Genomic DNA, 72,089 nt, shown 5'->3' on the forward strand with positions numbered 1-72,089 from the left:
AAAAGAGAGATGAAGAGGCAAGTGACAGATGGAAGCCTCAAACAGTGAAGAGCCCTTCAACAATGTTGAAGAAGGGCTCAAAATAAGCCACTTTTCAGTTTATAACCAAGCTCAAAACAGTTTAAAAAAAGGCCTAAAATACTATGCAAGAAAGAGGCATACAAGAGAGGTAAAGAAGCAAGTGGTAGCTAGAGACCTTAAACATGGAAGGACCCTAAAAAAACATGAAAAATACATCAAAACATGACTATTTTCAGTTAGGGTCAGAGCCCAAAAATGGAAGCAAGTATGGCTTAGAAAGCATGCAAAACAAGGCTAGAAAATGGAAGAAAGTTACTCACCCTTGTAGACCAATACTCCAACAACCTTTGAGCCAAGTTTGGGAGTTCTTCACCTCTGGAAATCAGCCTCAAGCTGCTGGAATGGAGGATGGGGGTGTGGTGCTAGGTGGTGTAGTGTAAAATGGTGAAAGATTTGAAGGATTTTGGTGGTTGGAGTGTAGGGAGAGAGAGATACAATATATGAGGCTTAGAGCAAAATTTTGTAACCCTCAGATAGGAGCTGGAGCTGCTGTTATATAGGCAAAAGAGGGGAGGAAAAGGGAGGAAAAATGGGGGGGAAAGAATTCAAGTTTCCCCCCAAAAGTGCAGCCCTCCGGATACAAAATCTGGGAGGAAACAAAATGCATATCTGTAAAGTACCTGGAGAGAGGATCATGGTCGGCCGGTTATCTAGGGTTTAGGTGGCCGGCCGGCTCTCCCCATGGTCGGCCGGCCAAGGGTCAAAAGAGTCAATCATGATTAGTGGCCGGCAACCCCAGAAAGAGGGCCTCCCATGTGTGCACAACACAACCATATAGTCAAAAACTGGAGAAAGTGAACCAGGAGAGAGAAAAGGCCACTTTTAGGAGGGGTTCAAAAGGGTCACACAGAATTACTGGCCGGCCATGTGGTATTGGTGGCCTCCCAGGTGTGTACAACACAAATATGTGGTTTGGGGCAAGAAAAAGTGGCCCTAGGGTGGTCAACATTGGCTTTCAAGTGAGAAAAAACGAGCGACAGAGGGCGACGGAGGAATAAAATTGGTTGTCCGAACAATTTCTGGCCTCCCATCCTTCTACGACCTTTCTAACAATGAAACAAAGGTCCCTGCCAAAAATGAACCCAAACCGATGCAAAATGAAGGTTCGGGGGCCGAAACGCGCAGCCCAAGGCCCCGAAAACTGACTGTTAGGCACCGGAAGTGGTGTTCGACCACGAAGTTGGTTTTTCGAGCCACAGTGTCCCTCAAAAGGGAGCAAATAAGATGTATGCCAAAAACCGGAGCAAACGGAGGTGGTTAAGCGGTTCCGAACCGAGGCACACGGCCAACGGCTCCGAAAAACTGAAAATCGGACTCCAAACGGGCAAAATGGCTTGCGACCACGAAACGTAGCCTACGGCCACTGAGAGATGATCTACGAGACCTCTCCCTCCCTTCGAGAAGAGAAAACAGAGAAAACAGAGCCTGATTCGTAAACCGAGGCAAAGCATGAAAGAGTCCGGAAGTCTGGAGGCAAGGCTCGCAGCCGAGACTCTGAAACCTCTGAACGAGCACGATATGCAACATCACCAAGCGCTCAGTTGGTGACGTCTGAGTCTTAAGGTCGGTCAAAAATGGGGTGTCTACAATAGATATAAACACAAATAATGTAATGCACATGTAATTAACTCATGATTTCATCTTAATTACTTATTAGGCATAATTAAGCATGGATCAACATTAATCATGGATCGGGGTTATTACACTCTGTTTCAATGAAACCAATTTTCCTTGAAAGATAACTCCTTAAGGAAGATTTTAACATAAAAATTAGGTCCATAAGATTTTTATAAATTTTTCTAGAATTTTTTAAAGTTGGTTGTAAAGCAAATTTTTCATGCACGATACTCAAAATAAGAAGATTTGTGAGAAAAGTGGCCAACTAAGGGAAATTTTTCACTTCTTTTGTGATGAAACAATACTAAATAATGTATTACTAACTCAAATTTTTAGAGTGATGGTGTTCCTTTAAAAAAAAAAATGTGAGATATGGAAAGAAAAATGTAGTTTTGCATCTATTAAGCCCAATTCATCAACTTTGAACACATGAACACAATTACAACACATCTAAAAATATTATCTCAAGACTCTAATAACATGTATTTGAAAAAAGAAAATAAAAAAGAGAGTTGTGTTATGGCTTACTTGAAGTTAGGTGAAGTGCATGCACAATTTTTCTCATCTTTTCCCTTCCTTCACTACCAAAACTCACTCTCTTCCTCTTCTTTCTTTCTCGCAACTGAATGAAGTTTTTGTGTGTTTGTTCTTGTATGTCAAATGCTAAAGAAGGGGTTGTTTTATAATAAAATTGGTGTGAAAGGTCTAAAATGCCCTTTGGTTGGAATTGAATGAGATGTTTTGGATTTAGTTTGAATCCAATGGAATAGTAGAAGTTTAAAGGCCTTAATTAGGTTCCTAAACATGATCTAGTTAGGATTTTCCATATATATATATATATAAAAGTTTGTACCAAGTCAAAGATATTTTCCATAATTTATGCAAACTTGTCCCAAAAAGTACATTCATCATATTTTCAAGGTGATGGCCATCCATGTGATGGTGAATTATATATACTAGCGTATGCCCATGCCTAAAGGTACGGTGTAAATAATATTAGAATTAGAATATAATTGTAATCCCAACACTATTTAAATTCAATTTTTAATTTGATAAAATCACAAATTTGTTATAAAATTTTGGAGTTCTCATAAAACTCTTCACGAAAACTCGCTTTTGCTTATATAATATATAGCTAGATAGATAGATGTGCCTAACATACATACAATTTTCACAGGCATACATACAATACTGCTTTTGCTTATATAATTGTATGGAAATTGTATGTATGCCCGTAATGTCCTAGTGTATTACGGGCATACATACATTGTATGGAAATATGTGTAAAATATATTGAACACAAAGGAGAAAACAAAAGAAATAAACAAATAGAGAGAAAAATAAAAACAGGAGAAAATAAAAAAATAAAAATAAAAGAGAGATGAAGGTGGGATCATGGGATCATGGAAGGAGAGGTGTGAGAAAAGGAAAAAGTAAGAGGGAGAGAGAAGCAGGAAAGTAGAAAATGTACATGTAGAACATTTTTTGAAAAATATATCTCAGCCGTTGTTTTATAATTTGAATAGATCTAAGCTGTCCAAATGTCTCAGTAGGACAAATGTGTGTAGGACAAATTCAAAAACCATCATCCTTTATTAAAATATCTTGAAAATTCATATGAGGTCTAAATTTACGAAGTCTATCAGGTATTCAATATATTTAAAAATAATAATTAATTGTTCAAATTCATTTAATTTGTGGACTAAAAAATTCATTAATATAATCTCCACTACACACAGTAAAATTTGGCTCATAATTCTGGGATCGCAGACTTTTCCATATAATATGAATAAGAATAAGTGAACAAAATGGAGAAAATAAAAAAAATAAACAAATAGAGAGAAAAAAAAATGGGAGAAAATAAAAAAATAAAAAGAAAAGAGAGAGGAAGGTGGAATCATGGGATCATAAAATGATGGGTGAGAAAATGAAAAAGTAAGAGAGAGAAGCGGAAAAATAGAAAATGTACATGTAGAATATTTTTTGAAAAATATATCTTAGCCGTTGTTTTATAATTTGAATAGATCTGAGCCGCTCAAATGTCCTAGTAGGACAAATGTGTGTAGGACAAATTCAAAAACCACCATACTTTATTATATAGATATATATATATATATATATATATATATATATATATATATATATATATATATAATTTGCATACAATTGTTGGAATTTATAAAATATAATGCTTAAAAAAAGTTTTTTGGGTACAAGTGTATATATATGTATATTTGTGTAATGGTACTAGTTTGGGGTCAAAATATGATTCAAGAAAAATGTAAGGGCTTGGGCTCAATTAAAATATCTATTTCAACTGTAGAGTTAATAAATTAGTGTTAGAAAAAATAATTCGTTTTGTATTATCTTGATTTGAATTTAAAGGTTAATAATCGAACGAAAATTGTGAAAACCGAAAATTAAGGTTTAGAGAGATTAATCTAAAATTTCAAAATTAAATAATTAATATTAGATTGTTAGAAATGATTTTTAAGCGTCCAGGGTCGATTAGGGTTTGTATGGGTTCATTCGTAATGAGTTTTCGATTCTAAGGTTTAATTTACAAATAATCAGTGAACTAAGAATTTTATTATAATAACCCAAAATTTAAGGACTTAATAGGGTTTACTAAAGTTAGGGGTCTCACATACTCTTAAATGAAATTTCAGTAACCTCCTCCGCCACCTTTCACACTAAGGGTGCTAGCAGTTCGGTTGCGGCCGGAGAGCCTTTAATCTGTCATCCGCCCGCCGGATTGGCAGATTGGAAAAAATCGATTTGCATCCGTCCGTTAGATTGGCGAATGCGGATTGAGTAGATTGGCGAATTAATGTGAATCGATTTGGCGGTTTAAACATTTATAAATTTTGAACATAATACAACAATTTGTCAACATTTTTTTTTATAACAATGCAACTCAACATTACCAAAAGATTATCAAGTAAATTGTCAAATACCAATAATAAATAGATATAAGAAAATCGTGCATTATCAAAACTATTTTATTACTTTTTTTTTTATTCAAAAACTATATTATTTTATTTTTTTAAAAAAATGACAAAATTAAGTCTTATACTTTCCACACATAAATATCAAATATCAACACTTGCCATTTGAAAAAAGGATTTTCAAATTGAAAGCACAACAGAATATCAAAACTCTTTTTTAATTGAAAACATAAACAGAATAGCTAAATAAATTAAAACACACAAAGTCTTACAAATTACTAGGGGTGCTTGCAGTTTAGCAGTTCGGTTACGACCAAAGAAATTTCAAATCCGTCATCTGTTCAAAACTAGGCGGATTGAAAAAAATCAATCCGCAACCGTCCACTTGTTATTATGCATCCGTCCAAAATACGGCGGGTCAATTCAGTTCTGTTGGTTTAGACGGACTGAAATACCCATTGAGCATCCCTACCTCACACTATTAGATAAATTAGTATGAGCTGAATTCAAATGTAATCTTAAAAGTAGTAATAAGGAAAAGTAATATATTTATCATAAATAGAAATGTTATAAGGAGAGGAAGATCTAAGTTGACATAAGATGTGATAATAAAATAATATAAATTTATTTAATTTAACTGAACATACCGTCTATAATAGAGTAGAATTGAGAAAGAATTCAAGTTACCGATCTCACTTAATTGAGTTACAAATGTGTAGGAGTGGGTTCAAGAAAGGAGTTGGAAAATTCGAAGATCTTCGAAGATCCTTGAAGAACAACTTCGAATTCTCTAGAATATGATGAGAGGCTTAGATTCTTCAATAATCTCAACTTAGGAACACAACAACAAAGGAGATGATGGAGATAAGAGATTGGGTGAAGAAGAAGGCAAAATGGCTAGAGAATAGAATAATGGCAAGGCTCTCCCATTGATCTCCCACTTTCACTCTCAAGGTTGATAATGGAGAAGGGAAATTAGTTCTTTCCCAAGAGTTCAAAAATCTCCAAAATCCATCCCTTGTAAAGCTATGGGTGGGTGCTATTTATAGGCACCTCATGATGTAAGATGGAGCCCATGTGCAAGGCACATGGGGGATATTCTCTCTAACCACCTTGTCCGAGGGGGTGACCTCTCCGAGGAGGTGACTTCTCCGAGGAGGTGACCTCTCCGAGGAGGTGACTTCTCTGAGGATGAGAAAACCCCGAAGAGGAGATCAATCCCTCGGCGAACCCTTCTTCTTAGCCACACCTAACCAATGATCCCCAATCATCCCAAAAGGGTCAGGGGTAGTCCCAGAGGACGTCCTGCCGCAAAATATTGCCGAGTCTCATGGACCCCCCGTGGTCGTGCCACCTCGACCCGGGTATAGGCTAGTTTAACCGAAGAGTGAATTTATCTCCACTCACCGTCCTCGGGATCGGGTCCTTTGTTCGGACTCCATTGCGCCCATGGTTCTGGTACGTAGATCCCGGAAAGCTCCGAGCCCGCAAGTGTTCTGGGACTCATTAACGGAGCGACTTCTAGATTGCGTTTGAATCCGTTCGAAGCCAAGTGCTTCGGACCTCTAGGTTCGTGGATCCGAACCCTTTCGAGTCCGAGTGCCTCGGATCTCTAGGCTTGCTCAATACCTTTTCGAGTCCAGGCCCGAGTAAGTCTCTAAGTTCGTGGATCCGAACCCTTTCGAGGCTTAGAGCGATTCAGCCCGTTTGATGGCAATAAATCTGGGCCCACCGATTCTTGGACTTGCAATAAATTCGGGCCCACCAATCTTGGGCTATTGGGCCTAAATAATTTAGTGGGCTCAAATTAGCTCCTCTTACATTTTCCCCTTGCGTGTATGAGAAATTGTAATTTTCTCGGACATGCATAATTTCACCTTATCAGCCATGCTTCACATTATGTCTTCGAGAATATTTGGCCTTGATAAAATCTATGAATAAAAACTGAGGACTCACTGTAAATTACGGATAAAATTGACAACTAATAAAAAAAAAAATAAAAAAAAATAAATAACTTCTCTTTTTTTTTTTTTTTTTTTTTTTTTTTCTTTACCACTTATTTGTTTTTTCGAAAATCAACTTGAATTTTTTTTTTTCAATTCCATAAATCAGCAGGCATGAGTCCAAATCTTCTTTTTCTTCTAAAAGAACTAAAGATTCATTTTCTTATCCCAAGAAAATAAACAAATAAACAAAGGAATAGAACACCAAATTTTTTTAATATTGGAGAAATATGGCCCACACTCACACTTTATATTATAAAAAGGTAAGGCTGATTTTGATTTGAAAAAAAAAAAACAAACAAACGGCAGGCTCTTATACGTATATACATATATATATTCAGAATATAAACGAATATTCTAGTCATCACACTATTTCTATTTTTCTATTTAAAGAAATGGCACAAAACCCTAAACTTCACCAACTGATTGTTGCCTCAGCCGCCGAAATCACCCAAATTTCTTCTCTTAGCCTACTCTCTCTCTATATTTGAGAGACCCAGTTCTTCATTTCTTCTTCAAGCAGCTTTCCTTCTTCTTCTTCTTCGAGCTGTTCTGCTTCGGGTTTGCTCACTAATGAAATTTTTTTTTTTTTTTTTTTGGTCTTTTGAAACCAGTGGCACAATCTTTCTCACTAAAATATTGAAGACCCTGATTTCATCTTCTTTAAAGAAGGTCCGCTGCTACAATACAGAGGCCATTGCCGTGCTCTCCTTTTTCAACAAAACAGCCGAAGACCCATGCCTTGCACATTTGAGGGACCATGGAATATTTCTTTTCTTCTTTTTTTTTTTTTTTTTTCAAACAAATTTTGTCCTTATCCTTTTTTTTTTTTTGTCAAACCCATTCTCAGGTTTCCATGGACGCCGTCTTCGCAAATCTATTTGCTGCAGCTCCAGGCACCGAGACCATCACAACTCCTTGCCGCGGCTCCGTTACAACACAGGCCTCACCAACGTCGTCAAGCATTCCATCGGTGCTGCTGCTAGTTTAGATGTCACCAGCTCTATCTCATTGTCGGTGGAGATACAAACACACGGGAGCTCGGTTTTTGCTCCCACAACCACCGAAGATGGCCACTGACGCTGCGACCCAAAGCGCCACCAACTCGCGCTATCACCAGCAGTGCTTCCCTTCAATTTAATGATGCAGTCCCTCAAAGATCCAGGCACACCGTAGCTCTGTTCTGCTGTGAGTGTCTACGCCGATCCCACTGCGACGCTGCTACTGTCCTTAACTACCCAGCACCGACCACACATGCCGCCCACTCAACGTGGCGTGCGTGGTCTCGCCAAGCACCATTCAGCTTGTTGTTGGTATTCTTTCTTAGCTTAACAATATTTATCGGAGCTCCGAACTCACAAATTTTGGCCCTGCTTTACACTCACTGGTTCCAGCTCCGATCACTGTTGACTTCGACGGTTCCAACGCACACCACACACGTTCGCCCTTTCAACGCAATGTGTGTGGTTGCTGACTCTTCTGTGGTACCAGCGTTGCTTCCAGCTTCAACTTGTCCGACGCCGACCACGCACGTTCGCCCACTCAACACAACGTGTGTGGTCCTGCCAAGCCTAGCCCAGTCTTGTTGATTACAGTCTCTAAAACCTCTCTGACTTCAACTTGAATTTCCAACATCGGTTTCGGACTTCACCCCTCTAACAGTCCCAAATTTGTGAGTACGAAATTCGGATCCCTCTTCCTCTCGTTGAATAATAAAGATGATATATTGTTGTTTGTTTAACTTGTGGATGCTTGGGAAATACATAGCTGATGCCAAAATTTTGTGTGACCGTTGTAGCTTTACGTCGGCTTGAGAGGAACCGGCCCGGAGAGTCAAAAACTTGATTGTTGCATTTCCATAAACTTACTTAGAGTAATAAAATTGTTGTAGCTTAAATAGATAATTATTATTTGTTGATGTTGCCCCATTCTGATAATGCCTGAATCATGATCTGAAATTAATATTGTTTGTCTCAGTTGTCGGCTTTGCTATTTCAGGCAAATGAATTCTTGATTGAAATCCACGACCTCGGGGCCCTTGGAACCCGAACTAATGAGAGCAAGGGCTGTTCCTCGGAAGTCTGAACAGAAGCAAGACTGTCCCTCGGGAGTCCGAAGGTAGCACACACCCTACTTTGGCAAGAAAGATTCCTCTGGAAGATAACCGAGTCTACCAAGCTTGCACCAACAGAAATAAAGATTGTCTCCCAGAAGTCCGAGCAGAAGCAAGGCTGTCCCTCTGAAGTTCGAGCAGAAACAAGGCTCTCCCTCAGAAGTCCGAGTATAAATAAGGCTGTCCCTCGGAAGTCCGAGTGGATGTGCACTTCTACTTTGGCAGCTAATGGAAGCAAAGGCTATCTCTCGGGAGTTCGAGTAAGAGTCCACTCTACTTTGAAAAGAAAGATCCTCGGAGCTCGTATTGATGAAATCAAGGGCTGTTCTTCAGAAGTCCGAGTGGGAACACACACTCTGCTTCAATAAGAAAGACCCTCAAAGCTTACATTGATGGAAGCAATAGCTGCTCTTCGGAGGTCCGAGTGGGATTATACTTCTACTACGTCAAGAAAGGTCTCTTCAGGTTGGTAACCGAGTCTACCATTCCTTTTTCTTCTTTGAGGGGCAACAAAAAAAAAAAAATGAAAACTGTTTCAAGCAACATAACACAATGAAGATATACAATGTAGAGAAAATAACTTTTAATGGAGATACATAATATAGAGGAAATAAATTTCTTCATAACATAAGAAATATAGAACTTCATGCACAATGCAGTAAATGCAAACTGTAAATGTCATAAGTAGACTTCTTTCACGGAATGTTGAAATTTGCCCCTAGAGTTGCAAGATCATTTGGAAAGCTTTCACCAGCTGCTCGGGTTGTGGCCATCATGCACCATCATAGCTATATCTTTGGATCTTTCTGTACAGACTGATATCCACATCCCCGCAAGACTTTTCATGGATCTGTTGTAGTCGGAAACTTGCTTCTTATTGGCCAACACACCAGGCTAGGAATCCGGTACCTCCTCGGAAATAAAGTTCACCTTGAATAATTATGAATTGGGCAAGCTTGGCCATAGTCAATTTTCCAACTTTGCTTCTGAGTTGTTCGAGGACTTCTCCTCTCCAGTCCTCCGGAAGGCCTTTGTCTTCAGGTATTATCGAAGGCTCTATTCTCTTCTTGATAATAATTGTCGCCTCCTCCTCTGGGATATCAACTCCTGCCCTTAATGTAGCGAGGGCGTCTGAAAACTTGTTGTCGGAATGAGGCACATGCTCTATTTCGACCTTCTAAAATTTGTCAAGAAGCCTTCGGACTGTTGTTCGATATGTGGCCAAGGCAGGCTCCTTTAAGACGAACTGTCCTGAAACTTGCTTCACTATCAACTTTGAGTCCCCCCGGATCCGAATCTTCTTGATACTGTGCTTCTCAGCTACTATCAAGCCTAAAATAAGAGCCTCATACTCGGCTTCATTATTCGAACAATGGAAATCCAGTTTATAAGACAAATATAACTTTTCCTCACTTTTACTTGTAATGACTATCCCGGTTCCTCTTTTACCTCCGGTTGTTGCTCCGTCAAAGCTCAATGTCCAAAAGCTTTCCTCAAAAGCCATAGCTGCATGCACCTCTCCTCTTAATTTTTCATTCACTGGTTCATAGTCACCACTTGGAAATTGAGCAAGGAGATCAGCTAAGGCTTGGCTTTTGATCGCCTTGGGGGCTACACATGTGATCTCGAATTCACCCAGTGCTAACAACCATCTTGCCACCTTCCCGGTTAGAGCAGGCTTGCTGAGGAGGTATCGGATTGGATCACTTTTAGTAACAATCTGAATCTGGTGTGCTAAGAAGTAATGTCTGAGCTTTTGGGCGGTGAATACCAAAGTTGAGCAATGTCTCTCTATCGGAGTATATCGGACTTCTGCTCCTCGAATCTTCCGGCCGATGTAATACACCGGGCGTTCTGCTCCATCTATATCTTGGACCAATAATGCCCCTATGGACTTGGGGGTTGAAGTTAGGTACAATATTAGAGGGACCCCGGGCTGCGGGGCTATCATGGTTTGAGGCGAGGTTAAGGCCGCCTTGATTCTCTCAAAGGCCTTTTGGTGCTCTTGGTTCCACGCGAACTTGGCATCTCCTTTTAACAAAGAGCCGAAAGGCGCAGAGATCTCTGCCAGTGCTGGGATAAACCTCCGAATATAAGACACCTTCCCGAGGAACTTCTTTAACTCCTTCTGAGAATGCGGGGGAGGCATTGCTCTGATAGATTTGACCTTGTCTTCATCTGCCTCGATACCATGCCTATGTACAAGAAACCCGAGGAACTTCCCGGCCGTCACCCCGAAAGCACATCTGAGAGGATTCATCCTCATTTTGAATTTCTGGCACCTCTTGAATACCTTCTCAAGGTCTCGGAGATGGTCTTCTTCTTTCTTGGATTTCCCCACTAGATCATCAACATAATCTTCCACCTCATGATGGATCATGTCATGAAAGATTGCAGTCATAGCCCTTTGATAAGTTGCACCGGCATTCTTGAGCCCAAAAGGCATGACTGTATAGAAGAAGTTTCCGAGAGGTGTTCTAAAAGCAGTCTTTTCTGCGTCCTCTTCAGCCATCTTAATCTGATTGTATCCACTGAATCCATCCATGAATGAGAACATCTGGTGTCCCGAGGTAGTATCTACGAGGGTGTCGATGTGAGGAAGAGGGAATTCATCCTTCGGGCAAGATTTGTTCAAATCTCGAAAGTCTACACATACTCTGATTTGGCCATTCTTCTTCTTTACTGGCACGATGTTTGCTAACCACGTGGGGTACTGTATTGGCCGGATGAAACCAGCTTGTTGAAGTTTTTCAATCTCCTCCTTAATCTTCTCTTCGAGATCTGGATGATATTTTCGAGCAGCTTGCTTAATTGGCTTGGAGTTTGGGAACACATCAAGATAGTGGGAGACTAGGTCAGGATCTAGTCCGGGCATTTCCTTGTATGACCAAGCAAACACATCTGAGTATCGGCTTATCAACTTTAACAACTGTTTCTGCTTCTCTGGGCTAAGGCTCGAACTTACGAATACCGGCCTCGGTGCATCTTGTCCATCACTCAAATCTATTTCAATAAGTTGTTCGGGCTGGGGCTGAGGCTTCGGCCCATCTTGCATGCATTCTGGAGCCACTTCAGGCTTTATTACTATATCATTGTCAGGAGGCTTTTCTTTTGACTCGGAGTCGGTGACTGAAGAAACCGACTCCCCGCACCTTCATAAATAGTACACCATCTTGCCTCCTTCTCGAACTTTCATCACCTTCCGAGGAATAGGCGGACTTTCTGGTCTAGACATCGCCCGCTTACTTGATTCTACCATCGGCTCTTTGTCATCTTTGATATCCTCCCAACGAGGAATTTTGACCCCTCAAGGCTTAGAGGTGGCGGGAACTTCTTCGACAGCCAGTTCGGTGAAGTAGATGGCATCAGAATAATGAGCTTCATGGATCTCGAAAGGCCTTTCTGTAGCCTGAATTGTCACCGTCTTCTTTCCCCATTTAGCCTTAACACACTGATGATAACTTGATGGCACAGCCCCGTATCTATGCATCCAGGTCCTCCCTAGAATGATGTGATAATTTGCCTCAGAATCGATAATATGGAACTTGGTGGCCGAGCGAATTTCTCTGACGGCTAAATCAACTATTACGCATCCGATAGTAACTCTCTTTTCTCCACCGAAGCCAGTGATGACTATCGGCTGCTTCACAATGTGTTCTTCAGAGATTCTGGCCTTTTCTAGAGTAGCGCGAGTCATAATGTTGATAGAGGCTCCACTATCTAGAAAGGCCCTTTTAAACTCAACTCCGTTAATAAAAGCAGTCACATAAAGCGGGCGATTGTGAGAAAAAGGATACTTCTGATCAGCCTCGGAGAAAGTAATGGCACTAGATTGCTCTTTTGCCTTCATCGGGATAGACCCCTCAGTCGACATGCATTTCTCATGGTGTGCCTCGGCTATATTAATGATAGACTTGGTGATTTCCGTTCTTGCCTCCCTGGAAAGTCCAAGCTGGTCAAAGAACTGCTTGAACTTTACACAGTCTTGCAAGGTTTTGGCATAGTGATCCGAATATTTTTCCACTCTTGGAGGCTCGTAGTTAACCATTTCCTCGGTCTCCTCAAAATAAGATGCCACATAAACATGGTGTCCTCCTCTTCCGTAGTACTCTGCTCCTCCTTCTGGATCAAAGGGATCTTCGCCATGAGTCATAAATTTTCTGCCCTCTGGATCGAGAGCACTTCCATAGTAAACTTGCTCACCCTCTGGCTCGAGGATGTCGTCCAGATAACAGTCATCGTCATCGAGATTGGCGATAGTCTCGATCATTGGGCCTTCATAAGCTATCATAGCAACATTCTTGCCCTTGTCTCGGTGTTGAGGATATGGTTGTTCTCGGATGTCTTGAGTCCCTCGCTTTTTGAACCTCAATTCGTCTGCCTCGACTTTATCTCTGAAGATTTTCCTGAGAGTCCAACACTTCTCTGTCGGGTGTTTCAATGTACGATGGTAGACACAGAATTCAGGGCTCTCACGGTTCTTTTTTGATGGCATTTCTTCGACATAAGGCAATTTTAGCTCTCCGTCGGCCACCCATTCCTTAACTAGAGCTTTCACTTCCTCGATTCCACATGGATAAGAAACATTCCCCTTTTCACCATTATATTGCTTTCTCTTCTGGCCTCTATGACCTCCTCCTTGTGAATTTCGTGTATCTGGGGCAGAGGCAGCAACAACGATAGGTCCACGAGACGATTTGAAACTAGTCTTGTAACTGGCCTTAAATCCGGACTCCTGAGCCTGAGGAATGCTAATGTTCCGAGCTGCTTCTATTAATGCCGAGAAGGTGGGTAGCTTGTGATTAACTAGAAACATTTTGTACCTGCTCAATGCCCCTTCTAGACAAATTTGAACCAGATAACTCTCCTCAACTGCTTCATGACAATCCACGGCCTTGTCCTGAAACCTTTTGACGTAGTCAATGATGTCTTCACTTTCTTGTTGCTTCTCTTTACACAATGTAAGTGTGGTCACCTTCTCCGCCACTTGAAAGAACTTGGAGTGGAATTTGTTAACCATTTCCTCCCAACTTCGGACAGAGTTTGGGGCCAAATTAACATACCAACTATATGCTCGGTCGGTGAGGGACTTAGAGAATTCTCTCAGTCGGAGGACGTGGTTTGAACCATGAATACCTAGAGTCTCAATGAATCGCACAACATGTTCTCGGGCATTTCCTTGTTTGCCGTCGAACTTTATGAACTTCGGCACTGTATACCCCTCAGGGTATGGATAGCTCAGCATCTCAATGGGGTAAGGCGGCTTGACGTCTGGATCAGGCAAAGAGGGTAAGGTCCTCTTGCCCCGTTCGAGATCGAACATGGCCTGCACATCGGCGAGAGTGAGAAACTGTTGAGGGAGAGAGCTTGATGGTTGTATTCCCGGGACTTGGCTTATGTACCCGAAGACTGAGCTAGGGGCGTCTTGGCCATTCTGGTGCTGCGAATTCATCATTGGTGAGGACATTTGACGATACTGGCCATCAGCGCCTATAGACAAGCCAGTTGGTGATGGGATATTGAATTGAGGCCCATAGAGTCCACCGCACGGCGCCGCTATACCGGGTTGTCGGCACCAAAGGAGGCCCGCTTGGTGCTTGGGTAACATTTATTGATGGCGTAACAAGATTAGGTACGGGCAGAGCTCCCTTTTGCGCCATCATGCTCCTTATGTTTTCCTGGACACCAACAGTCGTCGGAGCGCCATTCATTACACCAGAAACTCCCCTAGTCACCATTGGATCTTGGCTCGGCACGCCATGGAGCCCGGGCATGGGCAAACTGTTGCCGCCTACTGTGGTTTGAGCATGTGTTACTGTGGCCGTGTTGCCATGAGCCATAGGCTGATTGGGGCCTACTTCTCCTTGGATTTGATTTTGCGCTCCGGCGGGAATAACTCCACCACCAGTTTGATTTCCGTTTGGCGCCGGTGCAAAGTTAGAACTCATCACCAACATGGTGCGAGTGAGATTCTGAAGAGTGGTAAGAATCTCTTGCTGAGTATTTTGAAGTCCTTGAATGGCTTCAAGTAAAAGTGGTTGATCTGGAGCCATGGTTCTGTCATCACCACCATTAGAGGATCCTTGTTGGTGAACTTCATCTTCTCCCGCCATCCTTGTTGGAGTTGTGTGGATTCCAGATCTCGTTGAGACCATTAACCAATCCGCCTCCCCAGCAGAGTCGCCAAAATGTAGGAGTGGGTTCAAGAAAGGAGTTGGAAAATTCGAAGATCTTCGAAGATCCTTGAAGAACAACTTCGAATTCTCTAGAATATGATGAGAGGCTTAGATTCTTCAATAATCTCAACTTAGGAACACAACAACAAAGGAGATAATGGAGATAAGAGATTGGGTGAAGAAGAAGGCAAAATGGCTAGAGAATAGAATAATGGCAAGGCTCTCCCATTGATCTCCCACTTTCACTCTCAAGGTTGATAATGGAGAAGGGAAATTAGTTCTTTCCCAAGAGTTCAAAAATCTCCAAAATCCATCCCTTGTAAAGCTATGGGTGGGTGCTATTTATAGGCACCTCATGATGTAAGATGGAGCCCATGTGCAAGGCACATGGGGGATATTCTCTCTAACCACCTTGTCCGAGGGGGTGACCTCTCCGAGGAGGTGACTTCTCCGAGGAGGTGACCTCTCCGAGGAGGTGACTTCTCTGAGGATGAGAAAACCCCGAAGAGGAGATCAATCCCTCGGCGAACCCTTCTTCTTAGCCACACCTAACCAATGATCCCCAATCATCCCAAAAGGGTCAGGGGTAGTCCCAGAGGACGTCCTGCCGCAAAATATTGCCGAGTCTCATGGACCCCCCGTGGTCGTGCCACCTCGACCCGGGTATAGGCTAGTTTAACCGAAGAGTGAATTTATCTCCACTCACCGTCCTCGGGATCGGGTCCTTTGTTCGGACTCCATTGCGCCCATGGTTCTGGTACGTAGATCCCGGAAAGCTCCGAGCCCGCAAGTGTTCTGGGACTCATTAACGGAGCGACTTCTAGATTGCGTTTGAATCCGTTCGAAGCCAAGTGCTTCGGACCTCTAGGTTCGTGGATCCGAACCCTTTCGAGTCCGAGTGCCTCGGATCTCTAGGCTTGCTCAATACCTTTTCGAGTCCAGGCCCGAGTAAGTCTCTAAGTTCGTGGATCCGAACCCTTTCGAGGCTTAGAGCGATTCAGCCCGTTTGATGGCAATAAATCTGGGCCCACCGATTCTTGGACTTGCAATAAATTCGGGCCCACCAATCTTGGGCTATTGGGCCTAAATAATTTAGTGGGCTCAAATTAGCTCCTCTTACATGTGTGTAGCATTTTGTCAATGCCTCAGAAGCACTGAATACCTTCTCCAAAAGGTATAACTTGACCATTGACTTTGGCCTTTTTTGGGAAGATAATAAAAAGTCACTTTTTGGCTTCTAACCTATTTTAAATCACATCACCTCTCTATTTTTTACACGTTTTTCAAAAAAAATCTAAAAAAAGCCAAAAAAACTAACTTTTAACCAATTTTCCAAAATAAACCAAAATATCACACTTTTTGCTAGATAACAAAAATTTTAAATATTTTCATAATATTATGTGAAATTATCTATATAGTGCATAAAAAGAACACTAAGTGAGCCATCTTATCTCTTAAACTGCTTAACAAAAATAAGTTGACATGTCTTACCGATAAAAGTTTTTGCTATTTAATTGGTTTTAAACACCACGTAAGTAATTTAATATAATAGTACTTAGAGACTGCTGAATAATTACCGTTAGTATTAGTGATGAGTTCATCACTTACACATATTTCAAGACCAATAGAATGTCATTTTGTAATTGTTATAGGATAAGATTATATAAAAACAAAGGTTGGACTTCTCTTATATTCACATCTCAATATGAGAAAACTTGAGGCATCTGTAAGATCCATTACAAGTCTCGTTTCGATAATATGCCACTAATAATTTTGTAAGGTCTTCAATGTTTATCATCCATGAAAAAAATTAGGTTAATCCAACAATCATAACATTTTCATTTTATTATATTTGTTTATAAAATTAAAAAAAAATGAACGACGGTTATTTTTTGAAAATAGACCATTTAAATTTTTAGAGACAAACTCTATAAAATGAAAAAGTTATGGTTTTTGGATCAAACTAATGTTTTTCATAGATGATATACATCGAGAATCTTACAAAATAAATTGTTTAAATCATTGAAATGAGACTTATGGTGAGCCCCACAAATCCCTTAAATTTTCTTATGTTGAGATGTGAATATGAGAGAAGCACAATCCAAAACAAAAAGTCTAGGAATATAGAACGAACACAACTCTTTCATTTGAGATAAGTTCTACTTTTTGTGGGTTCCACACATCTATATGAGATAATTGTATTCACCTCTGTGACAAGTTTATGTGCTCCTAGAATAACCGTCGGAAAAGCACAACTTTTGATTAATGAATCTCAATCCAACAAGTGTGCTGATTCCATCCAAAAATACGGACCTAACTACTTTAAACTAATTATAAATTCTGTTTTGTTTATAAATATTATAAAGAGTGTGAACAAAATCAAACTCAAGATTACATGACACTAGATCATTAAATAAATTTTCCTCAAAATGGAGTTACCATATTTAGGGTTCGTTTAGGAATTAGCTATTTTAGTTATTTTTTGACTTTTTACCAAAAAATACACAGAAAAATATAGAGAGTAATGTGACAACTTGTACTATCTTTTTTACTATTTTAGCCCATTAACAAACAAGGCCTTAAACCCAATAAAAAGACTCATAACCCACAAGAGGCTTTGAGAAGGGTGGCTTCATTTTTGGTCTTTCGTTTTTTTGGAAAGCTCTATTCTTTGAGAAAGGGGGCTTCACTTGAAGTTTTTTTGAGGTAGTTCAACTTTTCATTTTTATTCAAACAAAATTGCAAAATACGAAGAAGGAGTATTTTTAACTTTTTTCTTCTTTTTTTTTCAGAACTAATTGGTTGGTAGTCTCTAAACAACGATAAAAGTTTAAAAGAGGTCATTATTATCAATACTTATATTCTCATCCTAATTGTAATATTATTGTCTCGTACTTTTGATTCTTGTTTTATTTTTTTAAAATGTTCATCAATTATAAAAATTTATGCTTGTTAACACGAAACTTATAGTCACACGTCATAGGAGCGTAAATTCAAAAAATACAAAATAGGTAATTGTTTTTATATAATAAAAAAAACCAACATTAAGTAAATTACTCTTTTTGTTGTTGCTAAATTAAAAATTTTATTTGTCATTTTGATTTATTGTCTTTGCTTTTTCTTCTACTCTTTTTCCATATAAAAAAAAAAGGAAAAAAAAAAGTTTGTAATGAAACGGCTCGATTTCTTCATGAAACGCTCGATAATACAAACTTCTCGTTGCAATTTGCAATCAGATTTTAGGGCTAGAGCTTCATTTTAATTCATTTGAGATGTCAAATCTCGATTCGAAACTATACCTCAAGTTTTTCAAACTCCTTATAAATCGAAACCCTAATTTTTATTCTTTGTTGTGGATCACAAATTGAAACCCCAAATTTTCACTCGTAGAAAGAGAAACAATTGAATCTGACGGTTCAATATTGATCGTTGGGTTCCAAGAAGTCTCTGCAAATTTGAATTCGTAAACGACAGAGTTTTGATGCTAATAATCTAATGATTAAGCGGTGAAGAAGACCAAGAGTGATTTGGGGATAAAATTGGGAACTGTTTTTTTTTTATTATTATTATTTAAACTCCATTTTTTTACTACTTCCAAGTTCCAAGCCCACATTGGCAGGGGTAATTTTGAATATTGTTATTTATCTTAAATTTTTGTCCTGAAAATGAGGTATATAATATAGATTTAAAACTGGTGAAATATGAGTCATACCAAGAAGATTGTGAATACTTTTTTCTAAATATATATTTTTTAAGTATTTAATATTAATACATGATTTTTTTCCTCATATATCACACATATCGTAAATCTCTTTTCAAAGAAATCTATGTATATGTGAGTATAAAGAAAACCTAAGAGTTGTGGTGTATTTATCAACGGGAGGTGTTAGGGGGTTAGGGGTGCAGTATTTTTAGGAGTGAGAATAGATAGAACTAATTTTTGTTTTATTTTTTTGACAATCAAGCCTAGAGGATGAGGAAGTTACCTACTATCGAATTTAGGCATTATACCTTGAGAGGGTAATTTATGCATAAATTGGGCCGAGCTAAGTAAATCCGTTGGAATGGACCGAGATAGATATAGTCTTGGGTCGAGTCACGGACCGAGGTAATTATCTCAGTAGCCTTGGTCCTTGGTTGCACTGGTTCGGTCAAAGGTGGGCTATCAGTGGCCTGGTCTAGCGGTCATAGACCGAGGTATCTGTGGGAATCAGACCGAGCTAAAAGATAGCTTGGCAGGAGGTCATTCCAAAGACTAGGTTGACTAAATTGACTTAATTAGCACCGAGCTGTGTAAGCACGGTTATGTCTTGTGCTAGCCAGAGTAAGAGTTGCAACTATCTCACTTAGACAAGCAGTGAGTATGAAGTTATCATAATATGCATTATCCTTGGGAATGTAATTCCTAGGAGGACTCTGCTAAGGAGACTAAAGTCCTACTAGGATTGTGCAAACCATCTCACTTGGTTGGTAGTGAGTAGGGTGTGTGATTCCTAGGAGGACTCTTATAAGGAGAGTTGGAATCCTACTAGGATTGTGCCAGACAGAGTCTATAAAAGCTCATAGCAGGACCTATGTACAAGTATCCCAATTCTTACTCTAGAATACACAGAGCTTATTGTCTATTGTCTAGTTGCTGACTTAAGCATCGGAGGGGTTTCCGGCACACACCCGCTGGTTAGGTCACGTTTGTGTTTTCAGGTGGCAAAGCAACGTTATTTGGAGGAGTGCAAACTTGATCGAAAGGATTATATGAGAAAATTATTTCGTGCTCGTACAATTAGCGCCATCTGTGGGAATTGCAATCACAAAAGAACGAACCTCTTGATTAAGTTCTTTTTCAACTGATTTCAATAGCGTACAATGAAGACTTACCACACTCTGCCATTGATAGGCAAACCCCGGAGGAGGGCGGAAGGCGCGAAGGCTTACCTTTTATCCCGCCCATGGTAGAGTTAGATCCCCAGCGACAAAACCCGAGGAGGGATACCCGTGAAAGACGGAGCTCCAGTCCTCGTCGCTTCCAAAGCCCTGAAAGGCAGAGACAAAGGTTGGATCCTCAAGTTCTACAAGATCGGGTAAGGGAGCAAGACGAATTGATACAAAGGATGGCGGCAGACATAGAGACTATGAAACGCCAGATAAAGGGCAAAGGGGCAGCGAAAGAAGAGGTGGGCAAGAGCAGGGAGCACCCTCTCCACTTAGAAGATCGTGACAGACAAGTCATACCATCACAAGCTAAAAGTAGAAGTCTCAGGTCAGGCGATACGTAATCGAGGACTTCTAGGACTCGTTACTCAAAGTCTGAGAGAATGAGGACTGAAAGGTCTTACACAGAAGAAAGCAGCTATCGGCCCACACATTTACACCAAACGACATCTAGGCACACGAAGTTGCCTAGGTTGGCGGACTTACAGATAGTGCTTGAAGAAAGGGCTCGAAGGAGAGAAGACACTCAGGCTCGCGACCCCTACAGAGTCTCCACATTATAACGGTTGGCTCCTAGAACACATGGGAGTGTCGAGGTTGGAATGCTAGAGCCGCGTCTTGCCTATGAACTGGTAGATAAAGCGTTAGCAAGGTTGCAGAGCTCGCCGTTCATTTCGGTGATAGAGAACGCACCATTACCCTCCGGTTTCCACCACCCTAAATTCACTATTTATGAGGAAAAGTTGGACCCTTACATGCACTTGAGCCACTTCCGCCAGGTTATGGCGGTGTATCGGCGAAACGAGACTCTAATGTGTATCATATTTCTTTCCAGCCTTGGTGACCTGGGTCTAACATGGTTTGAAAGGTTGCCAGAAGGTAGCATAGCTTCATGGGCGCAACTAACGGAGACATTTGTGACCAGATTCAGAACAAACACCAAGACGCCAGTAGAGATTGACCAGCTTCTCTCCATAGAAATGGGCGAGAAAGAAACATTAAGGTCCTACAATAACCGGTATTGGGAGACTTTTAATCAAATTAGAGATTTCCCCACAAACTTAGCTATCGCACAGTACAAACGAGGTTTGCTGGCTGACAATAAATTAAGGGATTCAATAACAATGACGCCGCATCTTACTATGGAAGCCCTGATGGAGAGAGTGCACCAACACATCTTGGTCGAGGAAGATGGGATGCGTATTAAGACAGAGTCCAATACAAACAACAATTTCGGACAAAACACCTTTGGCAAAAGTTAACACGATCGACAAGAAGGATCGACCACGCAAAAATCTTTGCTCAACTGGGGGCAAAGTGGGTTGGCAGGTTTGACTAACTCTTTCTAGATTCCTTGCACAACTGGGGGGCAAAGGCATTTGGCAGGTTTGACCAACAAAACTTTCTAGATTCCTTGCACAACTAGGGGGCAAAGGCGGTTGGCAAGTTTGACCAACGAAACTTTCTAGATTCCTTGCACAACTGGAGGGCAAAGACGGTTGACAGGTTTGACTAACAAATTTTTTTAGACTCCTTGCACAACTGGAGGGCAAAGGCGTTTGGCAAGTTTGACCAACAAAACTTTTTTGAACTCTTTGACCGGGATGGCAGTTACCTCGGCCAAAGCAGGTTGGCAGGTTTGACCAACAAAATTTTTACACTCTTTGGCCGGGATGACAGTTACCTTGGCCAAAGCAGATTGGCAGGTTTGACCAACATGTTTTTCAAATTCTTCAGCCAAGATGCGTATCTCGGCCAAAGAAGGTCGGCAGGATCAGGTAAGGCCAAGCTAATTAGTTTGGCTAGACATGCAGTAGGAATGATGCAAAACATTGAAAAAGAAACACAGTAACTGTGCCAAGAGATCAAAAAATTTTATTAATTGGAAGATGATTACAAAAGGTGGGACATATATCCTGGTTACAAAGAAAGAACGACTCGTCATACGATTACAAACTCAACGGGTATATACGTTGAAGACAAAAAGGCGAGACTATTCAAATTTTTGGCATGACAGCTGTAACAGTAGAACGGGGCTAATAAGGGCACGCCACACACTAGATTAGTAGAAGGACGTGCTGAGCAACTGATAAGACTTATTGAATCCGAACAAGTTTTCTAGCATGGCAGAGTCGGACGTTCTTAGCTCAGCTGGAGGAAAATAATCCCAATCATGCTACGCAGATAGAATTAAAGGGCAATTGAGAGGGTAATTTATGCATAAATTGGGTCGAGCTAAGTAAATCCGTTGGAATGGGCCAAGATAGATATAGTCTCAGGCCGAGCCACGGACCGAGGTAATTAACTCGGTAGCCTTTGTCCTTGGTCGCATTGGTTCAGTCAAAGGTGGGCTATCAGTAGCCTGGTCTAGCGGTCATAGACCGAGGTATCTCTGGGAATTGGACCGAGCTAAAAGATAGCTTGGCAGGAGGTCATTCCAAAGATTAGGTTGACTAAATTGACTTATTTAGCATCGAGCTGTGCAAGCACGGTTATGTCTTGTGCTAGCCAGAGTAAGAGTTATAACTATCACACTTAGACAAGCAGTGAGTATGGAGTTATCAGAATATGCATTATCCTTGGGAATGTAATTCCTAGGAGGACTCTGCTAAGGAGACTAAAGTCCTACTAGGATTGTGCAAACCATCTCACTTGGTTGGTAGTGAGTAAGGTGTGTGATTCCTAGGAGGACTCTTATAAGGAGAGTTAGAATCTTATTAGGATTGTGCCAGGTAGAGTCTATAAAAGCTCATAGCAGAACCTATGTACAAGTATCCCAATTCTTACTCTAGAATACACAGAGCTTATTGTCTATTGTCTAGTTGCTGATTTAGGCATTAGAGGGGTTTTTGGCACACGCCCACCGGTTAGCTCACGTTTGTATTTTTAGGTGGCAAAGCAACGTTGTTTGGAGGAGTGCAAACTTGATCAACAGGATTATACGAGAAGATTATTTCGTGCTCGTACATACTTGATAAGAGAACACCTCATCTACTGAGTCAACCCTTTGTGCATTTGGAGTAAAAAATAGAACAAATTTAGTTGAAAGAAAGGAAGAGTTTTATGAGGTTTTGGATTCATTTGGGTGGACTTTGAGTTGAAATTGTGTTTTTAATGAGGAAAGATAGTTGGAACTTGGAATTGAGGTTTGGTATTATTTGGAGTTATAATTTATAGTAGAAAGGGTTATGAAACTATTGAGAACATCATTAGGAATAGAGGTTTACATTGTCACATTGTTGATGTCACTCTTTGGCTTTGTTTGTTTACCAGATATGGGTGTGAGACTGGATATAATATGAGATGAATCCCATATAAATTTTTGTCTCCCTATATCCCATAATTGGTTGATCCGAATATAGAGAATCCGAATAGTATATGATGCAAAAAAGGGATATGCAATACCGCCCTCTATGGTATTGTATATCCCACACTGTCGAATATAGCTCATCTTTCATCCAAAAGTCAAAAATAATCACTCTCTTCTTATCCCATCTTATATCTTATCTTGTTTGGGAATATGCTATTTTAATAACTTTTTTACTTTTTGGCTAAAATATGAGGTAAAAAAACTAGTATGTTTGGAATGACTTTTTTATTTTTTACAAAAAGATATGCAAAAATAGAAAGAAAATGGAATATTTGATTTTTTGGTATAAGCTATAGACTTTTTGATTTTTTTAATAACTTTTTGGCTTTTAAGCTAAAACACTCGCATGCCAAACAAGGCCTTAACCAAACATAATATAAGTAATCCCACAGTATATATAATCTATGTCATATCTTACAACATATTATATTCCATTTTTATCCTTAGGTATTACATATCCTCATAAAACCCTTATATTCAATCCGAACAATCAAACGGGGCCTTTTGGTAGATAATTTGAGTAATTTACTAGGTTTTGAATGTGTTTGGGAAATTTGGGTATGAGAATGCCAATTAAGAAGATTTTCTTGATTATAATTTAACAACTAATCAATTGAATTTTGGATCAAGTGTTAGAGTTCGTCATTATCAATTGCGGCCTTTGAATCAAGTACTAGATGATGACTGGAGGAAGAAAATGTTGGATAGGATATGATTTTAACTTAATAGGTGACTGTTATATATAAAAAAAAAATGTATAAAAATATATAAATATAACTGAAGATTGTTTTGGCAACATACTATTTTAGTAAAAAAAAAAAAAATTAAAAAATATACTATAAAGATTAATTATTTTTCTATTTTTTACACATTTTTTTAATAAAAAAATTCAATATATATAATAAAAAAGAAGAAGAAGTAACTTTCCAAAACAACTATGAGAATAGCTATAAAAAAAATGCATTGAAATTTTAATTATTTTAACATTATATTTTCCATAATGACAACTCATAATATTGTTGTTAGTGTAGCTTGACTTTTCGTGCCCCCTTTCGGAAGACGAATAAGCCCTACAGTATCAGACTCTCACGATTCTGAATTTGATCTCATAAATGTAATGTGAAATAGATAAACATCAAAGAGTCCAAATCCGGCAAATCTTTTGAAAAATTGATTTTGAATCAAATTGCCAAAAATGGACTGCTTTGCCAGATACAGAGTCGCCACCTACATATTTTGAAAAATTTAGGAAACTCATGACTCGTGCCAAAGGCCACGTGTTCGTCATCGCCAAGATTTTCTCGGCTCGAGAACTTAGGTACGAGAGGGGAAGGTCATGAATTGAGCACCCCCGCTTGCCCGATTAAAAGATCAGCATCTACTAATCATGATGTGAATCTTATTTACCTTATATGCTCTTGCTTCGATTATTAGCCTAGCATTACTATGTGATGCACACACACACAAGTATAGACTAGCTTGCAAAACTTGGAACATTAGTTTTCATGTTTGTTTTTGAAAATTGTTTGCGAATGTGCCACTTGAAAAAGTGGGCCCAAATGTAGATCAATTAAACTATCCCAATTCAAGCGACTAGCCTTCATCCATAAGCATTCAAACAGTTTATCACTTAAGCATTTAGCCTCATGGTAATCATGCTTGTCATGGCAATAACCACACACATGTAATATGCTAAAGCAATGAATGCTCACTTAGTACTCCAAGCCAAAAAGATGAAAGAGTTAAGAAAAATGCATGATCATAACTATGCAATGTGACTAATGCAACGCATGCGATATGCAATTACTAAGCTCGGCTACTAATATGGCATATGAATCAATTCAAAGCATGCGATCTAAGCACGTATTTAAAGAAGCGTTAAACTAACAATGCAAGGTAGCATGATGAACTGAGCTCAATGTATGCAAGACAAGTGGATGCAAACATGAAGTATGCTAAAAAAAACATGATTCCCTAAACTAACCATCATAAGCAGGTAAATAAAAGAGAGAAAGACGTGGGGTTAGAAGACATAGACATTATTACAAGTTTGCGCCCTCACACAGGAGGGTCCGAATAAACTAACTAGCTAAGCTTATTAGTACGAATTAACTAACTATTACAAAACGAATTAAACTATGCTAGCTTAATTATTACAGCAACAAAGTAAATAACTAGTCTAGAAATAATTTAGAACACAAAACTAGCTAAATATTTACAAGACAAAATTAACTAGCTACAACTAATTGATTACAAGAAATAACTAAGCTAAGAAAGTAGATTAAACAGCCCCAGGAAGCGAGGAGTGCTCATGCATGCGCGCGGATTTTCACCCGAAAAAGCCACTGTTCTGTTGCCAGATGCCTCTGTTGCATAGTAGAACACTTACACTGTTTTTCACTTCAAAACCAACTTTATTTTGTTTCAAAAGGGCACTGCTCAAATTGATAAAAGTGCCCGACAGGCCAGAAGTGGTGGCCTGCTGACCACAAATAATGGTCTGTCGTCTAGAAATAGTGGCCTACTGGCCACAAAATCCTAGTTCCTCCTACTGCAATAGAGAGCAAACAGAGCACAACCAAGGTATTTTTAAGGAATATTTGCATAACTTACCCCTCATTATCATCAATCAGCTCAAAGGAGTGCTAAATTTGATTCACAAACCATCAATGGATACAATTTCATTGCATGATGGCCTATGAACCAAAGGGTACAATTTCAATAAATGCAACAAATAAAAACTCTCAAACCCCTCCCTATCATGAATTAATCAAGGGAAGTGGTTAATATTGACTCTTAAATCATTTACATCACTAACAAGTATGAAATGATTCAAGACTCAAGGGTTCAATTAACGTCCGATTGAACCCTAACCAAGTTATTATCTTGCATCATTTTTAGTCCTCATTTTATTACTCCATTTTAATTACCAACCATTCCTTAGTAAATTAAATCCAAAGATGAGCTTTAAGCCCTCTAATTGAAAGAAGCATCAAACCAAGAGTTGTTTTAGGCATGAGAGAAGTGTCATGCCGTTGGTAATGAACCCCCAAAGGGATTAAACCATTAAGCACAAGACCTTAATCTCATGCTTTGAACAAACAACTAATTTGAACTAACTTTCAAAGCAAAGCAAAGCAAAGCAAAAGCCAAGAAATGAGGGAGGTTGCAGAAGTGATTAGGGGTGAAAACAAGTATGGAAAGCCATAAATAAATGCTATCAACTCAAATAGGTTGGTAGCTAAAGCCTAGACCACCAAGCCTATGGGGACAATTACACTACAAGCATGCAACACAAGGCTCAAATGCAATGAACCACTAAAAACAGTCCTAAAACGATGCTAAATCAGTCCTAAAATATGCTGGAATTAAGACAAACAAAAGTTAGAACAATAAACTAAAACATAGAGCTATGTAAGCTAGTAAAGAAAGCATAAGGAGGGGAGACTATCCCCTCCATTTTTGAGACTTCAAAACAACATTTTAGCCACTAAAAAAACTTTGAAAATCAGTGTCTAAAAGCTCAAAAAAAAGTAGTGTAAATGTGGGAAACACAAGGGTAAAGGCTAGAGAAGCAAGGTGGAAATAAATGTGAACCACCCCTCTACCCTTTAAGGCCTTAAACCATAAATTTCAGTCCAAAATTACAGAGTTTATACAGTCCAACAATAGTAGAAAAAGAAGCAAACAAAGCAAGGAAACAAGCCAAGCCTTGTACTTCTTGAAGAGAAGAACACTTCTAAGCAACAATTGAACACATACACACCCTCAAGAGCTCAAAGTAGGCTCAAAAGTACCTCAACTCAAAGATGGCAAGGTTTGTTTTAGAGTGTATAGGCAAAGGCTCAAGAAATTTGCAAGAGAGAGAGAATTGTAGAGAGAGAAAATATTTTGCTCCAAAATTTTCCAACCTTGAAAGCAAGAGGGGAGGTCCTCTATATATAAACAAACATCAAACTCCCTCAGAAATATCAATACATACATGTGTAAGCAAATGCATGCATCTATGACAATAGCTGGCACAGCTAGCAAAAATATCTGCCAAAACACACTTGTGGACGGCAGGCCACTAATTCTGGCCGGCTGGCCACACAAGTGGCCGGCTGCCAAGATCAGTGGCCAGCAGCCAACAGTGGTGGCCGGCAGGTCCCAAGGTTTTCAGGCTTGTAGAACTATAGTTGTGGTCCAAAACAAGGCAAGAGGTATATAGGGTTTGAAGGCTCAAAGCTATGGCATTCTACTGAGGACTTCGAACACTTGACAAACATATACGCATTCATCATTGGGTGTGCAAGTGGTGATGTCCAAGTCGTAAGGGCGGTAAAAAATGGGATGTCTACAGTTAGGATGTGACGTTTTCAAAATTTATTCTTCATGTTGACAAGCCATGATTTTATCAAGAAAAATGCTTCAGAGCTCGAAATTCTTGAGGCTTGAGTGGCCCGAATTCAAAACGACGTCGTTTTGATTTTTTTTCTCTCTATTTTATCTGTCAAACAGAGGGAGTGAGGAAGAGAGAAAATGGAGGGGGAGCCGATCTTCTCACGTCGTCGCTGTCGCCTCTTCCTCGTCCGTCACTATTACGACCACCAGTGTCGCCGCTACACCACCTCCGTCGTCGCCCTTTCTCTTCTCTTCTTCTCTTTTTCTATATATATGTGTGTGTGTGTTTCATATTGATTTTCCAGATCTGTATGTGTGTGTTTGTGTGTGTTTCATGGATTTGGCTTTTGATTTTTCAAATCTGTGTATGTGTGTGTGTGTGTGTGTTTCATGGATTTGTGGGTTTGATTTGTATTGGTTTTGATTTTTGGGTTTGAATCTCTTTGTTTTATCTCTTTCCTCTCCTCTCCTCTCCTCTCCTCTTCTTCTTTCTTCTTCGTTCTTTTTCTGCCAGTCATGGAAAGGAAGAAGAAAAGAAAAAAAGAAAAAAAAGAAAAAGAAAAAAAAGCCAAAACAACGTCGTTTTGGGATTTTGGGTCACTCGAGCCACTAATTTTTTGAGCTACCTAGCGGGACTGTTTTATCAAAGAGGACGACTATTAATACTTTGTCAATTATTTTGAACTATTGATTTTTTATTTTTTTATTATAATAATAATTTTATATGAAATTATTAAAAAGAATGTTAATAATTTTGGAACATCCCACCTTATAATTAAATCCATACACCCACTATATCATGAGTTAAGATTTATAAAAGCACCCACCTCCATTGCCACCCATCTATCTTTCTCAAATCTCACATTCAAAACCTTGAAAATCCTTTGGCGGAAATATTCCGGCGATAACGGTAGCAACCATTTGATTACCTATACTTCTCCGGCAATGACAATGAGTGGAAGCTTTTTGGGCAACCACAACTCCATGAGACAAGAGGAGCATAATAATAAAAGCTCAGAAGAGGTTCATAACTTTGATGGTGTTTTTAACTTAAAGGAGATTGGCCTTATAAGAGTAAGTTTCTTGAAAAAATGGCAAAAATAATTAAAACTATTCGTCATTTTTTCGGGGCTAAACTCTCGAATATATGACCGAAATTCGGAAACACAGGCCTGAACATTGTTTATTTGTTCGGGAACAGGTAATCGAACTTTTATTTTCTTAGGTCATGAACATGTATATAGAGATGAAATAGTAATCACGTTCACGGATTTTGTTAGGGTTTTGGGGGTGTGGGGGTGTGCATTCGATTGAATGGATGAAATGCTTTCATAAGGATAATTTTTGTATTATTTGAGGGGAGAAAATAAATTCTAAGGGTTTTAGAATTATAAGTGAGAGTTAAAAAAATGAGGGGTTCAAAATAATTGATGAGATACTAATAGCAGCACTCTTATTAAGACCAAATACATTGTATATCTAGATTGAAGGGGAAATGTTGTGCACCATTTTAGTAGGGCATGTCATATGCACTTTACTATAAAATGTGTAATTTTAATTTTATCAGAAAATTTTGTAATATTAATTATAACATACGTAATCGCGTCACAAATTGATGTAATAAAAAAATGTCATAACAAAACTATAAACTTTTGCAACATCAACTACAAAATTTTGAATATTTTGTTACGTCAATTTGTTGAGAGGTTATGCATTTTGTGATTGATATTACAAATTCTTGTAATAAAGTTAGAGCATTGCTATTCAAGACTAAAAAATAGACCTAATTTTCAAACCCAGTGATATGGCAATCAATTAGAATATTAAAAACAACACTTTCTCTCATATCTTCTCAATCATCAACCAATCATATCACTTACACATTATTGGATTTAGAAAATGGGTCTAGAATGTGGGCTTGTATATAATTTTTTTTTATAAAGGTATACATTTTTATGGTAAGGTGCATATAATATACACTAAAAGGGTGTACACTATAAGGTTTTCCATAGATTAAAGGGAAACGTATCAATAAATTTGACAAATTTTCTTACTAATTGATGTGATATCAATTTTTTATTTATTTATAAAAAAGGTTATAATTTTAAAATAAGACTATTGTAATAAAAAATAAAAAAAGAAGATATTTTAGAAACTTAAACTGAACCAACTTTAATAATGTAATAGGTGTGGCATTAATAAGTATTGGATTAGTGTAAATAGAGAGAGGTTTATCTTTAGTTCATATTGGATTAAAGGGTGTTGTTGGGCCTCCGTGTGTCCACCGTGAAATCCACATCAATGATCTGAAGAGTTCAATCTGTAAGGCTCATTAAGTACTTTATCCCTGCAAAAATTGTGTTGATCGGATATTAATAGTCATTTGATCATATCACATTTGTGTCAACAAATATTGTTTTTTTAAAACCAAATGTGATCTGATCAAGTGACTATTGATATCCGATCAACGTGATTTTTTGGAATGATGAAGTACTCAACAAGCCCTACACATTTGAACAGTTCGAATTATCGATGTGGGCTCTGTAGTAGGTCTACAGAAGCCTAATAACACCCTCCAATTGATTTTTCCAATTAAAAAGAAATCTCTTCCCAAAAAAAATTACAAAATTTATTAATTTGTATAACATTACTCATTGAAATATAGGTAAACCAACCCCTTCCTTTAAAATGAAGAAATTATTCAGTGGGCCATGTAACTTTACTCCAACCTTATCACCCCTTTTGGTGGTGGGGTTCATCAGTGGACCTCTTAAGTACACCTTATATATTTTCCTCTACACCCAATTTATGTATGGAAGCTCTTAGGCTTTGTTTGATTTAGTTTTTTAACTGAGTTTTAAATTATATTTTAAAAGATAAGTTGTTGAAATGAGTTTTGAAAGTTAAAAATTTATGTAGTTATGAGTTTTAAAAATAGTTTTTGGATAATTTGTAATTTTTTTTATTTTTTTAGTTGAATAGATGAGTGTGAGAGAAAATTTGATTGATTGATGTGTAAAATATAAGAGAATGAGAGATGAGAAAGGGAAGAGGAGAGAGGAAAAGTGATTGATTTATTTATGAATAATAAGAAAAGAGAAAAGGAGAGACGGGAGAGAAAATTGAGTTTTGAGTTGTATTTTAAAAATTAGTTAACCAAACAAACTTTTTAATTTTTTCTATTATTCAAATCATGTTTTAAAAATCAAACCAAACACTACCTTGTATTTTTATGAAAAATCTTGTACAATGGAGTGGGGAGAGGTTAGTCAATAGTCTGTAGTCTTTGGATATAATCAAGTAATGTCTCAAAGTTGGGATTGATAAAAGGAGTAGGATCCATGATTTTGTGTTACAGCATGAAAAACCAATAAGAGACAATTAGTGACTAGCTGGTGGTAGGGATAGTGATGCCTGTGGAGCACCTAATGATTCTACAATGGGTGTAAAGAATATTGTTTTGAGTGTATTTAGCACTTCTACACATATATCTAGGCAAAAATGCTACATATAATTCCATCTTTTATTTCATTTTCTCACTTAAAGACACGTATGAGTGGGTCTCATATGCATTTATAAATGTGAATCCTATTAATTTGTGTCTAGGAACGAGAAAATGAAATAAAAAATTGGATTATATATGTGGCAATACAAAAAAGTATAAAGAATGATTTGACAATTTGCAGTGACTTTTTTACTAAAATCTTAACTCTCCAAACGGGGCATAAAATAGCCAAAAAATCAACTATTCTCTCTATTTTTTTACACGTCTTTTTATAATAAAAATTTAAAAAATAATTAATTCTCAAAACAACCACATAACCTGTAAGAGTTTTAAATAGTACTTTTCTTAAAATGATGTTGCATGCTCTTCAAACCTATATAAAGACTCTTAAAACTCACAACAAGAAGAGGCATTTGAGGGTGGCTTCACTTGTGCTTGGAGGCTCTTTTGTGAGGTTTCCAATTTTCTAGTTTTATTCAGGCAAAAATGCAAATTACCTCTAGGAAAATTTTAGTTTTTTTTCTCTCTCTTATTTTTCATTTTATTTTTAACAGGCCCGACACTGATGAAACAACTGTTTGATTGTCGTCGACAAACAACAATAGAAGATTAAAAGAGGTAAACGATTCATCAGTCTCAAAATTTTACTTCTGATAAATACAAAACTTAGTAACAATCGACATTTTAATTTTCTTAGTAGTTAATATATAATTACAAATCTTAAAAAAAACATAAATTGCAAAATTAACAATGCGCAAATTACATTTTGGTGGTAGGAATAAGAGTTATTTTCCATTGCCATTTATTGTATTTTTTTTTGTCTCTCCATTTTCTCTTACATAAGAGGGGGAAAGGAAAAGGAAAGAGAAATGAAAAAAATCGTTCGATAATTCGATGGGTCCTATTGATTTCTTCACGAATCGGCTCGATTATGCGAACCTTCCATTGATATATGTTGTAGTTCGCAATCGAATTTTTGGGTTAGGGTTTGTTATTATAAGTAATTTGAACAGTTCGAAAGTTACTGTGCTTTAGGGTTTTCGAACTTGAAATTTTATGATTTCGATTCTCCACACTTTGTTGAGGTTAGAGAATGTTTTGAATCTAGGTTCAGAACCGTTGATTGATGTTTACAACGGCTCTGCAAATCTGAATTCGTACAGAGACAGGCGATGAAGAGGGGTGATGTCGGGTGAATTTAGGGAAAAAATTGGAGATGGGTATTTCTATTTTGTCTCCATTTTTTTCTACCTCCAAACTTTGGTTGACTTTAGCATGTTTGGAGGTGTGAGGGTATTCAGCATATTCTGGAGTGGGAATGGATAGGACTATGCCAAATTCAGATAGGTACCTTTAAAGTACAAACTGTTTGTTTTGGTAGAAAATATTTTTTGAAAATTTTTACTCTGTTTGGTAGGATGAAAAACATTTTCTGTGGAAAACAAGCTTGGTGGGCGGAAAATGTTTTCTTTTGAATTGTAGAAAACATTTTTTGAACTAAAGTATGGCTAAGGCCACCACATCACCAATACATCACCACAACCCACCACCACTACTTCCTCCATCATCATCTCACTGCCACCGCCATTAACACCACCACTAGTACATTAGTTTCAAAGTTGCAACCAAACTTAAAAAAATATTTTCTGCTAAAACAGATGGAAAAATTCTGTTTTTGAAGAAGAAAGGTATAGGTGGAAGTTGGTTTTGGCATTGTTTGGAGTTATAATTTATAGCATAAAGGGTTATGAAACTATTGAGATCATCACTAGGAAATAGTGGTTTTGGTTGTCAAATTGTTTCAACTTTTTTGAGATTTTGATTTCACTATTTTGGTAGATGATTGAGTTGTTTACTAGGCTTGTATGTGTTTGAGAAATCATATTTTGGGTGTGAGAATGCCAATTAGGAAGATTACTTTGAATATTGTTCTAGTATTCTTCTGGCTTTCAACTCCTCTTTTATCTGTTCAATTACACACATTCACTTCATCAGGTTTAGAAACCATAGGTCTAAAAAGAAGCATGAGTATTAGCTTTAATTTCTTGAATTACTCTACCTTGTTTGGTTACATTTTCATTTTTCATGTTTTAGGATACAAAAACAATGAAAAATCTTGAAAACGCCCATTGTTTTCATTGTTGTGTAAAAATGGTTTTCAAAAATTCAAAGACATCTTTTTTATATTTTCTTAAAAAGTGGTTTGTTTTCAGAAACGTGTCCCTAAAATAGCTTTCAGAATCACTTTACCAAACTAGTCTTTTGAGTATCCTTGGTGAGCATCTCCAGTTATCTTACTTAACAATCTTAGGGATTCAAGTCTTAATTCTCAAGTGTATCCAAGTTGTGCTGTGTTTGGTTAGGGGATTTGGAGAGGGATTTAGAAAGAGCAAGGAAAAAAGTGTGTGAAACTGGGTGAAACTTAAGTATATTTTATTCACATTTCACTTACCTTTTTCATTTCCATTTCAAATCTCTTCTCAAATCCCCCAACCAAACATAACATTAGTCTTGTAACTCACTTATCTTGAGTCTTGTATTAACTCTTGATTACAGCAGATTGTTTTGATCTTTTATTTAAGAGTTTCCCTTTAAATCGTGTGTTTTTATGTGTGATTGTGATATGTGTAACTAATTAACTATCTAGACGTTATTTGTTGCTTTGAAGTTTAAATTGGTGATATTTGGACGGGTTTAGCCTATTCGTCCGCTCTAGGCACAAACTATTCTACGTGTGATCTCTCAACCTTGTTGATTGATTTTTACCCTTTGAGAATTTCTTCATTTAAGGGGTGATCATTGGTTCAATGATAAAAGTTTGGCCTAACAATTTTGAGGTTATGAGTTCAAGTCTCGAGAGTATCTAATCTCACCATTGATACAAGACGACTTAGAAGAATAAGAAGGAGAGAGAATTGTTTGTCCCCTAGATCTCTGCTTTTTCATTGGTGGCCATCTTCCAAGAAGTCCAAGGCCCAGAAAATTGTGGAGATGAAAAAGAGTGAGGAAGTATCAAGGAGGGTGGGATTGGAGCCAGAGAGAAAAGAGGATGTGGGTTGTTGGATGAATGGTCTGAAAAGTGAAGTTAATTTGATCAGATAGAGAGAGAAAGATGGAGGACAGATGCGCGTGAATGCAAACCGCATAGGTTGGGGTTGAGTAGAGAGAGAGAGAGAGAGAGAGAGGGGGGGGGGAGAGGTTAAGATAGGTAGTTTGGTCATTTTGTAAAAGCATGTCGTTATGAATACAATATTTAGCTCCTCGATCTACGGCCATACAATTTTATAAAATAGTCCTTTGGATTGAAGGCCTTTGTTTATTTTCGTTAAGTAAAATTGGTAAGAAAAAAAAATATTTTAGTCATTAAACTCAATGAAAATTATATTTTAAACATTTTATATACACTTACAATGAGTTTAATAGCTAAAATAATATTTTTCTGTCGGTTTTACTTAGCAAAAATAAGCAAATAATTTAAATTGAAAGAAATTAAAATATTAGAATTTAAATTGACAAAATTAAAAATTTTAGACTTATTTTGTTACAATAGCCAAAACTGTAGGATTTTTTTTTATGATTAACCCAACAGAGGCAGTAGTGAAGAGATGAGATGCTGTAACGATAGATGTAAGTGTTAGGGGACGGGATAGGCCTAGATTAACGTTGACTAGCGTTATAAATAGAGATATGAATCTACTTAATTTGACTAATGAAATGGCATTTGATAGGGCCGCGTGGAGAAGAAGGATTCATGTAGCCGACCCTATTTGATAGGACTTAAGGCTTGGCTTGGTTTGGTTTGGTAACCCAATTTTTTTACATAAAGTACAAATTAAAATAAATTTTATTTATCAATAACAAATGTTAAAATATGACGAAAATACTCTTAAATGAAATTTCAGTAACCTTCTCTGCCATCCTTCACACCATTAGATAAATTCAACAATGATAGAGACCACTAATTTTAGAGCTCTAAAAAGACCACTATTGACATGGCACTCAATAAAAAAAGAAAAAAAATACAACACCAAGGTCAAAACATCAAATCATTTCTGGTAGGGCCTACTGCCACATCATTAGTGATAGCACTAATTAGTGCTCTCACTCATTTTCCTAGATAAATTAGTAATTAAATGTGCTGAATTCAAATGTAATCTTAAAAAGTAGTAATAAGGAAAAGTAATATATTTATCATAAATAGAAATGTTATAAGGAAAGGAAGATCTAAATTGGCCTAAGATGCGATAATAAAATAATTTAAATTTATTTAATGTAATTGAACATTCTTCTTTAATAGAGTAGAATTGAGAAGGAATTCAGGTTACCGATCCCACTTAATTGAGCTACAAATGTGTGTAGCATTTGGTCAATGCCCCAGAAACACTGAATACCTTCTCCAAAAAGTATAACTTGACCATTGACTTTGGCCTCATTTGGAAAGATAGTAAAAAGTCACTTTTTGACTTTTAACTTATTTTTAATTACATCACCTTTTTATTTTATTACATATTTTTTTTTAAAAAAAGTCAAAAAAAAATCAAGAAGTCAACTTTTAACCAATTTTTCAAAACAAGTCAAAATATCACATCGTTTTGCTACATAACAAAATTTTAAATATTTTCATAATATTATGTGAAATTATTTATATAGTGCATAAGAAGAACACTAGTGAGTCATCTTATCTCTTGAACTACTTAACAAAAATTAGTTAACATGTCTTATCTATAAAATTTTTCTCTATTTGATTGGTTTTAAATATCACGCAAGTAATTTAATATAATGGTACTTAGAGACTGTTGAATACTTACCATTAGTATTAGTAATGAGTTCATCACTTACACACATTTAAAGACCAATAGAATATCATTTTGTAATTGTTATAGGACAAGATTATTTAAAAATAAAGGTTGGACTCCTCTTATATTTACATCTCAATATGAAAAAACTTGAGCCGTCTATAAGACTCATTACAAGTCCCGTTTCGATGATCCGAACTAATCATATTGTAAGGTCTTCAATGTTTATCATTCATAAAAAAAAATTAAGTTGATCCAATAATCGTAACATTTTCATTTTATTATATTTGTTTATAAAAAAATGAACGATAGTTATATTTTGAAAATAGACCATTTAATTTTTTAGAGACAAGCTCCATAAAATGAAAAAGTTATAGTTTTTGGATCAAACTATTTTTTTCATAAATGATATACATTGAGAACCTTACAAAATAAACTGTTTAAATCATTGCAACAAGACTTATGGTGGGCCACACAAATTCCTTAAATTCTCTTATGTTGAAATGTGATTATAAGAGAAACACAACCTAAAACAAAAAGTCTAGGAACATAGAACAAACACAACTCTCTCATTTGAGGTAGGTTATACTTTTTGTGGGTTCCACACACCTATATGAGATAATTGTATTCGATTCTGTGACAGATTTATGTGTTTCTAGAATAACTATATAAAAGCACAACTTTTGATTAATAAATCTCAATCCAACAAGTGTACTAATTCCATCAAAAAATACAAACCCAGCTACTTTGAACTAATTATAAATTGTGTTTTGTTTATAAATATTATAAAGAGTGTGAACAAAATCAAACTCAAGATTACATGACACTGGATCATTAAATAAAATTTTCCTCGAAATGGAGTTACCATATTTAGGGCTCGTTTTGGAATTAGCTATTTTATTTGATTTTTTGATATTTTACCAAAAAATACACAAAAAAATATAGATAGTGATGTGACAATTTGTAATATCTTTTCGACTATTTTAGCCTACGAACAAACAAGGCCTTAAACCTATAAAAAGACTCATAACCCACAAGAGGCTTTGAGAAGGGTGGCTTCACTTTTGGTTTTTTTTTTTTTTTTTTGGAGAGCTCTATTCTTTGAGAAAGGGGGCTTCACTTGAAGTTTTTTTTGAGGTAGTTCAACTTTTCATTCCTATTCAAACAAAATTGCAAAATACCAAGAATGAGAATTGTATACTTTTTTCTTCTTTTTTTTCATTTTATTTTTAACAGGTTTATATAGTGAAGAAGCAATTGGTTGGTAGTCTCTGGGCAACGATAGAAGTTTAAAAGAGGTAATTATTATCAATACTTCTATTCACGTTCTAATTGTAATATTATTGTCTCGTACTTTTAATTCTTGTTTTATTTTTTAAAATGTTTATCAATTATAAAAATTTATGTTTGTTAGCACGAAACTTATAGGCACGCGTCATAGGAGCGTAACTTCAAAAAATACAAAATAGATAATTGTTTTTATATAATTAAAAAAACTTACATTAAGTAAATTACTCTTTTTGTTGTTGCTAAATTAAAATTTTTATTTTTCATTTTGATTTATTTTCTTGCTTTTTCTTCTACTCTTTTTCCATATAAAAAAAGAAAAAAAAAAGTTTGTAATGAAACGGCTCGATTTCTTCATGGAACGCTGGATAATACAAACTTTCCGTTGCAATTTGCAATCAGATTTTAGGGCTAGGGTTTCATTTTAATTCATTTGAGATGTCAAATCTTGATTCGAAACTATGCCACAAGTGTTTCAAACTCCTTGTAAATCGAAACCCTAAATTTTATTCTTTGTTTTGGATCCCAAATCCAAACCCCAAATTTACACTCATAGAAAGAGAAACAATTGAATATGACGGTTCAATATTGATCGTTGGGTTTCAAGAAGTCTGCAAATTTGAATTCGTAAATGACTGAGTTTCAATGCCGATAATCTAATGATTAAGCGGTGAAGAAAACGAAGAGTGATTTGTTGATAAAATTGGAAATTGCTTCTTTTTTTCTTTTTTTTCTTATTTAAACTCCATTTTTTTACTACTTCCAAGTTCCAAGCCCACATTGGCAGGGGTAATTTTTAAAATTGTTATTTATCATAAATTTTTGTCCTGAAAATGAGGTGTACAATATAGATTTAAAACTAGTGAAATATGAGTCATACCAAGAAGATTGTGAATACTTTTTTCTAAATAATTTTTTTTTAAAGTATTAATATTAATGCATGATTTTTTTTTCTTCTCATATATCACACATCTTAAATCTCTTTTCAAAGAAATCTATCTATATGCGAGTATAAAGAAAAATTAAGAATTGTGGTATATTTATCAGATGGAGGTGTTAGGGGGTTGGGGGTGCAGTATTTTTGGGAGAGTGAGAATAAATAGAACTAATTTTTGTTTTATTTTTTTGACAATCAAGCCGAGGGGATGAGGAAGTTCACTACTACCAAATTTAGGCATCACACCTGATAAGACAACCCCTCATCTACGAAGGCCTTGTTTGGCATGCAACCTTTTTAGTTTAAAATCTAAAAAGTTATTAAAAAAATAAAAAAACTTATAACTTATACAAAAAAGTTAAAGATTTTTTTTCTTTTTATTTTTTGTACATCTTTTCATAAAAAATCAAAAAGTCATTTCAAATATATTAATTTTTTTTACCTCATATTTTAATTAAAAAGTTAAAAACCTACTAAAATAGTCTATTTTCAAATGGGGCCTAAGTTAACCCTTAATGCATTTGGAGTAAAAAACAGTACAAATTTAGTTGAAAGGAAGAGTTTTATGAGGTTACGGATTCATTTGGATGGACTTTGAGTTGAAATTGTGTTTTTAACGAGGAAATATAGTTGAAACTTGGAATTGAGGTTTGGCATTATTTGGAGTTATAAATTATAGTAGAAAGAGTTATGAAACTATTGAGAACATCATTAGGAATAGAGGTTTACATTGTCAAATTGTTAATGTCACTCTTTGGCTCTGTTTATTTATCATATATGGATATGAGACCAGATATAATATGAGATGGGTCTCATATATTTTTTTCATCTCCTTATATTCTCATATTTGGTCGCTCCAGATATAGGAAATCCGAATAGTATATGATGCAAAAAGGGAATATGCAATACAGTCTCCTATGGTATTGTATATCCAACACCGTCGGATATAGCTCATCTTTCATCCAAATGTCAAAAATAATCACTCTCCTCTTATTCCATCTTATATCATATCTTAATCAAACATAGTATAATTGATCCTACAGTATATATAATACATCTCATATCTTACAACATATTTTATTCCATTATTATTCTTAAGTATTATATATCCTCCTAAAACCTTTATATTCAATCTGGACAATCAAACGGGGCCTTTTGGTAGATAATTTGAGTAATTTACTAAGTTTTGTATGTATTTGGAAAGTCCGGGTATGAAAATGCCAATTAAGAAGATTTTCTTGATTATAATTTAACAACTAATCAATTGAATTTTGGATCAAGTGTTAGAGATCGTTATTATCAATTGCGGCCTTTGATTCAAGTAATAGATGATAACTGGAGGAAGAAAATGTTAGATAGGATCTGGTTTTCACTTAATAGGTGATTGTTATATATAAAAAATGTATAAAAATATATAAATATAATTGAAAATTGTTTTGGGAACATGCTATTTTAGTAACAAAATTTTTAAAAAAAATATTATAAACAATAATTATTTTTCTATTTTTTACACATTTTTTTATTTTAAAAAATTCAATATATATATAAAAGAAGTAACTTTCCAAAACAACTAGGAAAAATTACTCATAAATCACATTTTAGTAAATGTTACTCTAGTTAGTCCTAAGTGTTTTTTCTTAAGTCATTTAGTCCTTTTTATTTTTGGTGTGATATATGTTTTTGATATATGATGTTTGATGATGTTTGTTGGAGAGTTGATGATGTTTGATGATGTAGTTGATGTTTGATGATGTTGATGATGTTCAGAAATGAGGGAAATCTTAAAAAGGTCTATAGTGAACTTTTAACATTCAAATAGGACTTATTAGTCTACAAAATAAAAGACCGGATCAAATAGTTCAACAAATTAAAATTTAAAATTTATTGGTGTTTTGCCCAAACAACTATGAGAATAGCTATAAAAAAATAAATAAATAAAGTGCATTGAAATACATCGAAATTTTAATTATTTTAACATTATCATTTCTATAATGACAACTCGTAATATTGTTGTTAGGATGTTACGTTTTCAAAATTTATTTTTCATGTTGACAAGCCATGATTTTATCAACGAGGGCTATTATTAATATCTCATCAATTTTATTTTTTTTTATTTTTTTTATTATAATAATAATCTCAAATGAAATTATTAAAAATGATTTTAATAATTTTAGGACACCTCATCTTACAATTAAATTCATACACTTACTATATCACGAGTTAAGATTTATAAGAGCACCTACCTCCATTACCACCCATCTATCTTCTCCAAATCTCACTTTCAAACCTATCTGCCTTCAAAACTTTAAAAACTCTTTGGCAGCAATATTTCGGCGGTAACGGTGGCTACCATTTGATTACCTATACTTCTTCAGCAATGACAATGATTACAAGTGTTTCGAGCACAACTCCATGAAACGAGAGGAGTGCAATAATAAAAGTTCAGAGGAGGTTTATAACTTTGATGGTGTTCTTAACTCAAAAAATATTGACCTTATAAGAGTAAATTTCTTGAAAAAAATGGCAAAAATAATAAAAAGTGTTTGTCATTTTTTTAGGACTAAACTCCCGAATATATGACCGGAATTCAGAAACACAAACCTGAACATTGTTTATTTGTTCGGAAACATGTAACCAAACATCTATTTTCTCAAGTCATGAACAAGTATGTAGAGATGAAATAATAATCATCTTCGTGAGTTTTGTAAGAATTTTTGGGAGAGGCTTTTTGGGGTGTAGGGGTGTGCATTCAATTGAATGAGTGAAATATTTTCATAAGGACAGTTTTGGTATTATTTGGGGGAGAAAAGAAATTTTAAAAGTTTTAAAATTTATAAGTGGGTTTCCAAAGAAATGGGGGGTTTAAAATAATTGATACCCACTAATAGAAGCACTCTTATTAAGACCATATACATTGTATATCTAGATTGAAGGGGAAATGTTGTGCACCATTTTAGTAGGGCATATCATATGCATCTTACTATAAAATGTGTAATTTTAATTTTATCATAAAATTTTGTAATATTAATTATAAGATACGTAATCTCGTCATAAATTGGTGTAATAAAAAAAATGTTGTAACAAAATAAACTTTTACAATATCAACTACAAAATTTTAAATATTTGTTATGTTAATTTGTCGAAAGATTATGCATTTTGTGGTTGATATTACAAATTATTGTAATAAAGTTAGAGCATTGTTATTCAAGACCGAAAAATAGACTTAATTTTCAAATTCAGTGATATAGAAATCAATTAGGATATTAAAGACAACACTTTCTCGCATATTTCCTCAATCATTAACTAATAATATCGCTTACACATTATTGGATTCAGAAAATGGATCTAAAATATGGGCTTGTATATAATTTTTTATAAAGGTATACATTTTTATGATAAGGTGTATATAGTATACACTAAGAGCATGTTTGTTTGGAGGGATAAGAGTGTGGGATTGAACTATTAATAGTCCATTGTTTGTTTGAAAATTTTTGCTTCGGACTAATAGTCCCACAAATATGAGACTATCCTATCCCACGAGGGGAGGTGAGATAGAAACTATGGGATTGGTATCCCATGAGATTATTTTGTGAAATGTTCATTTTACCATCCATTCTATTACTCAGTAAACAATTAGAAAAAAGTAAAATAGTTTTTTGAACATTTATAAATTATTTTTTTAGTGTTGTTAATTTAAAATTATATATTAAATAAAAAATTTAAATTATAAATTATAAATTTAATTTAATTAAAAATAATAAATTTAAAATTATGGCCTTATAAATTAAATTTTTTTAGTGTTGTTAAAAAATTAAATTTACATATTAAATAAAATTATTTTTTTAGTGTTGTTAATTTAAAATTATATATTAAACAAAAAATATAAATTATTAATTAAATTTATTTAAAAATAATAAATTATAAATTATGGCCTTATAAATTAAATTTTTTTTAGTGTTGTTGAAAATTTAATTTATATATTAAATAAAATTATTTTTTATGGTCGTTAATTTAAAATTATATATTAAATAAAAAATATAAATTACAAATTTAATTTAATTTAAAATAATAAATTAAAAATTATGGCCTTATAAATTAAATTTTTTTAGTGTTGTTAAATTATAAATTATAGATTACAAATTTAAAATTTAAAATTATATATTAAATAAAAATTATAAATTACAAGAATAAAATAATAACATTTATCATTCTCTATAATATGTCAAACAAATATGGGATTCAATAGAATAGTCCAATCGAGACCTCTAATCCCATAACTAAACAAACATAGGATACAAATTTAGTCCAACTAAATAGCCCCGGGACAATGTATCTCAAGACTAATAGTCCGATAAATTATAATCCCTCCTTATCCAGTCTGTTCAAATAAACACATCCTAAAAAGGTGTACACGAAAAGGTTTTCCATAGATGGAAGGGAAACGCATCAATAAATCTGACAAATTTTCTTACTAATTGATGTGATATCTAATTTAAAAAAAAAAAAAAAGTTACAATTTTAAAATAAGACAATTGTAACAAAAGAAAAAAAAGGATATTTTAGAAACTTAAACTGAAACAACTTTAATAATGTAATAGGTGTCGTGTTAATAAGTATCGCATTAGTGTAAACAGAGAGAGGTTTATCTTTAGTTCATATTGGATTGAAGGGTGTTGTTGGGCTTTCGTAGGTTCACCGTGAAATCCACATCGATAATCTGAAGTGTTCAATCTGTAAGACTCATTAAGTACTTTATCCCTGCAAAAATTACGTTGATCGGATATGAATAGTCATTTGATCAGATCACATTTGTGTTAACAAATATTGTTTTTTTTTTAAATCAAATGTGATCTGATCAAGTAATTATTGATATCTTATTAACGTGATTTTTTAAAATGATTAAGTACTCAACAAGCCCTAAACATTTGAATAATTTAAATTATCGATGTGGGCTCTGTAGTAGGCCTACGGAGGCCTAATAACACCCTCCAATTAATTTTTCCAACTAAAAAGAAATCTCTCCCCCCAAAAAAATTACAAAATTTATTAATTTATATGACATTACTCATTGAAATATAGGTAAACCAACCCCTTCTTTTAAAATGAAGAAATTATTCAGTGGGCCATGTAACTTTACGCCAACCTTATCACCCCTTTTGGTAGTGGGGTTCATCAGTTGACCTCTTAAGTACTCCTTATGTATTTTCTAGAAAATATTATAAATTTTAAATTTTCTATTAAATAAATGATCAAATATTTCACATAGATGTAAGATTCACAAAATTACCACACACCTATGGGAGAGACATTTGGTCATTTGTTTGGTAAAAAATTTAGGTTGCGTTTGGTAGAGCTTTCTAAATAGGATTTGAGAGTAAAAGATATATTTTGAATTTATGAGTTTTGGAATTATGATTTGAGTGTAGAAAATTTGTTTGGTGAAAGAGTTTTGAAAAGAGTTTTGAATTGAGTGAAGAATTTTTTATGTGACATATGATATTTGATAGAAAAATTTACAACTCATAACCAAACACACAACTCAAAATTCTATTAGAGCTCAAAAAATTCAAAAAATATTTTTTCCGAATATATAAAAATTAATATGTGTCAATTGCAAAAAAAAAAAAAATTACTGTTCCAGGCAACTGGCCGGATGACCAGTGGGACGATCGGTTAGCCCAAATTTTCCCGCCTAAGATAGAGTTTTCAAAATTGAATATGGAATTAACTTTGAAAAACCGTAAACAAACATGAAACTCAAATAAAGGGGTAGAATTAGCTTTGAAAAAGCGTTCCAAACAGAGCCTTAGTATTCCTACCATTTTCCATACAACGCTGATACATACACCCAGTGGGGGTCGACCCCCAGTGAGGTGGCGACCCCCTATTCGCTGAAAACACACACAAAAAAAAAAAGAAAACTGTTTTTTTTGGGCCAATCCCGGAGTGACACCTCACTGGGGGTCGACCCCCAGTGGGGGTAAGAAGCATTTTTTATTTTCCATATTTTCCTCTGCACCCAATTTATGCATTGAAACTCTTGGGCTTCATTTGATTTCGTTTTTAAAATGAGTTTTGAATTATATTTTGAAAGATAAGTTACTGAAAAAAGTTTTGAAAGTTAAAATTTGTTTAGTTATGAGTTTTAAAAATAGTTTTTGGATGATTTGTAATTTCTTTTGATTTTTTTTAGTTGAATAGATAAGTGTGAGAGAAAATTTGATTGATTAATATATAAAATGTAAGAGAATGAGAGAGAAGAGAAAAAAAAAGTGATTTATTTATTTATTAATAATAAAAAAAGATAGAAAGAGGGAGGAGAAAGAAAATTGAGGGAGTTGTATTTTAAAAATTAGTTTAACTAAATAAGCTTTTTAATTCTATTTTTCTTTCAAATCATGTTTTAAAAATCAAACCAAACACCACCTTGTATTTTATGAAAAATCTTATACAATGGAGTGGAGAGAGGTTACTCAGCCTCCGTTTGGGAAGTGAGTTGGCTTTTTGGCCTTTTAACTTTTTTGGCTATTTGAGTCTGGGCTCAAAAGTTTGGTTTGGGAAGGGCTTTTTGATTTTTTGGCTTTTTTGACTTTTTTTGTGAGAGAAGAGTGTAATGATTATGAGTTAGATGTGATGTTTTGTCTGTTGTAGCTCAAATAGCCTATTCTGTCTTTTGTGGCTCAAAGAGCCAAAAGAATTCAAATGAACTCTTTCCAAACGACACCTCAATAGTCTGTAGTCTTTGCATATAATCAAGTAATGTCTCAAAGAAGTTGGAAATGATAAAAAAAAAAAAAAAAAAAAAAAAAAAAAAAAAAAAAGGGTAAGATCCATGATTTTGTGTTGCAGCAAGAAAAATCAGTAAGAAACAATTAGTGATTAGATGGTTATAGGGATAGTGATGCCTGTGGAGTGGAGCGCCTAATGATTCTACAATGGGTGTAAAGAAAATTGTTTTGAGTGTATTTAGCAGCTCTACACATATATCTAGGCAAAAACGCTACATATAATTATATCTTTTATTTCATTCTCTCACTTAAAGACACAAGTGAATGAGTCCCATATATATTTATAAATGTGAATCCTATTAATTTGTGTCCAGAAACGAGAAAATGAAATAAAAAATTAGATTATATACGTGGCTATGACAAAAAATATAAAGAATGATTTGACAATTTGTAGTGACTTTTTTTTACTAAAATCTTAACTCTTCAAACGGGACATAAAACAGTCAAAAAATCAATTATTCTCTCTATTTTTTTACACGTCTTTTTATAAAAAAATTTAACTAAAATAGTTAATTTCCAAAACAATCACATAACCTTTTAAGAGTTTTAAATAATATTTTTCTTAAAATGATGTTGCCATGCTCTTCAAACCTATATAAGGACTCTTAAAACTCACAACAAGAAGAGACATTTGAGGGTGGCTTCACTTGTGCTTTGGAGGCTCTTTTGTGAGGTTTCCAAATTTTCTAGTTTTATACAGGCAAAAATGCAAATTACTTCTAAGAAAATTTTAGTTTTTTTCTCCCTTTTATCTTTCATTTTATTTTTAACAGGCCCGGTACTGAAGAAACAGCTATTTGATTGTCGTCGACAAACAACGACAACAGATTAAAAGAGGTAAATAATTCATCAGTCTCAAAATTTTACTTCTAATAGATACGAAACTTAGTCACTATCGACATTTCAAATTCCTTAGTGGTTAATATATAATTACAAATCTTAAAAAAAAAAAACATAAATTGCAAAATTAACAATGCACAATTTGCATTTTGGTGGTAGGAATAGGAGTTATTTTCCATTGCCATTTATTGTATTTTTTTTTTCTCTCCATTTTCTCTTACATAAGAGGGGGAAAGTAAAAGGAAAGAAAAAAAGAAAAAATCGTTCGATAATTCGATGGGTACTATTGATTTCTTCACGAATCAGCTCGATTATGCGAACCTTCCATTGATATATGTTGTAGTTCGCAATCGAATTTTAGGGTTAGGGTTTTTTATTATAATTAATTTGAACAGTTCGAAAGTCACTGCGCTTTAGGGTTTTCGAATTTGAAATTTTATGATTTCGATTCTCTACGCTTTGTTGAGGTTAGAGAATGTTTTGAATCTAGGTTCAGAACCGTTGATTGATGGTTACAACGGCTCTGCAAATCTGAATTCGTACAGGGACAAGCGATGACGAGGGGTGATGTTGGGTGAATTTAGGGAAAAAATTGGAGATGGGTATTTCTGTTTTGGCTCCATTTTTTTCTACCTCCAAACTTTGGTTGACTTTAGCATGTTTGGAGGTGTGAGGGTATGTAGCATATTCTGGAATGGGAATGGATAGGACTATGCCAAATTCAGATAGGCACCTTTAAAGTACAAGCTGTTTGTTTCGGTAGAAAATATTTTTTGAAAATTTTTACGCTGTATAGTATGACGAAAAACATTTTCTGTGGAAAACAAGCTTGTTGGGCTGAAAATGTTTTCTTCTTTTGGATTGTAGAAAACATATTTTGAACTGAAGTATGGCCAATGCCACCACATCATCACCACTACATCACCACAACCCACCACCACCACTTCCTCTATCATCATCATCTCACTGCCACCGCCATTAACACCACCACTAGTACATTAGTTTCAAAGTTGCAACCAAACTTAAAAAAATATTTTTTGCTAAAACAAACGGAAGGTACTTCAAAGGTGCAAAATTCTGTTTTTGAAGAAGAAAGGTATAGTTGGAAGTTGGTTTTGGCGTTGTTTGGAGTTATAATTTATAGCATAAAGGGATATGAAACTATTGAGATCATCATTAGGAAATAGTGGTTTTGGTTGTCAAATTGTTTAGACTGTTTTGAGACTTTGATTTCACTATTTTGGTAGATGATTGAGTAATTTACTAGGCTTGTATGTGTTTGAGAAATCATATTTTGGGTATGAGAATGCCAATTAGGAAGATTGCTTTGAATATTGTTCTAGTATTCTTCTGGCTTTCGACTCCTCTTCTATCTGTTTAATTACACACATTCACTTCATCAGGTTTAGAAACCATAGGCCTAAAAAGAAGCATGAGTGTTAGCTTTAATTTCTTGAATTACTCTACCTTGTTTGGTTACATATTCATTTTTCATGTTTTAGGATACAAAAGCAATGAAAAATCTTGAAAACACCCATTATTTTCATTGTTGTGTAAAAATGGTTTTCAAAAATTCAAAAAAAATCTTTTTGTATATTTTCTTAAAAAGTGGTTTGTTTTCAGAAATGTTTCCCTAAAATAGCATTCAGAATCAGTTTACCAAACTAGTCTTTTGATTATCCTTGGTGGGCATCTCCAATTATCTTACTTAACAATCTCAAGGATTCCAGTCTTAATTCTCAAGTGTATCTGAGTTAGCATTGTAACTCACTTATCTTGAGTCTTGTATCAACACTTGATTACAGTGGATTGTTTTGATCTTTTATTTAAGAGTGTCCCTGTAAACCGTGTGTTTTCATGTGTGATTGTGATCTGTGTAATTGAATAACTATCTAGACTTTATTTGTTGCTTTGAAGTTTAAATTGGTGATATTTGGATGGGTTTAATCTATTCGTCTGCTCTAAGCACAATCTAGGTCTACCTGTAATCTCTCAACCTTGTTGATTGATTTTTCCTCTTTGAGAATTTGTCCATGTAAGGGATTACCACTGGTTCAATGGTAAAACCTTGCCTTAATAACCTTGAAGTTATAGGTTCAAGTCTCGGGACAACCACTTTACGTACTATGCCAAAGGTTAGGTGTGTACCTAATCTTTTCCCTTCCAAACACACATTAATGTGTACTATTTAAACGTTGTTTTTAGAATTTCTCCATTTGACATTGTTTTTTTCTTCATATAATTCTTTTCAATGCCACATCAATATACAATCTCTAAACTAAAACAATTTACTCATCCTTTCTCCATTTTCTAGAAAAAGGTGTCAGACTTCATCAGTTTGTCAAGCACAGTTCCACTATCTTTGAATTAAAGAAATTTATGGGGCATAGAACAACCAAGTCAACATGGTGGTGTTGTTCCTTCACCTCATTGATATATTGCTTACTCAATAACCCTTGACTCCGCTGATCGTTTTGATAATCATATTTTGAAGAACATAGATAGTTTTCTCAGAGCATTTTGTTCTGATATTCAAACCGTCCTTGTTCTATTTCGACTAATTGGTCAAGAATCCAAACTCATCAAGTATGCAGAGGCCAAAGCAACCAAAGCCTAAGCCAAAGCAACAGAAGCCGATGCCAACAAAATGGATAGAATACATCAACGATGATCGTCTCAGACTGGCAATTCCTGTTGGACCCCGTTTCCAAGCTGAAATTCCAGCTTGGACTGGTCCACCTCACAAGGACTGTTCTCACAATGAATCAGATACTTCAAAATGGTTGGGCATCGAAGTTTGGCCAATCAAAGGCAATGGTCCAGATACAAAAGCCGGTGTGGTTGGGAAAGGGAGGCCCGAATTTTGCACATGTGTCTCCCCTGGATCTATCGAATGCGTTAAACGCCACGTCACTGACAAGAGGCTCCAGCTGCAGTTTGGTTTGGGTCCCGCCTTTTGGAAATGGAGATTTGATGAGATGGGACAAGATGTTTCGAAGTTGTGGAATTTAGAGGAGCAGAGAAAGTTCGATTATCTTGTGAAATCGAATCCCATATCTCAGGGTAAAAGTTTTTTGAAGCCTGCGTTGGAGCGTTTGCCTTCCCAGCACAGAGAAACCATAGTAAGCTACTACTTCAATGTCTATGTTCCTCGGCGCATGAGTATCCAGACCAGGGCCGGATGCAAAATTACCGACACCGATGACGATGAGACTGATGAGGCCCCTCATTCAAAAAGTTCCCGAAAAAGGTGCAGAGCCGATAGCGTTACCTCGAGCAGTAGTAAATATGTGAAGACCAGGTACTTGACTGGGCGAAGATGAGTATCTTACTCTTTTCAGACCCGATTGAGGTTAAGAGAGATGTTTTGTATTGTAATGTGTAAAACAGGTAAAGCACATAAAAGTGTTTGGGTTCAACTGAAAATGAAAAATCATGGTAAACTGTTGTATCTTGTGATCCTTTTTGTTAGCCATTGGTTTGTTTTTGTATCTGAATTCAGCTCTGAACTATGTAATTTACTAGCCTGACTAGTTTTGTCTTTTTAAACTTGAGACAATTTTCTTGTGGTTTTTTTTTTCTTTTGGGGATATTTTTATGTTGATGTTCTTTGGTAAATGCTACTTTGAACGTTACCTGGTATGATGTCTAGATTCGAGTCTTTATCGCTGCATGATGCAATTTGTCCCTTGCTTGGTTTCCACCTTTGAAAATGTGAAGAGCTATTTGTTTCAATCCCTAGTGTAGCACATGACTTTGAATGAATTTTATATCCTCCATTGGTGTTTCTTGTTACTATTGAATTGTAAATTATGAATATAGAACTCACATCTTGGGGAGTGTTCAAACAAGTTTTCCCCTTTGGAGGAAAAGCCCACTTTGTAAACATAGAGCTTGCTTGCATGCATGGTAGGCATAGAGGGGTTCTCTTCCCAAATTTAAGTAGTTTGGGCCACAGTAATTTTTTCATTCAACAATTACTAAAGAGAAGCTCTTACAAGCTTGTGGATCCTACACATTGGGCATGTTTATTCACTTTTAAAAAGTTAGTTTTAGCTTGTTTAATACCAATTTTTGTTTATATTTTTAGAAATTTTGAAAACTGTAAACAAAATTCATTTAGTATCATTTTCGCTTTCAAAAAAATTGTATACAGTTTATAAAATTTATTAAAATTTTGTAACTACAAAAAAATTAGTTTCATTTATTTAGAATTTTGTTTCTTTATTACTCATTCTCCCTGCTCTTTTAAACATTGCCAGTCACCATCGTCGATAACCTCTTCCAACAATTACCTTTCATGGTTGGCCACTGTTTCTTAGCGAAAACCAATTTCAGCCACCACCTTAAGTCATTTGGTGACCACCATCTCCAACTACTAGCAATCACTTTCGGCCACCAACCATCTTTGCAGTCCGGCAACCACCTCCCACAAGTGGCAACCACTTGGATCACAGCACTGGGCTGCTAACAACCACCTCCTACCATCCAACTCCTTTCACTTGTTTGAAAACAAGTGTGTACCAAATATGTTTATTTTGTTTTTTTATCAAAAATAAATATAAAATGTTTAATATTTTCTATAAACTAAAAATAGTAAATTATAAATTTTATCAACCAGTATCTTAAAATTCAGTTTAACTTTTTTAACTTGAAAAGTGAAAACAGACTGCCACTTGCCTGCATGAAGTTGGAATCACTAGTAATTGAGGATCGGCCAAAACAGGAAAGAAATAACTGGAACATTGCATTGCTCAGGACCATTGTTTTATTTGGCAATTTGCATTCTGGTTTAATGATGAAACGAACATTGGGGACCAGCCCACCACACTTGTTGAAATCTGGGCTGTTCTTAGGGTTCCGACTGGGACATGTCGGTTTGGACTCAGATTTTGAAGTCTCTCTTGTTGAGAGTACTTTGGTTTTGACAAAAAAATATTTTTTAATATTTGATTGCAATTTTGACTTACGCCAAATTTGGCATCTCTTTAAAAAGATAAAAAGTTATTCAAAATGTTAAAAAATTATCACTATTCATCAAAAAAAAATATTAAAAAATTAATTTTTCACACATTCATACAACTCAGCAATCATGTGATCTCAGCGCTGTGCAACGTTTGTGAAGAAAAATTACACAGTTTGGTTGCAATTTTCACATACTGTTGTTCGGTCCATAGGAGCCCATCACGGGTCCCGTTTTGATAATCTGAACCGTTAAATGTGTAGAACTCGTCGAGTACTATATATTTGTAAAAAATCACGTTGATCAGGTATCGATAACTACATGATCAAATCAATTTTGTATAAAAAAATGGATGGTATTATAATTAACGATTGAAAAAAAATAAATCTGATCAAATAACTATTGATATCCGATCAACGTGATTTTTTATAGGCATATAGTACTCGACGAGTTCTACACATTAAACGGTTCAGACGATCAAAATGGGACCCGTGATGGCCCCCGCGGGCCAAACAAAACCGTCCAGTGCAATGTCGAAAAGTAGCCAATAATTTCTTACCATTAATTCGGCTATGCATATTGTACGACTGTACAACACACATCTCTAATCTTCTCCTATGCAATTTTTTAATACACATTTTTTTATAAAAAATCAAAAAGTTAACTCAAGCATCCATATATTTTTTCCTCAACTTTTTAATCTAAAAAGATAAAAAGTACACTTATTTAGGATACTCCAAACAAGCCCTAATGTGTTAATGATTGTGGTGATATTGGTATTGGTGTGGTGTGGTAAAAATTTAGTTTGAAAAATATTTTTTTTCAGTGAATATTTTTTTAAATAAACGTGTTTATGTTGACAACATAAAATATATTTTATTAATTTTTATTTTTCATTGTGCTAATGTTAAAAGGAAAAATTACCAGTAAATCCTATGTGATAAAAAGTTAAACCATTTAGTCCTACAAGTTTTCTTATGCACCATTTAGTCTCACTATCTACATCAGCAACATCAACAATATCTTTAACATCATCAAAACATTAGCTACATTAACAACATTAACTGCACCAATCGACAATATCAAACATTAACAAAATATCATCCAAAAAAAAACATCAACATGAAAATCATCAACATCAACAACATCATAATGTTCAGGACTCCGTCTCCGAAGATCACGGCGGCGGCGTTGGTGAAGCGGTTTCTCGCCGGTAACTCGTCGACGGTGTCGACACAGGTCGGAGATCATGTCCAATTGGCCTACACTCACCATAACCAGTCTCCTTTACACCCCAGGCATAACTGATATATATATATATATATAAAATAAGTTTTCAAAAAATCTGATCGCTCGTGGTTTGGAGAATTTTCTTTGATGCTTCTAATAGTTGACTGATTATTTCATGAATATTTGTTGAAACTGCAAGTTTTGATTAACATGATCTTGGTCGATTTGAAGGTTTTTCCAAAATCGATTAAAAAAATTACGTTTGGTTTCCGAGAAAATGGAGTCGTCGGACTTGATTTTGCAATCATATTGATTTTGTTTTTTGTCTGGTTTTATTGCATCGAGGGAGTGCTATTGGTCCACTTTTATCAAGCAATTGCCCTCGTACTATTATCTACAATTTGGATTGCGATTTTGTTTATTTTTGTTTTATTTTATTGTTAACGATGTGATGGTTGATGTTATTTGATGATAATGTTGTGATGTTTGGTATTGTTTTGATGATGATTTTGATGTTGTTTTGATAATGATGTTGTGATGTTTGATATGGTTTTGATGATGATGATGTTGTTTTGATGGTGTTGTTGTAATATTTGATGTTGTGATGTTGTGTTGTTGATGATGTGATGACGTTGTTGGGATATACCTCCTTATTGGAGTGTGGGACCCAATTGGTTTGTTAAAGAGTTTCAATTTGACTTGGTTTAGGTATAATATATTTTTATATATTATATTTGTGGAGACCTAATTCAATTTGGTAACAATTAGGACTTGTTTTTAAAACCCAAGATTCAATATATATATATATATATATTGTTTTGGGTGTGCCGAAAAAGTGGGAGATAGATTGTTTTTCCAAAGAAAAAAAGGGACGGCTGCTTTTGGGTGAAATACACTTTTTTGAAGTGTTGCGGCTAATACAGTGCATTGGAAATCAATCAATTCGGTGGGAGTGCTTTGGTGCATCTTCGGCTTTCGGTTTTGATTTGGTTTGTTATTTTGGGTCTTCTTCAACTCTGGTTCAGAAGATTTTGGTTCATCTATTTGGTGAGGTCTTTCCTCTTTGTTTATTTGTGATTATTTGGAATTCACCTAAGGGTGATTTTGTGAGACCATTAGTGTCTCGTTTGTAATCGTTTGGAACTTATTTGGTTGATAGTGGAATCGGATTTCGATCCCGTGGACGTACCTCACATTGAGGGAACCACGTAAAATTCTTGTGTTGCCTTTGATTTAATTTTTTCGCATTAGATTTTATTCCCATTGATTGATTTACTTGTGGGGAATCATCGATTTTCCCTAACATCTGGTATCAGAGCTTACGGTTTATTTGGGTTTAATTATTTGTGTAAATCAATGGAGGGGAATGTGGGTCGTATGTCTAGCTTCAATGGAAGTAATTGGGTAACTTGGAAAACTAAAATGGAGGACCTATTATTTTGTAAAGATTTATATGGACCCATTGAGGGTGATTCTGGCAAACCCGAGGGTATGAAAGATGATGAATGGAATAGGCTTAATCGAAAAGCCGTTGGTGTTATCCGTCAATGGATTGATGACAGTGTGTTTCATCATGTTGCTACTGAAACTTCAGCACATGATTTATGGAAAAAATTAGAGGGCCTTTATGATAGGAAATCAGCCACAAATAAAGCTTTTCTGTTTCGTAAGTTGGTTAATTTAAAATATAAAGAGGGCAGCCCTATTCCGGAACATCTGAATGAAATAAAGAGTATTGTTAACCAACTTGCTTCTATGAAAATTATTTTTGATGATGAGTTGCAGGCTTTGATGCTACTTAGTTCTTTGCCCGAAAGTTGGGAGACTTTGGTTGTGACCGTCAGTAATTCAGCGCCCGATGGAGTTGTCACAATGGGCCAAGTCACTAGTAGCCTGTTGAATGAAGAAACTAGAAGAAAATCAGCGGGTTCCTCTCATTCGGAAGCATTCGTTGTGAGAGGCCGAAGCAAAACAAGGGGGAGAAGTAAGACTCCTCATGGTCGTGATCAAAGCTGTGACAAGTCAAAAGATGGTTCTTTTTCAAAGAAAGATATTGAGTGCTATTATTGCCATGAGAAAGGGCACATGAAGCGGGAATGCCGAAAGCTCAAGAATAAGGAGAAAAGGCGTGACAAAAGTGTGGACAAGAAGCAAGAAGACACAACGGCAGTTACTACCAATGCTGATCTCATGGTCGTTTGTGAAGATGATTGTATCAATTTTGTGGGCCAAGAGAGCAATTGGGTGATTGATTCTGGTGCTTCTTTTCATGTGACTTCTCGAGTTGATTTCTTCACTACCTATACCGAAGGAGATTATGGTTCTGTTCGAATGGGTAATGAAGGTTTGTCCAAGATTATCGGCATGGGTGATGTTTGCTTGGAAACAAATCTGGGCTGCAAGTTGTTGCTTAAAGATGTGAGGCATGTTCCCGACATTCGCCTCAATTTGATCTCTACTGGGAAGCTAGATGATGAAGGCTACAACAACAAATTTGGTGATGGAATATGGAAGCTCACAAAGGGTTCCTTGGTGGTGGCTAAGTGTAAGAAGACTCATACACTTTATTCGATGCAAGGAAAAATTTGTAAAGGTGTTGTCAATGCACTTGAAGAAGATACTTCTACTGAATTATGGCACAAGCGGCTTGGCCATATGAGTGAAAAGGGGCTGCAAGTTTTGTTCAAGAAAGAGCTTCTACCCGGTTTGAAAGGTACACATCTTAAAACTTGTGTTCATTGTTTGGCCGATAAACAACATAGAGTTTCTTTTCATAAAAATATTGCTTCTAGAAAAGAAAATGTTTTGGAGTTGATTCATTCGGATGTTTGTGGTCCTTTAAAGGTTAGAACACATGGTGGTGCACTTTATTTTGTTACTTTCATTGATGATTATTCAAGGAAAGTTTGGGCTTTTTTACTAAAAACTAAAGATCAAGTTCTAGAAGTATTTAAGCATTTTCAGGCCATGGTTGAAAGAGAAACAGGGCAAAAATTGAAGTGCATCCGATCAGACAATGGTGGTGAATACATTGGGCCATTTGATGAGTATTGTCGCAGCCAAGGTATTCGGCACCAAAAGACAGTTAAGAAGACTCCTCAACAAAATGGAGTTGCCGAGAGGATGAACCGCACCATTGTGGAAAGAACAAGGTGTTTGCTTTCACAAGCTAAATTGCCAAGATCCTTTTGGGGTGAGGCATTGAAGACAGCGGTTGACGTGATCAATTTGTCTCCTTCCTATCCATTGAATGGTGATGTTCCAGAAAGAGTTTGGACCGATAAAGATGTGTCTTATGAGCACTTGAGAGTGTTTGGTTGCCGAGCTTTTGTTCACATTCCAAAAGATGAGAGGTCCAAGCTTGATAGCAAGTCAAGACAATGTATTTTTCTTGGCTATGGGCGTGATGAATTTGGGTATAGATTGTGGGATCCGGTCAACAAGAAAGTCATTCGAAGCCGTGATGTTGTGTTTCTTGAAGACCAAACAATTGAAGACTTTGGCAAAGGTGATCAACCGGAGCCAAAAACTAGTGATCTCATTGACATGGACCTATCTCCTTCATCTTCAGTTGATGATGAAAATGGGGGAAATGTGCAGCCACCTATTGAAGATGTGGAGGATGATGCTAATCCTAATGAAGTTGAGCCAGAAATTGAGGAAGAGCATCCAACTCAAGTACCGTCACCACAACTTGAGTTGAGGAAATCTACAAGGGACCGACAACCTTCAAGAAAGTATCCTCCCAATGAATTTGTGTTGATTTCTGATCAAGGGGAGCCTGAGAGCTACCAAGAAGCAATTGAGCATGCAAAGAAAGGTGATTGGAAAAAGGCCATGGAAGAGGAGATGAATTCCTTAGTTGAAAATCACACTTATGATTTAGTGAAGTTGCCTAAGGGGAGGAAAATTCTGAAAAATAAGTGGGTCTTCAAATTGAAGAATGATGTCAAGAATCTGAGGTACAAGGCACGTCTTGTTGTGAAAGGCTTTGGGCAAAAGAAAGGTATTGATTTTGATGAAATTTTCTCGCCAGTTGTGAAGATGTCTTCCATTCGGGTTGTACTTGGCATGGCTGCAAGTATGAACCTTGAAGTTGAGCAACTTGATGTGAAGACCGCATTTCTGCATGGTGATCTTGAAGAAGAAATTTACATGGAGCAACCGGAAGGCTTTGTGGAAAAAGGGAAAGAGAAATTTGTTTGCAAATTGAAGAAAAGTTTGTATGGCCTCAAGCAAGCCCCGCGGCAATGGTACAAAAAATTTGACTCTTTCATGATGAATAATGGTTTTTCTAAAACCACTTCGGACCATTGTGTGTTTGTGAAAAATTTTCCAGATGGTAAATTTATTATTCTTTTGCTTTATGTTGATGACATGTTAATTGTGGGTCAAGATTCTACCATGATAAACAGGTTGAAATTGGAGTTGAGCAAGTCTTTTGCTATGAAAGATTTGGGACCGGCAAAGCAAATTCTTGGTATGAAAATTGTTCGTGATCGCAAAGAGGGGCTGATTTGGTTGTCTCAAGAAAGCTACATCGAGAAAGTTCTTGAGAGGTTTAATATGGATAAAGCAAAGCCGGTTGGTTGTCCACTTGCGGGTCACTTCAAACTTAGTTCGAATCAATGTCCTACAAGTGAGAAAGACAAAGAAGAGATGTTGAAAGTTCCTTATGCTTCAGCAGTTGGTTCTTTGATGTACGCCATGGTTTGTACAAGGCCGGATATTGCTCACGCCGTTGGTGTGGTGAGTCGTTTTCTCTCTAATCCGGGTAAAGAACATTGGGCAGCGGTAAAATGGATTCTAAGGTATCTTCGAGGGACTTCGAAGGTGTGTTTGTGTTTTGGAGATGGTAAGCCGATGCTTGATGGGTTCACTGATTCTGACATGGCCGGTGATGTTGATTCTAGGAAATCTACTTCGGGGTATTTGATGACTTTTGCAGGGGGAGCTGTGGCATGGCAGTCTAAATTACAAAAATGTGTTGCTCTCTCAACTACCGAAGCTGAATTTATTGCCATTACGGAAGCTTGCAAAGAAGAGTTATGGTTGAAGAAATTTTTGCAAGAGTTGGGTTTGAAGCAAGAAAAGTATGTGCTTTATTGTGATAGTCAAAGTGCTATTCACTTGAGTAAAAATTCTACTTTTCATTCGAGATCGAAACACATTGATGTGAGATACCATTGGATTCGTGATGTGTTAGATTCGAAATTGTTACAACTCGAAAAGGTTCACACAGATGATAATATTTCAGATATGCTGACAAAGACTTTGTCGAGGGACAAACATTTAAAGTGTCGAACTTTGGCGGGTATGGTTGATATCTCCACCTAAGTCGGTAGGGGGAGAATTGTTGGGATATACCTCCTTATTGGAGTGTGGGACCCAATTGGTTTGTTAAAGAGTTTCAATTTGACTTGGTTTAGGTATAATATATTTTTATATATTATATTTGTGGAGACCTAATTCAATTTGGTAACAATTAGGACTTGTTTTTAAAACCCAAGATTCAATATATATATATATATATATTGTTTTGGGTGTGCCGAAAAAGTGGGAGATAGATTGTTTTTCCAAAGAAAAAAAGGGACGGCTGCTTTTGGGTGAAATACACTTTTTTGAAGTGTTGCGGCTAATACAGTGCATTGGAAATCAATCAATTCGGTGGGAGTGCTTTGGTGCATCTTCGGCTTTCGGTTTTGATTTGGTTTGTTATTTTGGGTCTTCTTCAACTCTGGTTCAGAAGATTTTGGTTCATCTATTTGGTGAGGTCTTTCCTCTTTGTTTATTTGTGATTATTTGGAATTCACCTAAGGGTGATTTTGTGAGACCATTAGTGTCTCGTTTGTAATCGTTTGGAACTTATTTGGTTGATAGTGGAATCGGATTTCGATCCCGTGGACGTACCTCACATTGAGGGAACCACGTAAAATTCTTGTGTTGCCTTTGATTTAATTTTTTCGCATTAGATTTTATTCCCATTGATTGATTTACTTGTGGGGAATCATCGATTTTCCCTAACAGACGTTTGATGATGATGATGTTGTGATGTTTTTTTGATGATGATATTTGTGATGTTTGATGTTGTTTTGATAATGATGTTTGATGTTGATGATGATGTTGTGATGTTTGATGTTGTTTTGGTGATGATGTTTGATGTTGTTTTGATAATGATGTTGTGATGTTTGATGTTGTTTTGATGATGATGATGTTGTTTTGATGGTGTTGTTGTAATATTTGATGTTGTAATGTTGTGTTGTTGATGATGTGATGACGTTTGATGATGATGATGTTGTGATGTTTGATGTTTTTTTGATGATGATATTTGTGATGTTTGATGTTGTTTTGATAATGATGTTTGATGTTGATGATGATGTTGTGATGTTTGATGTTGTTTTGGTGATGATGTTTGATGTTGTTTTGATAATGATGTTGTGATGTTTGATGTTGTTTTGATGATGATGATGTTGTTTTGACGATGATGATGTTTGATGTTTAATGGTCATTAACATTGGGATAGGACCTAACGGTTCATAAGAAAATTCATAGGACCAAATGAATTACAAGATACAAATTTAAGATTTATTGGTGCATCCCCATATTAAAAACAGTATCACATTATCTACCAATACGAACTGCAATAACAATTTTTTTTATGTTAAGAACTCGGCAATTAAAATTTGTAGCAGCACAAGCACGCTTCCTTCGCGCATGAGAACGAGATTGATAGACATCCTAATTTTTTTATCAATTTTTTTGCTAAATACTAACGTGAATGTGGGTCACATATGGGTGTAGTGTCGATCACACATGGGTGTGGGTCATTTTATTTGGTAAAAAATTTTATATCACAAAAATCTTTATATTCCTAATATTGCTTACTAGATAATAAGTTCACAAAACCTCCCTAAATCTGTACCCTCCACAACCTCAGGGGTAGATCAAGTGAAAAAAATTTGAAGCCTTGGGTATGCTCCCTCTATGGGTGCTAGCTTTTAATGGGACTCTGTAAGTGGATGATAGGATTGGTCTCCTAAAATTAGTTGAGGTATGTGTGAACTATCCCGAACATTCGGTTATCAAAAAAAAAAAAAAATCTATACCCTACACATTATTTTTTGGGAGAATTCTATTATACACTCCCATACCATATGTGTTAGTTAAGTCATTTTCTTCTTTAATTATGACATTATTTTGAGATATTTAATTATGATTTTTTTGTATTTTATTGTTTTTTTTTTTTTTAAATTATCGTCAAGAAAGTATAAAATTATATAATTTTCTTATATAGTTATAAGATACATATCATATACATCTTTTAATCTTTTCCTTAATTTCGAGGTAAAATTTTGGAAGTTCCCATGTCTATTAGAATTGTTGATTCTCAACTTTAAAAAAATAATTCAGTGCACAAGACTTTACTTTTGCTTACGGCAATGTTTGAAGGAGGTATCCAAGTCTCTCCTTCAAACCATATATAAAGATATCAAACAGATCATATACAAGCAGGTCCAAGGCCTCTCAGATAAACAAAATAAGACCTCAAATATGAATTACACCCAAGCTTAACAAAATTACCATTTGTAAGTGATTTTCAGTAAGAAAAATGCTATGAACCCTAAATAATTTATCAAATATTTTACCAAATCTCTCAGATGAGTGTAGGACCCACACAAACCCAGTGTCTAGTCTCGCACCTATGTGAGAGGTTTGGTAAAACATTTAATAGATTATTTGAAATCCCTAATATTACTCTTTCAATAATGGAGAGTCCGAAGGTTCATCCCAGCCTACCATTGAAATGTGCAAAGATCTTGAAAAGGACAAGAACATTGGAGAGTTGGAAAATAAAACATTTGGAAAATCAAAACAAAACCATTCAGTTATAATCCACTTACGCTTTGTTTATTGTGACCTGTCAACCAACAAAATGCATAATCTCTTGAAAGCAGGATAAGAATTGCTAAAAATATAGCAAGAAAAATTAATTATACATGGATACAATGTAAGCATTCTAATACAACAATAATTTAAAAGTTTAGTTAATAGAGATTTAATCCCCTTTATTCAAAACTATCATTTTGGCAGATCCCTGAATTTATGCTGATTTTTATGTCAAACAAACAATTTCCAAACATTTCCTGTATCTTTTCCATATTTCCAGATTATCCACAATTACTCTATAGCAAATGATTTGCAACTCACTTATTCCACATAAACATGAGAATGAAATGTATCCTATTTTTCTCAACAGTTAACCCTTCTTGTAATACAGAATCCTTTCTTGGAAATTCTCTGAATTATTCCAGGTATTATGTTATCTACTAGATCCCAAAATTAAATCAGTGCTAAAACTTTCCAAAATTTGTGCCACGGAAAATGTTGGCAGTTCCCTTCTGCTGTGTTCAATTGACAGGAAAAGGAAAATAAAAAACCGTTTTCTTTTCTTGTATATGTGTTCAGTTGCAGAAAATATATATATATGGGTACCATAACTGTTTTCTTGAATAACTAACAGGTAAGTAAGTCATTTCTATTTTCCTTCAATTCATTTTTTAAGGTAACATTTTAGTATTACCATGTAACAATTCACAAAGAAAACAAGAAAAACTTCTTGACTCACAAGGCTATTTTTTTTTTTCCATCTTTTTTCACACATTCTGCTCCTAATCTAAACAATAGAGAAATAACACTTACAGGATTCATTGATAATTTAGCTGATACACAACTTCAAAGAACTAAAATGAAGATTAGTGTGAAAAACCATCATTATCCTCTACATTTGGGAGGAGGGGGGAGGAAACAACTTGATGGTATAAACATACTCTATTCCAGTTAAATGTTCACAAATTTCAGTGGAAAATGTCAATAAGTCATTATGATTAACATTCTCATCTTACTTTCTACAGCACAAGAGCATGAACTATCAAATACTTCGAAGACACCGTGAAACAAAAATTAATGCGATGCGAGTATCACAAATTTTGCAACCACAAAAAATATGATCACTACAATAAAAATATGAGTTATCCCGACTAACATCTTTGAACACAAACAAAAAATATGTTATAACGGTTTCATTTATGCATACTGTAAACCGCACTCTGCCATGAAAATTCTCATAGTCAAACACCAGATGCCAAGAAATGTTAAAACTTGCATTATTACATCACAGAAAAGCATGCTCTAAGTGCAGAGAAGTAACAATATTTGTGCATTTGTCCAAACATGAAAGAAACAGATAAATATATATCTTTACAGGATTACATTCCAATGAATAACACCAACAGTGTAGTACCTTTAGCTCAGTTCAACCTCAACACACTCCTGGCAATGGATTGCGAGTTTTTTAGTCTGTTTCTTCCAGATTTCCTTCTATAGCTCCACAACGGTGTCAAATGAAACCGCAATAGCCCATTGTCGAGATTGCTTGGGGAATACCTAGCACTCCGGTTTCGCTCCAAAACAGATTCTTCTCTACCCTTCTTAGCATAGCCTCTGGCCTCAGCAACACTCAATGACCGGTGATACGACCCCATCTTTTTATCAGAACTCCTAGCACTAACACAACTGCCACTCCGAGCAAGCGAAGCCCCATTGGCCTCCTCACTCTGTTTTGCTTCACAATCTCTAAGTGGGTGGCAATTCAAATTCCCGTCTACTTCACCATTTCTAGTGTCGCTGAGCCTATGCTTAGAACCCAAAATGTTCCACCCCTTTCGCCACCTTCCAAATTTCTTGAACCGGTTCAAGTACCCACCACCAGCAACAGAATTGGCATCCTTGGAAGCAGATTCAAGGTTCTCCAAATGATCAAATCTGATCGAATTGAAGTTTGAATTTCCTGTATCTCTGTCTGTAACTACAAATTTCATCCTGTGGAAGACATCAATGGTTGAAGGAGACACATGGGAATTGGGAATGGATTTCATTTCATCAACTTCTACTACCACTGTCTTCTTATTTGAACTTCTACTTGAACTTGAACAATCGAAACTGTTTTGCCTATGAGAAGACGATGAATCAGAGCAGTAATCCCTGGTATGAGCTGATCCACCAGAAGTCATCTCATCTTCGATTATCGAAGTCATCTGATCTTCAACTGATATCCCAAATTCAGACTTGTTCATTATAGGTGGAATCATCACATTATCAATAGCAGAAAGCATGGGCGCAAGCCTAGGAATCGTCCTCGCAATCATATACCCATCCCAAGAAGCCCTAGGTTCGTCAAATGAGAACCTTGGATCATCTAAAGAAATTCTACAAGCATCGACTGAGAACCTTGGGTCTGTATCGCAAGATCGCCGCCCGAATCCATAATCTCCGACCTCCGACTGCGTCTCCCTCAGCTTGCGCCCATTTAGCTTCGCCGCCGGTGGTAAATCGCCTCCTCCTCTGTCGCCGCGGCCACCACGGCGGTTGTTCGGCCTCTGCTTTAGCCTCCATTTCCGCAATTTCTGGCTGAAAATCGACGCAGCGACCAAGAAACTTCCAGCAATGTTCTTCAAATCCCTCCCGGTCTGATTTCTACTCTTCCATTCGAGTTCTATGTGCTCTTTCATCGTCTTCAATTCTTCTTCTTCAACCTCTTCTTCGACTCTCTGCTCGCTTGCATTGACATTTTGCTCCAACGCATCTTCAGAAACCCTTATCTCATATCCATTTTGTACCTCTTCAGATTCGAACGCCGAACAACCAGTAACTCCCGAAAACCCTAAGCTCTTCGATTCAACTCTTTTCACACCATTCTCTTCATCGTCGAGGTTGAAAAGAAGCCACAGTGTATTCCGACCCCCAACATCGCAAGACTTCCTCCGCGGCTCCGATACGCCGTAAGAACCTCCGCATTTGCTCGCAGAATATGACTGACAACGGCGGAGCTCCGCCTCGCCGGCTCTGATCCGGCCACTGGTCCCCTTAGCTCTACCGCCGCCTACGCCGGAGGTGCTGGCGGATGTGGCGGAGGAATCAAGGACGGCGAGGCGTTCATGCAAGCACAAGGCGCAGAAGCCGGTGACGGGCTTTGAAGGGTGGCGGTGGCAGGTGGTGGAGAGGCGGCGAGGTTTGGTTAGAGGGTCGGGAGTCATAGCCGGAGGTGCGCAGTGTAGGCTAGGCTCATGTTAGAGAAAGGCAGTAGAGGAGAGTGAAGTGAGAGAGAGAGAGAGCGAGAGAGTGTGTCAGAAATTGTCGTTGGAGGTTGCAATACGGAGGTGAGAGAGACGGAGAACAGGATATGAACAGGTGTGAGAAAATTAGGAGATTTTTTATTTTTTTTGGTTCCAAGAACCCATGATAAACCCTACTTTTATCAATTAATATGAAATTAGAAAATGAAAATTTTATTTTAAAGATATAACCTACTTTAATAATATGATAGACATTTACAAGCAAGAAAAACACATTTTAAAATTTTATTAATTTATATAGTGTTACTAATCTTTTTTATATATAACAAAAAATTTCAACCGACTTAGGCCTTATTTTTCATAATTTAAAAAAATTAAAAAGTTAAAAAGTCACTATCTTATTTAAGTCACATTATGTTATTTAAATCACATCACATCCTACTACATCACTTCATATTCAACTCATATTTCATAAAAAATTAAAAAATACACTTATTTAGATCATCTCAAACCACTCATTACTTTACCAATTATAAAAAAAATTCCAAGTAAAATGCTTGAGTGTTAGGAGATGATGATAATTATACTATCAAGTTTTTTATGTTTTTTAACCACAAGGACCTCTCATTTAATTTCTAAATTATTATTTTTTTGAGGTATGGGGATTTAAGCTTTGTTTAGTTAGTTTTTTTTTTTTTTAATATTTTTTTAGTTATATGTGTGACCTTTTTTTAAAAAAATATTTTATTAACTTTTTTAAATTAACAACCAAAATTTCAACCGTCCCAAAACTACTCACACCATAAATCATATATATCAAACCTATTATTATCTCTCATTTGATCACCACCCGCTTTACTTTTACTTATTTTTCATCTTTTATCGCTATTATTATTGCCATTAAAGATCAACGTCAAGCCAAGTTAGGTTAAGGAAATAGTATCCAACCTCAAACTGAATCAATCGATGGTCAAACACTTTAAACCCAAACCTTAGCCCACAAGCTAAGGCTTTGGGAAGTTGGTTTTGGTAGGTTAGGGATTAAAATAGTCACAAAAAATAAAATAGATTATTTTAGTCACAAAAAATAAAATATCAAATTCAATCCATAATTATTACACTCTTCTCTTATAAAAAAAGTTAAAAAAAATTAAAAAGCCAAAAAGTCCTTCTCAAACCAGACTTTTTAGTCCCAGACTAAAATAGCTAAAAAGCTAAAAAATCAAAAAGATAACTCGCTTCCCAAACAGAGGCTAAATGGTCTTTTGACGAGTTGAGTTAAAAGTTGCGTTTTCTAGACTAAAAAAAGTTAAATGGCTTTTTTAGTTATGTAGTCGTTTGACAAGTTTAAAAAGTTACATATAAAATTATAATTATACTTTTTATATTATTTAGAGTTACATATAGATGAAAATTATAAATTTTTTAAATTGAGTGGGGTAATTTGGTCATTTTATTGTAATGTGACATTATAAATAAATATTAATAAAAAAATTCAAAAATAGCTTTTAGGGTTGGTTTGGGAAGTGACTTTTTGACTTTTTTAGCTATTTTAACCTAGGCTAAAAAGTCTGGTTTAGAAAGGACCTTTTGACTTTTTGATTTTTTTTATTTTTTTTGTGAGAGAAGAGTGTAATGATTATAGATTGGATGTGATGTTTTATTTTTTATAATTAAAATAGACTATTTTGTCTTTTGTGGCTAAAATAACCAAATTAATCCTTTCCAAACGGACACATCACTTTCTAAAAAAGTCAAAAAAACTTGATAAAAAACTAAAAGAATTGCAAAACACCTCTAAATGGGCCAAAATGCAAGTCTACTTCAGTTGACTTTTTTTTTTTGTATATTTTTTTTTGTATTATGTTGAGCTTCTGCATACCTCTCACAAGTCAATAGATTAAATTAGATTAAGGTTAAGTTTGGCTATTCTAAATAAGTACATATTTTTTATCTTTTTATTTTTTTTTCATCACATCATCTTTTTATTTTTCTGTACATTTTTTCGTAAAAAGACAAAAAGTACACTTATTTAGGTCATCCCAAACAACCCCTAAATTTTATTCAGCTCAATTAAATCATTCAGAGATCAAAGTTAATCCAAGTAAAAGCTCAAGATATAGACAAATTTAATTCAAATTAAACGAGCTCATATTAAATTACAAGCATTCAAACTAAATGATCGTCTTTAATTGCACTTTTATGTTTCATAACATGCGTGTAATAAAATTTTCACTTCTCAATAAGATAAGACTTAAGATTTTTCTTCCCTCCCAAACAAATACAAACTTTTAAAAGTAGAACGTTTGCCCAAATCGAAAGAATGAATACAATAGGATAGGAGATGGTAAGGGCAATACAAAGGGAAACCTCTTTTGTCTTGTGATTCTCATAAATCATGATGGTTGCTTTCGGCACGGGAGCAAACAAAAGTGAAAATGTGCATTTGATTTAAACTCTTTCACGAGACTTTTACCACCTTCTACCACTTTGCTCATTATATTCCAACCTTTATTACATATTCTTTTTAAATTAGGAGAAATTTTAAAAAAATATTCTAAGAATTTGACATGTATAATAAATAAATTTTGAGGTTTTGATTTTGTCGATTTAAATTTAATATTATTTTTTTGATTTATTTTCAATTTAAATTATTTACTTATTTTGGTTAAGTAAAATCAACAAAAAAAATTATATTTTAGTCATTAAACTCAATATAAGTGTACATAAAATATCTAAACTATCATTTTTGTTGAGTTTAATAATTAAAATATCTTTTTTTTACTTAACGAAAATTATCAAATAGTTTAGATTGAAAACAATTCAAAATATTTAGATTTAAGTTAATAAAATTAAAATTTAAGGATTTATTTTGTTACAAAATTCAATTTTTGATTTTTTTTTTTTTTTGTAATTTCTCTTTTAAATTATTAATTTATTTATTAATTACATAGATATGAGTGTGAAGATCATTCACATTTATATGGGATCATATTCATGGGTATAATTGGTAGAAAATTTAATAATTCAATAAATATTTTATCATCTTTGTTATATTTTCTGTTTTTTTTTTAAACTAAAATCTAGTTTGGTGAATAAAACAAAATAAAAAAAATCATTTTAGATGATTTTTTTTTCGTATTTGAGACAAAATTCATTTTAATTTTTTTTTTTTTAAATTGTGTCTATTTTTATCAAACCACAACAACATTTCCTTGAGGTAGATTCTCCAATTTAAAATTTCTCTCTTTAGTTTATAAATTTTACAATTTTAGATTTTAATAATGGGGTGATTAAAAGAAACGGAATTGAGGTTTCCAACCATGACTAGAAATTTTGATGTTATGTTTTTTCTTTTCTTTTTTTACAATAATGTTCTCTATTAATGATGGGATGGAAAAGTAATTGGTCAACTTGAGTTGTCGCTTATTAGTTATAATTAACAATTAAAGTGGGCCAATTTTCTTAAAGAGGACTTATAATTATAGTTTGCTCCTGTAGCACAATTAATTACAAAAATAGGTAAGGTTGATTTGGGATGGCTTTTTTTATAGTAATTTTATATTCTCGATTAAAGTATGAAGGTAAAAAAATATTAGTGTTTAGAAATAAATTTTTTTAACAAAAAAAAAGTAAGAGTTTTTTTTTTTTTTTAATAACTTTTTTGGATATTTTTTGATTATTTTAATCACTTGCCAAATATAACATTGGCACTCCGAAAATATAGCCAATTATTATTGACAAAATAGATAAGTTATTAATATTGAATTGATGTGTTGTAAATAAATCTGTCTCATTAAAAAAAATTGAATGTGTAGCATGATTTAAAATTTGAATGTGTGCCATAATTTAAAAATCTCACTATTCTCAAAAAAAAAAAAAAAAAAGATCTATTACACAGTGGCATGGCACGTGTGCTCGTCTGTTATAGATAAAAATGGACTTTCTAGAGTACCACTTATTTAATCGCATTCATAGAGCATACTAATAATCACCTCAATTATTTATTTTTATTAGTGAGATGTGTCAATTTAATTATCAATATTACTCAATAAATAAAATAATAATTATAATTAATATAAAAATATGATAGGTATGACAAGTATTTTGATCATCTCCATTCTAAATATAAATATGTAATGAAAGATTTTCATAACATATCTAATAATTATGTAATATGAATGTAAATTTATAATTATCTTAAATTAAAAAAGATGGCTACACTCACAACGTGATAATGTAATGAAATTTTGTGATTACAAATATGTAATGGAGATGACCACAATCCTTATGACATTATTACGTATCATAATAACTAATAGGAGAAATTTATAATGTGCACCATTTCAAATGATACACATTATAAAAGAGTCATGATTTTTTATGATAGACGTTATGATTATTTGTGATGTGTATTATGATATTTTGTAGTAAATGTAACAATCCCGACTCATGATTAACGACAATCCATACTTAATTATGCCTAATTATGCCTAATAAGAAATTAAAGTGAAGTTTCGCATCATATGTTGCCTTATTTGTGTTTATATCTGTTTAGTGTAGAAATATCTGTTTCCGTTTCTGTTTCGGTTTGCGAATTGAAGGCCTCATCGGCATCCGATTCAGAAATTGACTTGGTATACTTGTTATTTAGAATTTTTAGAATTTTATAGTAGGCTCAACTGAAATTCGATTGGGAATGAATAAAGTAGAATAAAATAATCCCACTTAATTATGTTTGACTCAAACTAATTAAGCTTCATTAGTTGGGCCTATATAAGGCCTCCACACCACCTACACGCATCTTTTCTTCATCATTTTGAGACAAAACGTGAAAGAGAGAGAGAGAGAGAGAGACCAAGAGAACAAGTGAGATCAACAAGAGAATGAGGAGAATTGCTAGGATTGTTGGGAATTGAAGAGAATTTTGAAGTTTAATCCTTTACACTTGTGAAATCAAAGTTTAAGGAAAGAGTTCAAGCCTTTAGTCTTGCCTTTGAATTGGTGAGCTCATGAATACAAGAGAATTAAGTTGAAATTGAGTTAGAATTAAAGAGAAATGAACCATATCATGCATGCATGCTCATTTCATCATAATTTGAAGTTGTTTTCAAAAAATTCCCTCTTGCATGTCCTCATTTTGACATTAGTTTGAGAATTCAATATATTTTTAAGTTAGGCACCTCATTGGATCATGTTTTGAAAGCTTGAAACTTACACCTTTATATGCATGATGTATATAATTATGTTTTCAAAGAATTGGATTTGGTTTAGCATATATCACATGCTCTTGAACCTTGATTTTGTGGAATTGATTTTGAATTCACCATGTTTTCCAAGTTTTCAAGAGTTCCCTCAAGTTTTTAGCCCAAGAAACCATAATTTGCATCTTTAGGGTTGAATTTGAAACTTGGAAACAAATCTGGAAATTCCAGAATTCTGCTTCTACGCTCGAGCGACAGATCCTACGCTCAAGCGACCACTTTCATTTTCACACTTCTGCTCGAGTGACCAAAAGTTGGCTCGAACGTAAAATGTATGCTCCTAGATGTTTGCGTGTTTTGCAGACTGCTCGAGCGACAGAAGTTGCGCTCGAGCGAGGGTATGAGTCTCATGCTCGAGCGAGCATCGCGCAGAAAAAAATCAAGTAACCAGAACTTTTGTAAAAGTTTACAGATCGCTCGAGCGACAGAAGTTGCGCTCGAGCGAGGGTATGAGTCTCATGCTCGAGTGAGCATCGCGCAGAAAAAAATCAAGTAACTAGAACTTTTGTAAAAGTTTACAGACCGCTCGAGTGACAGAAGTTGCGCTCGAGCGACCATTCACATTTTGCATGTCCGCTCAAGCGAAGAAAGCTGTGCTCGAGTGAGACCCCCGTTTTCAGCAATTTTTGTTAAATGTTTTCAAGTACATTTTAGCATCCTCATTTCATCCCAGGCATTCCTAGGCCAAGATTAAGATACCATAATGAGGATAAAGAAGTAAAAACACACCAACACAAGAAAGAACTAAGTTAATGAGTCCGGGTGTGTAATTCAATATGTATTCGTTCTGTATCTGTGTAAGTCAAGCGCCATGAGATATCTAAATTGCCTACTCTGTCCGTTACTTGGAACCATCTGTTATCTGTGAGTAATAACTTAGTAAAGCTATGTTCAAGTTAAATTATTTTATGTATATGGAATAAGATTTGTTCTATGAATGCTATGTTTTTGCACTATGAATGATTGCCCACCTCAGACAAATAATTGTGACATTAATGCTGTGATTCAAGTATACAATCTGTACCCAGACCGGAGGTTCCTTTATGGAGCTGACAAGTTATCTATATCCGGTTGGAGGTTCCTTTATGGAACTGACAAGTTATCCGTTCCCAGTCCGGAGGTTTCTTTAAGAAACTGACAAGTTATCCGTACCCAACCGAAGGTTTTCATATGGAACTGACAAGTATGACCCTTGATGCTTTGTATGTGATCTGTTAGCGCTAACGGATAAACCATATATGATCAAGCATGAATTTTGATTTCTGTCAAAGACTCAAACAAGAATTTGAATATGAATCTATTCTATGTACGGAATTAGCTATGGGACATCATTCATTTAACCATTTACTCTGTTATTATTCACTAGGCTCTCGCTCATTATTTATTTTATGTATGTAGGTGATCAGGCACGTGACCAAGCTCAGAGTTGAGGACCTGGCATCTCAGTTTTGTCAACCAGCCTTTGTGCCTCCCGAGGAAGTTCCAGTTTAAGTCAAGTCTAGTGGCTGTGTTTTTATGAATGTATAAGACTTTGTTTCTTTTGATTTACGGACAAGTTTTCTGTTTTTAAGTACATGGAGTGACGTGTAAATACTTTGTGTCTTGACGTCACTCGTATGCTTATAAAAGTTTAAGATTATCTGTCCCATGTATGTCCTCACAACTCGATAGACTATGTATATTTTATATATTTGCTTCCGCAACCCCTAAATATATGTTATTTTGTTAAGAGGCCTTTGGAAATCCAAGGATTACTAGCTGGTACGACGCTAAACCTATCGGGGTGGGTTTGGGTCGTGACAGAGTGGTATCAGAGCACGTTTTCTACCACACACACGAGTCCATATGAGCTTAGGAGGTCCTAGTAAGACGTAGGGGCATTTCATTTGAATGTGTAAATGTGTGTTAATTGAAAGTGAAAACTAAATCTGATTATGACCACATGATATGGAAACAAATGATCTGAATGTTGGAAAATGACTATTTGCCTATGTTTATAATGTTCTATTTGCCTATAGCAAATAGAAGATACAAGAAACGATGGAACAGTTGAATCATCCGAGGCTCGAATGAGTCATATGCTACAAATGCTTGCCGCTTTAACTGAGGCAATAACTCAACTATGAAGGCAACAACCTTTACCTCTCTCGCCTTTACCGATCCAAGTTAAGCCGGATAACAATGATCTTATAAATTTAACTCAGAAGTTCTTGAAGATGAAACCGCCGACCTTTTTGAGTGGTATTGAACCGTTAAAAGCAGAAACATGGTTACTTGAAATGGAGAAACTATTTGAAGTATTCCCTTGTTCTGAGATTCAGAAAGTCTTTCTGGCCACCTACACTCTGAAAGATGAAGCCCGGAGGTGGTGGTTGCTAATCCGAAACAGTAATGGGAATATGACGTAGGCACAATTTAATGCGATCTTCTACGATAAATACTTCCCTCAATGCTTCCGGGATCGGAAAGTTTCTGAATTCCAAGAACTTAAACAAGGCAGGATGTCCGTGGCTGAGTATGAGGTCAAATTTACTGAATTGGCTCGATTTGCGCCACATATGATGGATACTAATTACAAGAAGGCATGAAAATTTGAAGGTGGGTTGGACCTGGAAGTGTTTGACCGAGTAGGCATCTTGAAATTGCCTACCTATGTGGAAGTTTTAGACAGAGTGATAATGGTGGAAACCACCCTAGTAGCAATGAGACAAGCCAAGGCACGGACAACAGAATGGAAAAGCAAAAGACCTAGATCCAATTTTCAGAAGGGCCATTCATTCTTAACAAATAAAAAGCAAAATACTAGATCCTCAAACAGTTCAAGCCAAAGTAGCGGGTCTATGCCAATCTGTTCAGAATGTGGAAGGAAGCATAAAGATATATGTCATCGTGCGTCGGGTGCGTGTTTTCAGTGTGGTAAAACTGGTCACATTATTAAGGACTGTCTAATAAGGTTCGACAATGCAAACCATCCAGCAGCAAGTTCAGCCGGATCTACTTCTGTAACGAGGCCCAATACAAGAACTAATGCCAGGAGTAACATTGGGAATGAAACACTAAGGTAAGGGAGAGTGTTTGCTCTAGTACTCGGGGATGTACAGAATACTGAGCTAGTAGTGTCAGGAATAATTTTTTTTTTGTGCACAGAATGCCTATGTACTGATTGATTTTGGTTCTATGCATTCATTTGTATCGCATGTTTTTTCTCAGAAGTTGACTAGATCATTAGAACCTATGAATTGCATACTATTTGTGTCTACACCATTGGGAAGTTCTATGATGTACACTTACGTATATCCTGTATGTAACATTTTGATTGGTGCTATGACATTGTACGTTGACTTGCTACCTTTGAGCATTGACCACTTTGATTGTATATTGGGCATGGATTGGTTGTCGAAATATTGTGCCACTATTGATTGTGTGAATAAAACTGTCATGTTTAAACCACCTGGTATGAGTTTGTTTTCACTGGGAATAGAGTGGTTCCTCCACCATACTTGATTTCATTTATGAAAGCCAGAAAATTATTGAAAAAAGGTTGCCGAGGCTAGTACTGTAGCGTGTTGACTGTGTCTTCGGATAGCACCATTGTGGAAACTATTCCTGTGATTTGTGAATTTCCTGATGTGTTTCCTAATGACCTACCCGGGGACTTAATTGATAGGGAAATTGAGTTTTCTATTGATGTAGTACCTGGAACACAACCTATTTCCAAGACTCCCTA

The 72,089-nt window shown here is 35.5% G+C and overlaps 1 protein-coding gene and 1 non-coding gene across 2 annotated transcripts; one reads left to right on the forward strand and one right to left on the reverse strand.

Moving 5' to 3' along the window:
* Nucleotides 1-31,473: 31,473 nt before the first annotated feature.
* On the forward strand, nt 31,474-49,418 carry LOC114297330 (uncharacterized). Its single transcript, XR_003641461.2, has 5 exons — nt 31,474-31,579; nt 31,680-31,743; nt 37,158-37,219; nt 45,707-45,770; nt 48,088-49,418. It is a non-coding gene; the product is annotated as an uncharacterized LOC114297330 (transcript).
* Nucleotides 49,419-61,012: 11,594 nt separating this feature from the next.
* LOC114297333 (protein OCTOPUS) lies at nt 61,013-63,256 on the reverse strand. The gene has a single exon (XM_028241749.2). It carries the CDS (start codon nt 63,057-63,059, stop codon nt 61,275-61,277), a length of 1,785 nt encoding a protein of 594 aa, XP_028097550.2. The 5' UTR covers nt 63,060-63,256; the 3' UTR covers nt 61,013-61,274.
* Between the last annotated feature and the right edge of the window lie 8,833 nt (nt 63,257-72,089).

This window comes from Camellia sinensis, chromosome 14 (genome assembly GCF_055761805.1).
Source record: "Camellia sinensis isolate YWXY chromosome 14, ASM5576180v1, whole genome shotgun sequence".
Lineage (NCBI taxonomy): Eukaryota > Viridiplantae > Streptophyta > Magnoliopsida > Ericales > Theaceae > Camellia > Camellia sinensis.

Excerpts from the sequence above, each read along its gene's own strand:
- LOC114297333 (XM_028241749.2), bottom strand. The coding sequence starts at position 63,059 with ATGACTCCCGACCCTCTAACCAAACCTCGCCGCCTCTCCACCACCTGC.